Genomic DNA, 72,089 nt, shown 5'->3' on the forward strand with positions numbered 1-72,089 from the left:
TGTGATTTTGGAAGAAAGCTGGAATATTTGGCGAAGATAGTGATTGAATTTAAAGGAAAACCATGACTACAGAGCAATGATAATATTAAAACAAAACCTTGAGTAAAACTGCACCTAGACTGATTTCACTGAGGCCAAAACAGAGCATCTCCAACCGATGAAGTGGGTGTGTTGGAAGGCTACATGAGACCACGCCACTTGTATAAAAATAAATCATGGTACCACTGAATTCATAGGCAATGCCACTATATAGCAAGCCTTATTATGACAAAGAAAGGAAAGGAAACATACAGTATAAGAGAGTGCTATATTGCTTGATTTTAGCATGCTTACTCCATGAAATGAGCTATAAAAGGTAAACCAAAAAATACAACGGATATTGATCGGACCTCAGTCTATTGATTAGAGCTGTAGAAAAAGTCTGAGGGAAACAAGAACATTTAACAAGACAGCTGGCAATGCTTTAAATGTTTGATGATGATATCACTGGTTATTTTAGTTTTGTTAATATGGTAGCTAAATATGCTGGGATTGGTGCATTCTATCTAACATAGACAAATGCAACATATATTATTAATACTATTATTTAGTTATATATTTTTTATATTTGTTGACCAGGTTTGCCTGACAGGAAATGGTGTCTTTTCAGCAGAGGTCCACAGACAAATGCTCCAAGATACATACATACATACAGAACAATTACTACTGAATATAAAATAAACAGTATAACAGAAAGACATTTCCATTTAAAATAATTATAACACATGAAATATATCATAATGTCCAGACAAAACAGGGCAGCACAGTGGAGCAGCTGACACTGTTGTTGCCTCACAGCAAGAGGTTCACTGGTTTCATTCTCAGCTGGGGTGCCTTCTGTGTGGTGTCCACATGTCCTCCATATGTTTCCATGGGTTTCCACTACATGCTCTGGTTTTCTCACACATTCCAAAGACATGCAGTAGGTCAATTGGATACTCTAAATCGGCCATAGGTGTGGGTGTGCATGCAAGTCTGTGGTGTGGAAGAACTACCATGGCAGGGTAGCCACCCTGTGGTGAAACCTTGGCTGCAGATGATTGTCACTGTTGAACTAACACTGACCCCATGTGCAAAAATGGGAAAAAGGGTTATGGATAGACTACACAAAATAGAAACAATGTTTCAATTATTTAGACAAATCAAAGTTACAAAGAAAAATTGTAAGAAAAGTGGTAGAGAATTGTAGAGTACAAGAGCTATAGATAGGTATGATATCATAAAGAATAATTTCAGTAAGACAATAATGAAGGAAAATGCAAATATGTGGTAAATCAGTAGTATTTCAAAAGGAAAGTTAATTTAATTAATGTAGTTGAATTTCCCAGATTTGAGGAGATCACAGGGTACTGCCTAATTGAAGGGCAGTAGAAACACTTCCCCCTGGGGAAACCACCTTCATTACTGTGGTATCATCCCTGCAAGTTAAGCATACTTCATATGACTCACGGTCTAGGCCTGTATGGGTATACTTTGGTGACAGTAAAATAACAATCAGGAATTAAGAGAATTTTCCAAAAGAGAAAGTTGTTGTATAAATTCTTCTTCACTCAAAAAGTTAATCTTGTAAAATCATAGGTAACTTCAAAAGATTGAAATAAATAAGCTAAAATTCTACAGTAGATGTGTAGAAAATCATACCAGTAAAATTGACAAAATATAAGAACCTTTTGAAAAGATGTTTTCAAGCATCCAAAATCTTACAGAGTCTGATATGTGGGGATCTGCTCTGTGTTTGGCTTCCTTTGCTAGAGGTCTACAGTGTTTCTGCTCAAATTCAAGCCATCCAAAGCTAAGAACAAGAAATTAAGTTTATTTTGAATTTGATCTGCACTTTTCAACTGTGTTTTACTGTTTTACAGCATGAATTTCTGCCTTTTTGACTGTTTTTACTGTTTCGGCCTGCTTCATTATATGCACTTGTTTTGCACTGAAATATTGAATAGTTAGCATAAACTAGATCCAGACTTGTTGAATCTAGCTTGTTTTTCACACACTTGAACTCAAATCTAAGGCTCTTACATTATGAAGGGCTCCCCTGCACCCTTGTGAAAGAAGAGTGTGGATAGAGCCGTGTTTGAGCTGGGGATTGCTGGAATAAAAATCATTGTCTGATTTCCTGTTAGCAGGCCAATTTAAAACTGTTTCATTTTGCCTGTATATAAGCCTCACATCTGTGTGGGTTTTGGCTCAATTAACTGGACCTGCTATGAGTTTGGCATTCTTTGCCAGAGGTGTAGAGTGTTTCTGCTTGAATCCAAGCCTTCCAAAGCTAAGAACAAGAAGTTAAGTTTATTTTGAGCTTGATCTGCACTTTTTCAACTGTATTTTACTGTTTTGCTGCATTAATTTTTGCCTTTTTGACTGTTTTTACTGTTTGTGCCTGCTTCATTAGCTGATTAGTTTTCCTCTTAAATATTGTTTAGTTAGCATAGACTAGATCCAGACTTTCTGAATCTGGCCTATTTTCCATACACTTGAATTCAAATCCAGCCATTTTACATTAAGAAGGACTCCTGCACCTTTGTGGCAGAAGATTGCAGATATAACCTTGTCTGAGCTGGGGATTGCTGGAGGAAGGATCATTGTGTGATTTCCTATTGGCAGACTAGTATTTAACTGTTTAATTTCACCTGTATATGAACCTTGCATTTGTTCATAGCTGCACACCGTGCAATGGAGATTAGTGGTGCCCTGCATAGATGTGAATGTCTAAAATCACTTTTTTCCTAGACACCAGTCAGTGTAAACCTCCTAGGCTTCACTACTGCTCTGCAGACAACTCAGCTGCACACTTCTGCATGCTCAGTTGAGCACTGAGCAGCACTGACCCACTTTTCATCCATGATCTTCTATACAGTTAGTCCCCTTGTTAATCCCAGAGAAATAGCTGATCGAATTTGCCCTCTCACAAAGTAGTACTTAAGAATTACCTGCTACTATGGACAACCAGTTTCCCAACATTTCTGCAGCCAACCTGATTGACATGGGCATCCTGAGGCAATGTAGCAATTGCGTCACATATAATGACAATCACTTGCTCCTAAAGCAAACAAATACAGTATGTGAGAGATATAACTATACCATGAAATTAGAATCACTCCTCTCACATAACACTAAACAAGACATCAAATAGGTTGTCAGCACACACCTCTCCACTCATACAAGATAAGACACACAAACCCACATATGTGTAGGTACTCAATGAGAGCCTAACAAAAGACCAGAGACCTCCCAAATGCAAACAGCCCACACATACTGGTACAGAAACAGAATTCACCACTACACATAATGACACACACATATCAGAGTCTCAACAATTATGCCCTGAAGGCAAAACACCTCATAACTAAATGTCCTGGTCATAGGCAACTCAACTGTGAGACACACAGATGACCCCTTCACCAGGTTGGACAAGGAAAAGGTCATGGTCAGCTGCCTGCCAGGTGCCAGGATCCACTAAATCACACACTCAAGTCACTCACCAACAACCCCTGTTATGATTCTGTCATACTACATGTTGGAGTGAATGGCTTGAGACGTACCTCTCTGGACTATATGAACAGAGCCATGACTGAACTCTCAGATTATGTGTCACAAGCAGGTATGTTCCTAGCCCTAAGCAGCATTCAACCTTCACCTAGAATGATTCCACAAAACAGATAAAAAATGATCGATTTCAATAATTGGCTTAGCTTCTGGTGTCACTCCAGTGGGATCCAGTATCTATCAGCTAATATGTTATAGTCTCCATTCAGGAATCATTGAGAAACTCTCCCAGCTGGGGATTAACCCATACATCACTATATGGGTAGCCAACTTGCTCACTGACAGAACACTCACTGTCAAAGCTGGGGACTCCAACTCCACCAGTAGACCAAGTACCAGTGGGGTATCACAAGGATCTGTGCTGGGCCCTCTACTACTTCAATGTATTTCTCTTAAGTACAGGTGAAAGTAGATGGTCTGTGAATTACCAAGTTTGCACATGACTGTAAACTGGGTGTAATCATAGAATCCCCCAATGATGTTAACATATTACAGAAGAGACTGACACAGACAAAATGATTGATGCCAAAGTCACAGACTAAAACTAAATGCAAAAAAAAAAAAATCCTCATTATCACCTATGGCAAAGAAGCAGCCCCTGCTAATTATGATATGTATAACACCCCTCTGAGTTCAAACCCAGTGGTATGAGACTTGGGAACACAGGTTGATAATTATCTAAACTTCAATCAGTATGTCTCCATAGTGGTATGGAAAGCCTTCTACATTGCAAATCTCATAAATAAGGACATTGCATCTAAGACTAAGGAGGCTATAATTCTGCTGTACTCAACCCTTATCAGAGCACTAATTGAGTACAGTGATCGCTTCTGTATGTACCTCCCCAGACACCTACTGGAGAGACCAGAGAGGTTTCTAGCCCACAGAATCCAGGGCCTCCAAAACATGTTATGCATAGAAGACTGAAAGCCCTGTCACTGTCCTCTGTATCATACAGGCTGTTGAGAGGCGGCCTGTGACTGGCCTACAGAGCAGTCTCTGACCTCGCCCTAATGGAAATGCTGCACATCCACAAATCAAATGGGTCAAGAGTTACTCACTCCAGAGATCTCAACTTAGCCCGTGACATTAACAAAACACAAACTTGAAACAAATTTCTCACTGAAAGCTGAAAATACAGGCACCAGAATTGTACTTAAAGGAATTCACTTAAAACCTTTTTTTTAAAATTACCGCTTGTAGATTTAAAATCGACTCCTTTTATTTATACATAAAATGATAAGTGCTTTCATCTTTTTATGTGAAAGATTTCATCAGATAAACAATCAAATTACACTCATGCTTAAAAAGTATTTTAGACCAATAAAAATTACTTAATAAAACCATATGATTTTCAAGCCTCCTAACAAGGTCCACCCAATTTATTAAACACTTTTATTTCATTGCAGTTTACAAAACTCAAATGGTACACTCTCATGCTGTTTGCTTAACAGTCAATGTATCCATCTCACAAGCAAAAGGGTCAACTCTCATCGGGGGCAAGCCATCATGCTCCAGATGCCACAGAATGGCATCCAGCACAGCACTACCCCATAAAAGCTAGCTTTTATAAATATAAGTTCAAACTTAAAATTGAATGTTGCTCATCAATAAAACCAACTTAAATATATTTACTATTTCTGTTGAGCCCTTAGTTCTAATAAAAATTTACAGATACATTTTCATTTAAACCTGGCTGTTTAAACAGTACACTTGTATTTTTCCATTTTTTAATGTCATAAATATGTTCATAGATTCTCTCCCTGAGCCTTCTCTGTGTCTTACCAATGTAAAAGCATGTGCATGCCAAGTAAAGTGCACAGTATACCACCCATTTTGTATTGCAGTTGAAATGCCCTTTAATTGTGATTTCATGGGTGGAGATAAGGCAATCCTTCTTAACAAGAATGTGTTGACATTGAGTTCAATTCCTGCACTTGAACAATCCAGGGTTGTTGGCGTTGATAATTACCTTGGGTATACTCAACCCTTTTTTGAACATTGCCTTTAAATTCTTCCCTGTTTCATATACCATATGTGGATATGAGCCAATATTTTTGATTATCCATTGCTCACTCCTTAAGATGGGTGATTTTTTACTAACATGTCCTTTATCACCATACTGTCAGTTGTGAAAGTGGTAATAAAGGCACATTTAAATGTCCTCTGATTTTGGGGTGTGGTTAATGTCTGGGTAGAAGTAGGCTCAATTCCATTACTCCAGTTTCCATTGTTGTGGCAGAAAGCTTTCTTATTTTCCAAAACTGGATTAAATATCTTTTGTTCTCCCTTATTCATGACTTCACACTTTAAGTTGTCAGTGAAGTTGTTTGGATACCCTTGTACTTTACACATGTCCTTTAACCTCTGACATTCATCCCAAAACATTTCAACTGTCACCATTCTTGCGGCCTGAACAAATTGTCCCTTCATTCTCTCTTTTGACTCAATGGATAAGAGGTGGCAAAGTGAAGGAAACTATTAGAATAAGTGGACTTTCTATAAATTTCAGACACAAACATCTGATTTGTTGTGTCATTCATATCAAGATAGGCATTCTGGTCATTATTACATTCATGTATAAAATTTAAAAACTCTGTAGTTGCATTTCTGTACTTGATAAATGTTAGGATGTCTTCTCTGTCCCCATCCCAGAGGATAAACATATCATCCAGAACTCGGGTACAAAATCTACAATAGGAAAAGAATTCTGAAGGAAACAAATATTTCATCTCACACTGGACCATTACAATATTGGTGAACAGACCACCACATAATGAAACCATAGTGACACCCTTACTTTATAAGTACAAATTTTTTTGAAGCCCAGATAACTATTTTTTAGTATCATCTCCAATAGATTCTCATAAAGATTAATGTGATCTTGCTGCATCCCTTTTTGGTGTAAAAATTTAGCAAACCACTCCATCCCCAGTTCATGTGGGATGACTGTGTACAGGTCCTTTACATCTATTGTGATAAATGTATATGACTCCTTGAATGGTATGGCATTCATCCAATGGGGAAGCCCCCACGAGTCCTTACAGATATATTCCTCATACATAACCAGGGATTTGAGTTTTGCATCAAGAAATTTTGCAGTGGGATATGTATTTCATCCTCAGGCATCTAGTATGGGATGGCAGAAGGCAAAAGCTTTCACTGTGTTATGCTGCGGCTGCAAAGTAGCCAACAAATAGGCACAAACACAGATAATCACACTACAAACAATGATGTACCAGCAATAGACACAATGGACAGAAGCAGTGGGGAGTACATAGCCAATGAGTGGGCATGAGCTATTTACTGAAACAATGACTAAACAACAGTTAGTAGTAAAATGGTGTTTAATTAATGAAGGAACAATCCATAAACACACACTGCATATAAAACGATATGAGTACAAAGAGACAGTGTAACAGCCAGAAAGGTACTAACATGGGGATCAATTAATAATACAAGTATTAAAGCAATAGACAATAAACATACAATTGTGATTCAATTACTAAGACAGTGGTCAATGTGCTAACTTTAAGCTTAACAAAATCAGTCAAAATAATGCAACTAACCAATAGTTAATCAGAAAGAGAAAAGGTAGTAAAATTACATAATCCAGAAGAAGGATGGAGAGGTTGCCTTACCTGCTGTAAGCTATACTCTTGTGTTACTTGTTCAATAGGATTTCCACTGCCTAGTTGTGTAGTTATATAAAGTCTATAAGGATTACCTCCTGCAGAGACTTGCCAATCAAAATCAAAACTACTTTTTCATAGCAACTGATCAATCAAAATTAAGCAATCCATTCTTTCACTGGAACCAAGAGTCCATGGAAGCCTCTAATCTCCCTAGAGGTCAGTAGTCCCAGTCCATGGAAGCCACTGAAGTCCTGGTAGAGTATTTAATCAGACAGAATTTAAATGAGAAATGGCTTTATGGTCTTTTCCTTTTTCAAAGTGATTTTTGTTGTCTTCTGTAGATCGAGCATTAAAACCCTCTCAACAGCTCAGTACTGAAGAAAGCTGAATTGAGCAATCCCCAGTAATTTAAAATCTGAAAGGTTCCCCTGTGGCAGAAGCTTTGAGAATCTAGCATTTGCTAGTACAGACAATAGCCAGTCAAAACTAGACACTTGAATATGTCAATGGAACCCAGGTTCAAACAGTTGGCACATGGAAGGCTTTACTCTAACCAGAGGGTGGCAAACTGCAGCTTCTGTCCAAGGAAGTCCTCAGATATAATGAATCAGTCAGAAACCAGGTGGAAAAGACTTTGGGGTTTTCTCTTCCTTCTCTGTAGTCGTTTTGTTTTCTACAGTCTTCATGATAGAATATTGTCAGCACCTCAGCATTGAAGTGTGCTGAACTGAGAAATTCTTTGGTTATTTAAAAAGGTCTGCAAAGTTCCCTTCCTGCAGAAATGGACCACCAGTTTCTAGACTACACCCTCAGAGAAGCGTGTCTATATTATAAGATCGATGGTTGAAAACATCGAACAAATATGGTCGACACCATATGGTCGATGTCTTCAAACATCAACTTTATAAAAAGACAAAAAAAGAAAAAGAAAAAGAAAAAAGTACCCTAATGGGTTTAAGCAGGGGGGCAATCCCCCTTCCACCCCCCACACCCCCTGCTACTTAAATATACCAACTCCAAGACTGCATACATTGCAGTAAATGGAAATCTCCCCTTATGGAGATTTCTGTTTACATGCTCGAGATTCTGAGCGTTTGATATTCTCGTGCCGACAAAGTCAGATTCGACATTGTAGGCTTTCGAGAATATAATATAGACCCACAAAAGCTTGCATATCAAAATGAGTGTCTCAGATCCTTTAGTGAATTTCAAGCATGTAGAATCCTCTACTCTTATCAAAAGCTAGAACATTGCAGCCTCAGTCCAAGCAAGCTCCTGAATACCTTACAGTGTGTTGAATCAGTCAGTACCAAGATGAAAAGCGGTTTCTGATCTTGTCCTCATTCTATGTAATTTGCTGTCATCTTCTTTGTGTACCACATTAGAATGTCCTGAGCAGCTCAGCACTGAAGGGACTTTCGAGCATGAATGCATTATTAATGTCCTATGCATCATAGTGTATTAATCAGCTGCTGTCCTGAAACATTATTACTTTTATGGAAAATATACCACAGATGACGCCTTGATTAACAGTCTGCAAATGTCTTTGTACTGATATGAATGAGTAAGTCACTGGCAAACATTAAAAATTATGCATACCTTTTGCTACCTTTCGGTGGCACTTCCTTAGGATCATAAGATAAATTGAAATGCAAGGTAATTGAGTCTTGTGACCTTTTTCATCTTGTCAGTATCTGACCCCTAGAAGCGAATGAAACAAAAAGCTGGTACAGGCACTCCACAGAACTCCACAGAAACCACGGCTCGAACAGGGAATAATTTATTGTAAAACACAACAGCACACAGTACCAATGTCCAGTTAAGCGCTTTCATCTGTATGCAATACAGACTTCATCAGAACAAAAAAAACATATTTGCACTTTATTTAAATAACCTCATTGGCGCCAAAACTGCATTCACATTTTTGAAAATTTTAAAGAGACATGGTCTCAATATATAATATAAGATAGTTAAAATAAGATGCTTTGTCTAAATATTAAATGACAATTATGTAAATTATTTATTAATGATGTGAATTCATATAAAATAATAAATTAAATAGATAGATAAATAAATATAAAATATAAAATATAATGTATTTATAATGAATAGAGTAGAAAAACCTATACTATGACATAGTAAGAAATGATTTGATACTAATGTATTCATTTATACCAGGGGATCTGGTAGCATCTGTAAGAATTTGCCATTTGCTTTCTCTACTGGCTAATAATGCTTTCCAGTTTCCTCCATATGGTGAAATACTAACCTGATCTATTATTGCAAATTTAAATATGTGTTTATCTCCCTTAACTGATAAGTGTCTGTACAATGCATTGTTTTTATCTTTCACTTTGATCTTATATGTATGTTCGTAAATCCGTTTCTTAAATTGTCTCTATGTCTTTCCTATATAAAATGCAGGGCAAGCAGAACAAATCGCAATGTAAACCACATGGGAAGTATTGCAATTTCCCACCCTGCATCTTATATGTGTCTTGTTGATATCTTCCAATATTATACTATCAGCTTCGTATATAACATTGCATTGTTTACACCGCCCACATTTTTTAGTCCCCTGCAAATTGTTTTTGTTGGATCTGTATGATACTTTCTCCAACAATTGTTTCATGTTAGGTCCAGTCTTAAATACAAATCTTGGTTGATTACCCAAAATACAAGCTGTCTCATCATTCACCATAATTAAATTCCAATGCTACTTGACAATACTCTTGATATAATGGACAAATGGCAAATATACCAGGACCCAAACCCGATTGGAATTGTTATTTGACAAGGGCCCATCTTTTTTAACATGATTGAATTTGTTGCCTTGCCCCACTCACCTCTAACATAATGTGTTGTATCTATTAACAATTTATTGGGATATCCTCTAATTCTAAACATTTTCAATAATAATTTAAGTTCTTTCTCTAAAATTTCTCTTGTTGAGGATATTTTTGCAGCTCTGATACACTGTCCTTTGAATACATTTTTAAAAACATATTGTGGATGATTGCTATTGAACTCTATGTAATCACTGGAAAACGTCTCTTTCCTAAATATTTGTGAGACAAAACCTTCCTCAGAATGACTAATGAATGTATCCAAATATTCAATACCACTGTCACTAACTCTGTACGTAAATTTCAAAAATTCTGTGGTATTATTAATATAATTAACAAATAAAGGGATATCATCCTTAGGCCCTTTCCACAAAATAAATAAATTGTCTAAATATCCAGTGTAATAAACTATGTTGTTGTAATATTCACAATTGAATATAAATTCTGTCTCCCATTCTAACATGACGAGATTAACGAATATGGGAGCACATGAGGCTCCCATACAACACCTCTTCTCTGGCTAAAAAATTCCCCTTCAAATTGTATGTAATTATGATCCAACACCAGTCCCATCATGTCTGTGATTAAACATATCCGATCCCATTCCATGTCGGAAAAATTCCTTAAACTATTACTAAAAAAGTCCAATCCTATATCTCTAGGAATACATGAAAATAAATCAACTACGTCTATAGTAACAAAATAGAGTTCTTTATTCCATAAATCTGACGTAAGTTGCCCCAAAAATGTCCATGAGTCCTTGATAATGTGTGGAATATTTTCATACACTGGTTTGACCCACCTGTCAATAGCTACTCCTATAGGGTATGTCTTGGATCTACTCCCCGAGATGATGGGTCTAAAAGGGGGGTGGGTAATATTTTTGTGAACTTTGGGGATACCTATAATATTTGCCAAGGTAGGCATCTCAACTTTTAGGAAATTGTAGGTGTCACTAGTGATTCTCTGATCAATAAGATATTCTTCTAAAGTTAAATCTATTTTCTTGTAACCAATATTAATTTCATTAAGTGACACCACTTCATAGTTCCCTGTAAGGTATAAAATATTATGTATTTCATTAATATAGTCCAATGTATTAAATAAAACAACACCACCCCCTTTATCCGGTTTCATAATTCTTATTTCATTGTAGGTCATGAACAAATTTAAACATTTTCGTTAATCCATGGATAAATTATCTTTATTACCTTGTTTAAGTGCAAAATCTCTCTTACGACTAATATTCCAACTGTAAATATCATGGCATACCATCTTTTCAAAATTCGAGACCTGAATATTAGGAGGGGGTATATATGTACTTTTTTTCTTAAGGCCTTTGTTGTGAATAAAACCTACACCATCATCACTTTGTTTGAACTGCATAGCTAAATTGAGTCTCCTGCAATATAATTTCACTTCTGTGATGGTATCTACTAAATTGAAACTTACCGAGGGAATAAACTTCATTCCCTTACTAAATAATGTAAAAAATTCTTTGGTAATGTTCATTTCAGTATAATTGAAAACATTAAAACCATTATAAGAATTAATAACATTATCTGAGTGAATAATGCTATTGTTTGTTCCTTTGCTAATATGTTCAACATGCAATTGTGTGGTGTCATCTACCACAGATCCTAATAATATATTTCCTGTTTGTTCTGTTCTTTCTGATATTATTGTCTCCCTCTTTTGTTCAAATATGTTTGATTTTTTGGGGCTGGATAGTATCTGCCCCCTGAAAATTAGTGTCCTTGTCTATTTGTCCTTTCATGTTTCTATTGTATCCATCTGTATCAAATCTTGGTCTAACCTGTGGCCAAATATATGCCCTTTTGTCATTGTATTGCTCAATGCCTCTCTTTATTTTCCTACTCTTTCTATTAAAAATTGTTTTGGCTTTGTTATCAGCCATAATATACTGTTTATCATATAAATCTTTCCATTGCATAAACAAGGGATCATTTACTATTTCTTGTTTCAATCTTTCCACTTCACATACATTAACAGACAATTTTTCGTCATTTCATTTCATAAGCATTTTCATATAGCTAAAACCAAAACTATCAAACAATTTATCAAATTCATTCATATTAACTTTGTTGTACTCTACACCCATAGGCAGTTTAAAATACCTCAGAACCTTGGGTACAATATGTAACGAAATACATTTGCTTAAATAAGCATTGTCAATCTTTATACACTTGATGTTAAATAACTTCTTACCCAATAAATTGATACAGTCTAACGAAAGCGCTCATATCAAGGTGGTTTTTCGTTATTGTGTTACTTCGAATAAACAGTTGAACGTTTTACGTCTTGCCTCAGCTTTTGCTTGGTTCAGTCTACCGTATTTTGGATTCTTAATTAAACAGAACATTTGGACACAAAATAAAATTAATAACTTAGAAAATAGAGAAAGAAGATGCACTATAAGGAACTTCAGTGTTTCAGAAAAAACAGATGGTGAAGATACAGATTCATTTTTGACTACATGGATATCCAAAACCTTAAATCTTCAAGAAAGATTTTTTATGGTATTGAAATGGTTTATTGAGCTATTGGCAAGCAAATACCTGCTAATCTGTTATCACGACCAAGATACACAGTAATAAGATGTCTTTCTTTTCTGGAACCTCCAAGAATTCTTAAAATGAACAACAATTTTATAGTCTTGTTTCACACTGCTGCAGCCATTCTCCATGAAACTTAATTTGGACATAAGAACTACATAGGAATTAATATCATACTGCTTTTGACAATTTTTACTGTTAAAACATACAGGTAATTAAATTAAATGATTAACTCTTTACAATCTACTTGAGATATTACTTGTGATTCATAGTTAGTTCTATTATCAGTGATGTTTTATGACATCTACAATAATATCTTTAATAATAAGCATCTTGGACAACTAGCTGCATCCTAAGTGCAACACTCATTTAAATTAATGTTCACACAAAAGATTTGAAAGTTTATAATAGCCTGAAATCCTAGGTTCTTAGATTCATAGGAGGTTACTAACCTTTCAGCCCTTAAGCCTTTATAATTCTAGCCATGTTAATCCCAGGTTGTCATAATTGTCCTTGGTTAGATGGATATACTTTACTGATCAGCACTGGCTATGCATGTCCATGAGGGACATGGGTGCCACCCTGGGATGAATTTGTGGTCAGCCATCCATTTGTCCAGGCTACGCTTGAATAAGGTGATTGAGGAGCTTTTTTTCACATGAATTGGAAGTTTATTCCAGAGCAGTGGTAATCTCTAGGAGACATACCTTTCTCTCCAGCATGTACTGTTAATGTGACTGGCAAGGCTGAGATCCCTAGTTTGGGTGACTCTGGTGCCATTTGATTTGTGGATGTGTAGCATTTGGATCAGGTTGGGGACAGAGACTGCGCTGTAGGCCAGGCACACATTGCGTTTCAGTAGTGATACAGAGTACAGTGAAAAGGCTTTCAGTCTATCCATGTAGGTCATGGTTTCAAGGCCCTGTATCTTCTTAGTGGTTAACCTCTATGGTCTCTCCAGTTGCTGCATGTGGCTGGTGAGATTCATGCAGAAGGCACCATTGTACTCTATTAATGGTCTGATTAGGATCGAGTAAAGTGGGGTAGACCTGGAAGCAATACCTTTGCTTATAAGATATGCAATGTAGAAGGCTTTCCTTATCACTGTGGAAACCTGGTGGTCAAAGCTCAGATTGTTGTTTGACCTCAGTTCTGAGATCTTGCACTACTGGGTTTGAACTTAGAGGGCTATGTAGGTATGTCAATATTGTAATTAGTCGGGAATTCCATTTTGCCAAATGGGATCTTAGTGCACTTTTTGTGTTTAGTTTTAGACCATGACTTTGGCACCTGTCATTTGTTTGTGTTAGCCTTTCCTGTAATATATTAACATCATTGGGGGACTCAATGATTGCTCCTAGTTTACAATCATCAGTGAACTTAATAAGCCAAAGGCTGTCTACTTTAGCCTGGACTTGTGAGGAATAGATTCCAAATAGAAAAGAGCCCAGTACAGATCCTTATGGTACACCACTGGTGATGGGTCTACTTTAGAGGTGGAGTCACCAAATTTGAGAGTATGTGCTCTGTTGGTGAGACAAGTACCACCCATCTAGTGATGTAAGTGTTAACACCTAGCTGGGAGAGCTTTTCAATGATACCTGAATAGGAGATTGTGTCAAAGGCTTTTGCTAGGTCCAGATAGGAGCTATGCACTGTCTTACCTTCATCTAGGGCTTTGGTGACTTTTTTGAAGAAGTCTATCAGGTTCAAAAAGCAAGATCTTCCCTGAACAAAGGCAAACTGGGTTGGGTGTAGAGTTTGAAGGTCACCTAGTCCTTGTTGATAAGGTCTTGCTCTTTTTTAATTTCTCCAAATCTTTTAGGTTTCTAATACCATGATGGGAATGGACCCCATTCCTAAGTGAAAGTACGATTAAAGTTCATGAAATTAGTATTGTTTCACTCTTTGATGTCAGCCAAAAGTGCTCTTCGCAGCACCCGCAATTTGCCCAGTACTGACTCCTTTTGTAATTTGTATGGAGTTACATATATTGGTAACATATCTAAATAATATTTTAGACTTTTTTATAAGACCCGTTGCTCTGACTACTATTGGAACTATTTGGGTATCTTTCTTCCACATTGCTCTCATTTCTGCTTGCAAATCCTAATATTTTATAACTTTGTGTCTCTCTGTATGCAGGACACTGCAGTCACTGGGTGTGGTGATTTCAATCATCAATGCTGCTTTTGTCTTCTTTTCCTGGACCACTATATCTAGTTTTCTAGCATCTATTTTTTGGACTGTTGGTAATGGATGATCCCATGTGATGTAGACTTCATCATTTTCTATGATACTTTGTGGCTTAGGTTTCCCTTGTTTTTCAGCCACTTCAACACCATAATGTTTGCACAATCCCCAGTGCAGCAGTCTTGCCACATTATTATGCCTTTCAGTATACAGTCCTTCTGCCATTAGTATGTCACAACCAGCAACCAGATGTGCAACAGTTTCCAATTCAGTTTTACAAAACCTAGATTTGTCTGTTTCTCCCACATGTTCAATGGACTTTGCAAGCTAGTGTGTACATAGCCCACTATCTTGGGCTGCCAATATTAACTTTTCATTTCTTGGTTTGAATTCGCCCCTCCTTAACCGTTCCTGCATTCGTTCCTAATCAACATGAGGTTCTTCCAGATGTTTTCTATACTTGCAACTATATTTATGTTTTTTCCATGTTTCTTGCCTTCTCATTTGGTCCTTCACCTTATATTCTTTCTTTTGTTTTTTGGCACTTTCAGTTGCTGCCTGTTTTTTATCTACTTCTGGTTTGATTTCTTTTCCTCCTTGACATCAATATGCTTCTGCTAAATTAAGCAGAAAAGTCATCTTAGATTTATTCTCCTCATGTTTCAAAACTTTCCCTATATGTGGATCTTGTGAGGTCAATAGACATGTGTGGAGTCCCACAATTCCAGATCTATACATGTAATGAATTTCAAGGAGGCCCATCCCTCCTTCAGAACGGGGAATATATAACCTTGGTATACACTGATTTTTATAAATCATTTGGTGAACATAAAGCATCCTTCTTGTTTTCATATCTAATCTGTCCAACACTTTTTGGGGCCAGTCAATCACTCCAAAAATGTAAGTTAGGACAGGAAGAGCAAATTGATTTATAGCTTGTATCTTGTTCCTAGATGTCAGTGCTGTTCTCAGGATTAATTTAAGTCTTCTAAAGTACTCCTTACTGAGTTTTATTCACATTTGTTCATGTTTTCTTGCTGATCCTTCATCAATTCCCAAGTATGTATACACTCGCTCTTGCTCAAGTTCTCTTATATCACATTCTTGTCCCAAACTGATGTTTTCCTAGTGCTGCAGTTTTCCTGATTTAAAGGTTGCTTTTGCACATTTATCAAGACCAAATGACATTCTAATATTATCTGAAAATGTTTTGATAACCTGCAGCTGTGCTTTCAGTTCTTCATTGATGAGCTATACAGTTTTTAATCATCGACAAAGAGAAAATGAAAAGTCAATAAACTTTGTTGTTTTCTAGGAGCTAAATTGTAGCCATGGCCTAAGCTATTAAGTAAACAGTTTAATGGGTTAATGACAAGGCAGAATAGCAATGGTGACAGAGAGTCACTGTGGAATATCCCTCTTTGAATTTTTATCCTTGGGATAATAATCTGCCCTTTATCATGGCTTAATTTCAAAGTATTCTGCCATTGTTTCATGGTTACTGTAATGTAATCAATCAGTGTAGGGTGTATCTTATACATTTTTAAGCACTCTATAATCCATGAATGTGGGATACTATCAAATGTTTTTTTGTAGTCAATCCATGCCCTACTTAGATTCTTCCCCTTTTTACAATTCTCCACTATGACTTTATTTAACAACAAATGATCCTTTGTTCCAAATGACTTTCTTTTATTGCCCTTTTGTTCTACTGCTATAATTGAGTTTTCTTCTAAATGACTATAAACTCTGTCGGCATCAATTCCCATGTATAGTTTATACGTCGTCAGAAGGCAAGTTACTGGTCTATAATTTTTAGGGTAGCTTGCAGGTTCACTCTTAAGTAAGAACATTGTTTTGCCTGTTGTTACCCTATGTGGTGTCTGTTCAGGGTGCATATATAAATAGTTCTTACTCATAGCCAAATCCTCTTGCAAAGATGTTAATACTTTTAACCAAAAGTTAGGTACTGCATCTGGGCCTGGGGTTTTCCAGTTTCTTAACTTTATTTCAATCAGTCTGGCTGTTATTTCATCCCATTTCATATTCTATATCTTTAAACTTCTTTCTTTTACTTCTATCCATTTAGCATCTTTGTTGTGTTCCACAGGATCTTGATAGATACTTCTCCAAAATGTATCTACTTCATCTTTTTTGGTGGTCTTTCAATTCCTTTCACCTTATTTCCCAATTCTCTATAAAAAGTTTTGGGTCATCAATAAATTGCTTATTTTGTACTTTACCCTTATATTTATTTGTATATCTTCTAAGTTTTTCCACCTGTGCTGAAATTTTTAGTTTGTTATTTGTGATAGTGCAATATAGATCCTGGTCTGTTCTAATACTGTGCATTGCTTTAATCACATCTATCTTTCTTAGTATTTTTGTTGATCTATTCCCTCTTATGTAATCTTCTAACAGTGACACTTGTCTTAATTGCTTTTCAGTTTTATCTGTTCTATACTTCCATGATGATATTCAATTTCTCCCCTTCCTTTACCTCACTAGCCTATGTTCTTGTAGTAGAACTTTATCAGTTATTATTTTAGCAGCACAGTAATATATCCTGTTTACTTCTATTATATCACATGGATCTCTATGGACAGTCCTAATTACTGCATTCATTGGTTTTATTAAACTTCTTACTTTTTGGGTTTTATTGACCTTCTGCAGTCTATTTCTTTCATTGATCTTAATATATCTATCCATGTCAAATAAATCAAGCGACTCTCCTCTTAGCTCATTTTCTTCCAAACTGAGGGTACAGCCCTTGTTTTCAGTTTCCTGCATGCATTATATAGAAAGTTCTATAACATCTTCCTGTGGCTCCTTCTCTTCAATTTCATCCTGTGCCATCTGTTGCTTTGTCATATGGGAACTCACTGGCCTATCACTCCTCAACACTGACTGCATCAGAGTTTCCACAGTTTCCTGTTCCTTTCCTTGCTGTCTAGCTTCAAGTGAACATTTATACTGGTTTCCTGTGGAAGGCTCTAAAATATGTTGATATGGCACCTGACCAATTGCTTTCTGTTCCACTGGTTTTCCCTTAATTTGGATATCCATTGCTTTATCCTGTTGTGATGCTTTCTGTATTGTATTTTCTACACACTGAATCCTTCTCTTTGCAGGTGATCTATAACCTCAATTTCTATTTTTTTGACTTCTCCATTACTAATCTATTTTTCCTCTTAGTCTTCTTATTTTTTGTATTTTAATGTTTTCAATATCTGGAATCATTTGTCTGTATTTCTCTTCAAATATCTTTGGCGCTGCTCTTTTTGTATTGGTTAATTTTGCTTTTTCCTTTGCATAAATTTTACACCATATTAAATCTCTTTTCCTTTCAGATGTCCATATTTATTCTTCAGATGTTTCCTGATCTTCTTGCTTTTCCTTATTCTGGGGACTCACTCCATCATGCTATGATTTAGTCTGTGTTAGACCTTCTACATTAAAGCCTTCACTCCATAACTTCAGCTTCTATTTCTTTAACTTCTGCTTTACTAATCTTCTTTTACACATTCCATCTTTGTGATATTAATTTTTTATTGTGAAATTTTCCATATCTGGATGCCTTTGTCTGTACTTTTCTTCGAATATATTTGGGGCTGCCTTCACTATATTAGTTAACTTGGCTTAGTTAACTTGGCTTTCTCCTTTTCATAGATATTGCACCATATCAAATCTCTCTTTCTTTCCATGTCCATATTTCTTTTTTATATTTTTAAAATATCTCTAGGTTTTGTTGTTTATATTTTTGCACTTTCTCAGATGCTTCTTTTTTCAAACAGATCAAAGTTTTTTGATCTGTATACTGTTTTTTCAAAAATCTGTTGTATTAATGAATTAATTTTTTTTTTATTTGAAGCTTCTGACAGTTTTACCCGTGGAAGTATTTTTCTTTCCACTAATTTCTCTCTTTTGTTTTGTATATCTTCTGTCTGGAAATTCTGGGCATTTTACGTAATACTAACAATACATAATTTCTTTCTTATCCTCAATAGTCCACATATCATCTTTATGGCTCTTCTTTGGCTAATCAATTTTTGTGATTTTTCTGGACTGCTGCTTCCTTCTACAACAGGGGGGGCATCCTCCCCCTGGGCTTGGCCTGGCCCCATTGTAGGAATGTTTCCATATTTTAAGGATTCTATGCTTTCATTTTTTCCAGTCCTGGCACCAGTCCACCTACCAGGATTGGGCACTTTTTATCCTGGGTCTTGTGCACACAGCTATCTTTTTTTTTTTTTTTACTTACTTCTGTCCATGATATATGCTATATAAATGCAGTCTATATATCAGTATCACCTTGGTGAGATTTTGTGAAAAACAGGGTACACTTCACAAAGGTATTCACCAAGACTTGAGGATGAATTCAGTTTTGGCACTACTACTCTCCTTTGCTTGCTGACTTTTCATCTCTCCATTAGCACCCCTTGATAAGGTCCATGATGATCCTTTCCATGGCCTTGCAGATAAATCTGGTTAGACTTATAGGTCTATATATTCCTAGGGTCAGTTGATGGCCCTCCTTTATGCAAGGAGATTACTGTTGTTGTTATATATTATGCTGGTTCAAAGCCAGGCTATGGTTAAAGAAAATGGCAGATGGTTCAACAAGGTCCTGTTTTAGATTGCTTAGAAAGCAACCTGGTATGCTTTCTGGTCCCATTGAGGTTGTGTTTTTGGCCTTGGACAGTGCAGATATGACTTGATTTCTAGAGATACCAGGTAGAGAACTGGTGGCAGGTATGCTTTGGGATATGGCTGCTGGGGACAGGGGGGTGAAGTTTGCACCAAATCTGTCAGCTAGCACGTTGGTAATTTCCTCCAGTATAGTGTGAATTGTACCATCTATTACCAATTCACCACATAGCTGGGCATTCCCTTTTAGATTTCAAGAGTGTCCTTGCCTACAAATGTTGTTTTACCATCATAATTAGCTTTAATGGAATTTACAAGACTTCTGATTTGCTTGTTCAATATGTGGAGATAATTCTTCTTCTGCAGTTGCAGTTGCCTCTTGTTTTTTTTTTTACAAGTTTCTTCTTTTTGTTATACAATCTATTTATACTAGATGTTCACCAAGATGGCTTCTTTTTTTAGAGGGCCTGGTTTTAATCTGGTCAGGTAAAGCCGAGCCTATACAGTTGTTAAAATACATGGCATTTGTGTACATCTCTGCATAGGAGTCATTATTGCCTGTGATCGCATGGGGTATAACACTTTTTATACCATCACTTAGTAGAAGTAACATGCTGAAAGTAGCAGTCTCTGTGATACCCCACTTGTAAAAATGTCTCTTATTTAAAAAAGACCTGCTGCCTGACAACAATGATCTACTTGATTCATGGGGAAAACATGGTCAAAGTAAAAAATGAACAGCAAACAAGAAACAAGCTCAAGATAAATTGCTTAAAGGATTACTGCACATGTTATGGACTGCACACGATAGATTGGCATTTTGTTTAGTTTATTGATAAAGCCTGCAAAGATGACTGCAAATCTTCAACAAATGTAATGAGCTTTTGAAAATATTGTAATCCTGTCCTTTATTACAAATACTGTCATATGCATTTTAATACCTAAGTCTTATACGTTATCTAGTTATGTAAATATTCTCTGCATGGCAACAACAAAAGGCTGTCACTGCTGGTAATTATTTAACAGTATGCTAAATAAAGCTTACTTGCATCTTACAATCTCAGACAAGCTTACCTGATGGTCATTAAAGCATTGCTACTTAAACACAGAGCAACAGGCATTGCAACAACATGGATTTTTTGAATAGTATGAAGCATACATCAACAGTATAAAAATATGACAGAAAATTAGAACATTCTGCAAAATCAAGGGCAGATGAAAAGCCACTGTAGTACTTGTGTCTACCTTGAATTGGGGAATACTCTGCACACTTACACTGCATAGCTGGTCCTTGCCTTGCTTGGACACATCCAGAGTCACTAAATGGGGGAGTGGGGTAAAACAAGTATGCCACAATTTGAAATGTCTCTGCTGACGGTGATGGCCCTCACACATTTGTCATACCTCTCAACCTCTGAGCAAGAAATCTGGGCAAAGCCATAAACAGAAGTGGGACAAAGGCCCAAAAATAAGGGCAATTTTTAAACACTGCTCTTATAAACTTAGAAAGATAATAGAATAGCAGGTCTTACATTAGCATGAATTTTCTGAAGGGTATGAAATCTGAAACTCAAATGTCTGTCATTATTTTCTAACTTCACTCTTTAATGATGTGTCACTAACTTGTCAGAAAAACACAATTTTATGAAAAACTGACCAAAATGGGATGCAAAAATATAAAATAGCCACACAATACAGCTGGGAACCTGTCAAAGAAGGAACACTTTTTTAAACATTAGTACTGTTAGGTTGAGCAGCTGTCAAAACAAGAGAATCTGCATGCATTTCTGAAATAAAAGTAATCTATAACTCTGATCATTACAATTAATTATTAATTGTAAACCCTCCAATTTTCTTCCAAATTTGCCATTTTGTGAAGGGATTATTAGGGGGAGAGCAACATTTTGAGCCAAAATCTGGGACACTTGAGAGATTTGGATATACTTAATTCTATAAAGCAATTTATTTGCATGCACCTTTCAACCTCTTAATGCAGGAAATCTGGACAAGGCCAAATATATTGGGGGAACAAACAAGCAGTACTAAAAATTGCTCTTGTATAAATGTAGACAGTTGATAGAATAACAGGTCCTGCTTTAGCATGCATTTTTCTGAAGGGTATGAAGTATGAAACTTAATGTCTGTCATTATTACTGACTTAATTCCTAAATGATTTGCCACAAAACCACAAATTTTATGATGAACAAACCAAAGATAAGAAGCAAACATCTGTTTATTCTGTGAAAATCTGACAGTTGAGAGGTATAGTTCAGCTGGGGCTGTCTTTGGGTTTACCACCCTTCCCTCCTCACAAAATCATGATCTAATGGGCTTCCCCCCTGAAGCAATTCCAATGTCCCATTATTTGGCTATGTCGCCCCATTTACCATAAACACTGTAATGTGCATACTGCTTTACATCTATGATGATTTGGATTTCATTTAAAAGTTTTATTTTACATTTTACAGCACAAACACTAATAGACATCTGCTAAACAAAGCAATGCAGTGTCACAATAGAAATAGACTTGGCAGTAAAAGTTATCTGCCATTGAAACTCACATTCATTGAAACAGCATTGAAACCTGCATTCAAAGAAAATACATCTGGCCAGTGGCAGATAAAAATTTACTTTGGGCTGTTTTCAAATCATAGCCCCCTTGCACATGAAACATACATGTGCTCTTTGATACACCTTCCTGATTGTATTAAATTATATTCCTTGTATAATACAGTACAGTTGTTAGAGTACATTTTAAATGTATTCTTTTGAACATCTTTCCAGTAAACAATGAAACAAAATGCATGCACCAATAATGACAAAACTGCCCAGATCAGAACATTTCCATCATAAAAGTCTACTCAAACTTCTAAAATCCACCAGTATCAGTAAATATGCACAATCTCTGCAGAAGTAAGTCATCTAAATAATTCCACATTAAAGAGAACTGTAACTAATGAAGAGGTTGCTGCTAGCAAGCAACTTTATAGTTCATTGTTTCTTCTACAAATAAAGTGCCTGTTGCCCTTGAGGAATATATTGTCTATGTTACATTACAAAAAATGATAAGCTAGTAATATTGCAATAGGGAATGGATGGCAAACTGATAACAGCTTCATAGTTACTAGGCATCTCCACCAATTAGGACATTCTCAGGACTGCAGCATCCACCCCCTTTAAAAGTACAACACAGTACAGTATCACCAATGCATCTACATACTGTGGGAGTAGAACCTACAGTCTTCTGCATCAAAAGCAAGTATTCAACCTGTTATGCTATTAACAATGCAAGCAGACTCAGCATAAGCAGGACTAAACTTCTCTTCCCCTGAAGCTCTCAGCTACTTGTAAAATCCACTCAACACTGTAATTGTATCTCTCAACTTTGCAGCACCAGAAATCTGGAAAAGTCAAAATTTATTGGGGGGGACAAAAGCCTCAAATCCAGGGGTACATTTTAAACATTGCTTGTATAATATTGGAAAGTTGCTAGAATAAAATGTGTTACCACCATGTGTTTCACTGCCAAGTCTTGAACCCAGGACACTGTGCATACAGTCAAAGCAACATACCATTATGCCAAATGAGTTGTTTTTTGAAAGACAGGAAGACTGAAACTTAAAGGGCTATCATTTGGGGAATTCAGTTTTCACCATAGCTCTCAACCTCTTAGCACAAAATACCTGGACAAAGCCAATAATGGGGGAATACAGCCCCCAAACATATTCAGTGAATTCACTTCTCACCAGAGTTCTTAACCTCTTAGCAAAAATACTGGACAAAGCCAATAATGGGGAAATACAGCCCCAAAAACAGGGACAGATTTCAAATATTGATCTTATAAACTTAGAAAATTGCTAGAATAAAAGGTTTTGTGTTACCATGTATTTTTTGAAGAATTTGAAGTCTGAAATTCAAATGGCTATTATTATTTAGTGAATTCATTCCATCACTGATTACAAAAATCCAGAAAAACACAGATTTTATGAGGAACAGAACAGAACAAAAATATGAGGCAAAAATCTGGACAGTTTACACAAGTGGTGGTGGGTAGGGAATTCAGTCTCTTGCTACCTGTACTCAAGGTACAGGGTTCAAGCCTGAGTACCTCTAGTCACCAGGTATGTATTCCTGGAGCATTACACACACACACACACACACACACACACACACACACACACACACACACACACACACACACACACACACACACACACACACCAGCTTTGTTCACACAAAATAATGAAGCTGTTCCTGTGAACCTGTTCCTGATGAATATTTCCCTTGCAGCAGCTTTGTTCATTCAGAATAATGAACCTTGCTGAGAGAGAACCAAACAGTAGCCATCCACATCATGTATGTGACTGCAGATGTGGCAGTCTGATCCCCTTCCACTTTCTGCAGTTACAAACCACATAGACCTCTGGGCATATGTACACTAATGTTTTCTCTTCATAATCTGGACTGGTTTAACAGCAGTCTGGATTTACCAAAATTAGCTGCCGAGCATGCATGTGCAGTTCTGGGACTTTAACAGTGAGTCAGTCGGACTCGCAGCTATGTTATTTTGTAAAATTATTTTTTCTGTCTTTTTCCAGCTGGGGGGCTACACTCCTGCAGTCTGATAGCATGAACCACCCCTGTTGTGGGGTCCAACAGTTACTTCAAATAAGACTGATTTATGGTCTGACTTTACCAGGGAGGGCATCATACAGGGGCAGTGCAGTGACCACCCATGTTGGTGATTACTATGTCAAAGACATTAGAGCCCCTTGTGGGGTGAATACTATCTTTTCCAGAGCATTTGCATCGACAAAGTCCAGGAACCTCTGGGTGAACATATTTGAGGTCATGCATGTTACCCAGTCAATGAAGGGATAATTGAAATCGCCCATGATTAAGGTGATGGGCTGTATGGTGAGTAACTCCTGTACATCCAGGTAGGCATTGTGCTTTTCTTGGTTCATGGATGGGGACCTATTGCTAGCAATTATGTGGTAGGGTATTTTGCTTATAGTTAATTGGGTGTGGAGTAGTTTGAAACAGTCATATTGTTTGACTAATCTTGAGGTGTATTTGGTTTTAATGAAGATGGCTACACCTCCAACTTTGGTTATTTTATGCTCATTCTGAGGCCTGAATGTGTGGAAGGCATTGTAGCCTTGCACAGCTGGAGTTCTCTCTGTGGCTTTGAACCATGTTTCAGTGACTGCACAGACATCCGCATCTTCCAAGGTGAGGAGTGCTTCCAGGGAGTGCAGTTTCATGTTTTGACTCCTAGCATTAAGCAGCAGAACCTTGAGTTTGTCGTGAGTGGATTTTGCTATATTGGAAATGTTGTCATTTTGGCATTGCTTAAAAAAGGCACTATGGAGGAGACCTTAGCCAGTATCCAAAAGCCTAGGGGAGACAGCTGCAGACTATCCATGGCAAAACAGCATGCCCTGTTGACCATGTCTTCCCAGGCTGACAAATACTAGATCCCCCTGGACTGACACCAGAAGCTAAGCCAATTGTTGAAGTCAGTCCTTTTTTATTTGTTTATATTGTTGCATCATCCTGAGTAAAGGCATAATACTGCCTAGGACTGGAGTCATATATGTCTGGGACATATAATCTGAGAGTTCATTCATTACTCTCTTCATATAGTCCAGGGAGGTACATCTCAAGGCACTTTCCACAACATGGACTATGACAGAGTCATAACGGTACTTGTTGAGTGACCTGAGTGCATGCATGTTCTGATGGATCCTGGTCCTTGATAGGCAGCTGACAGTGACCTTCTTCTTGTCTAGCCTGGTGAGGGGGACATCTGTGTGTCTCCCTATGGAGTCTCCTATGACCAATACATTATGTTTTGATAGGGGCTTATTTGATGAGACACTGATATGTGTGTTATCTTGTGCAGTGGTTTCTAAAGAGAGTGAGTGTTGATGATGTAGAGTCCTGGTCAATTTCTAATTGAACCTTTCTTTGATAAAGCTTATACTAACGCTTTATGGGATCATAAGTGTGTTTGATGTTTGTGTATAATAAGAAATGAAAAGAAATTGCTGTATCATACTCTTATGGGAACTTGTGTTGTGGACTGATACAGGAGGTGACATTTTTAAATACCCTGTAAAGGAAGTTTCTGAGAAGCACAGACATGAAGGTCATAGGGATATTGTTAAGGTAGCACCATATAACGAGAGTGGGAGACATGATAAGGAGTGGAGGGGAAATGTATCATTAGAAAATTAATCGCATGGATTCTTAATATAACATCTCTCACATTTAAAATACTAGAAATCAGTCTTGTCCCTGGTAACTAATACAATACTATATGAATACAGTCCCTAAATTCAAGTCTGTCTTTCTAAAATGTTTAGTAGATATGGTTCCAGATGATCTTCATAAGCAAAAATAAAAAAAGTGTGAGATAATTGTAATCAACTACTTTTTTATGAGACCTTTAAACTAAACAAATATAAAATATATGTTGCTTATGTTGAAGTGAAGTAACAGCACACTTACTTAGATTGCTTTAGTTTCTTGAGAGAAACTTACAACAAAAATCCTTCCTTTGCCACTTAAGATATTAACCCTCATAACTTTTCCTGTTTGCTTTCCTTCTATTTAGTTGCATGGATTAATATCATATACAACTAAAAGAGATTTATTAATTTCATGAGTCTTTAGGCTTGTGTTTTATGTCATGTCTTCATGTTTCTTTATACTGTGGTAATAGTCCAAAATAAAAATGTTTGAAGTTCTGAGTAATAGTGCTATGATCAGTTTGGATACATAAATAAAAGATTCATTAAGTTACTATGGAACTGCTGTTAAAATACATGTCACAGATGACCCAGAGGAAAACATACAACAGGCAATTTAATTAAGATTTATAATATGTTAGCAGAAACAGAAAAACAAGATATTTTGTTTGAATTATGTGGTCAAAGAAAACTTGATGATATATTGTTTAAAGGCAAATGAACATTGTTCATTTATCAAAATTTGAGCTTATTAGCTGAGAAACATCATTATAAACACTATTATTTGATATGCACTTACTAGCAACAAAGCAATAATAGTTACTGAATAGTTTGGATGGTCCAAGATAAACTTATGGAAAGAAACTTGGGAAGAAAGTAATGATTCTTAATGACATTGGCAATACCGCATTACTATAAATAGTTATTTGTATTTATATATTTGAATTTGATAAGCAGTTTTCACACATTTATTATTCCAATGTGAATAAAAAAATATTCATAAAAGGGAAATAAAGTAAAATAACTATGTCAATATATATTATTTTATGAAGATAAAACTATATTGAAATATTATAACATCAGAACATTATTAGATTTATATGACAAGTCAAACCTAATTACTTGTATCAGTTTTGTTTGGTGTTTACTTATCTCTCTTCTTTTCCTTCTCTTATACATCTGTTCTTACTCTCATGAATGTATTAATTATTGTAATATTTATAAACTGTATAAACAAGTCTTGGGAATAACATGATTATAACATAATGATTTAAGATGGAGTTTGGTTAGGTTTAATTCAAATTCTTTTTCAAGACAATTATATTTATGCTTCAGTTGAGTAGATATAATTGCTCACTGCTTACTATGTTTATTTTAATATCAACATACTATTTTGAAATTACTTCACTGATTAATAGTAAAAAGAAAGAAAAGGAACAGAAAAGTTGGAGAGGGGATATTAAAATGAAATAGAAGAGAAAAGAGATGAAGAGAATAGAAGGGAAAGGAGGAAGGAAAAAGGAAAAAAAGTGATATGAAGAATGTTGAATTTAATAAGGAGAAGTGAAAATTAATGAGAAAAGAAAGTACAAATTAGGGAAATAGAAAAAAAGAAAAAAATGCTCAGCAGGAAAATAGGAAAAGAAAACAAAATAGCAAGAGAAGGGATGAGAGAGGGAGAAGAAAGTGAGAGAAAAATAATAATAAAAATAGGAAATACTTCATAATGTTAGCTTCTGTGACATATTAATAACTGTCAAGTTCTATTTCTTTTATACATTAAATTCACTTACAGTTAGAAAAACAAGGGTTAGTCTAGTGAGTTTTTTTTACTGTTAGAACAGGAATCTTGAAAACTCCATGTATATAGTTAAAATATGTGTGTAAGTCAGTTGATGAAAAAAAGCTATCTACTGTCTTACTCATTGTTTTTTATAAACATTAAATCCATAGCAACATTATTTTCTTCTGTATCAAAACCATGCAGTTCACCTTGTTATTTTTGAACATTAATGGATTAAATAATCCCAAAAAGAGCAAACTAGTCAAAAAATTTGGATATAATTAAGGCACAAATTACTTTTTTCAAGAAGCAGAAATAATCAAATAAATGGAAAGCAAATAAATATACGTTATTAGCACAGTCCACACTTAAAACCAAATGAAAAGCAGCTTCCATTCTGTAGAGAAATTATATATAAATTCCCAGATTATGTATAAATATGAAGATCAAGAAAGTGTGCTTATCTTTATTATAATAACGTGGAAATAGATTGCTTAGTTTATCTATATTGATTTTCTGAGTTGGGAGTAAACCTAGCTAATAAATATCTAGATTTCATTACCACTAATGCTAAAAGTAACTTGACAGTAGGAAGAGATTTTAATTGTATATTAGATAACCCAGAATGTAGGGCTAATAAAAAAATAAAATTAACTTCCACAGCTAAAGCATTAAAAAATTGGACAGAATTTCTTGACATAATGTAAAAGATAATACATGTTTGGAGTTTATGCATTATTCTTTTAATTATGGAACCTAAACCAGAATTTATAAAATCTTAGTCTCACAAGATAGAGTCTCTAAGATAACAAATTTCAATATTATTCCATGTAATTTATCTGACCATGGTGCTCTTATTTTAAATTTTGAAACAAACTTTAAGAAACTACCATTAATGTCTAGAATTACTGATTAAATTGCTAGACTAAAATATTTTAAACCTTGGCTGCTGTTAAAAGTAGATATTTTTTATGCATTTTATCAAGTCAGATGAAATTAATAAGATTATGATACGAGATTCCTTCAAAGCCTATATGTATAGTAGACTGATAGCCTGCTATAAAAATAAGCTAAAATAATATGACAGTGAACTTTAAAATACTCAACTTAAATTGTAAGATGTTAAAGCTAGTTACAAGAGCAATGATAAAACAGTTAAAAATGAAATAAAAAGTTTAACTAAAAAGTATACATAAAACAGAACTGGCTTTGGGAAAAAGCTAAACATTGCTTCATATGCAATATCACCAAAGCATATACATTATCTAGTGAAAAAAAATAAAATTCATTCCAGAGCTAAGGACATACTATTAACACAGAATAATAAAAATAATAAACTACTTACAGGTATATATGAAATAGAAGAATTTCAACACTATTACAAATCTTTAAATTGAAAAGTAAAGCAAACTGAAAATGATATAATTACATTCATCGATGAACCACTTCTAAAAAATATTACCCCAGAGCTCAAACAGAATTTACTGAAACCAATTACTCTTCAAGAATTAGAAAATAAAATAAAATAACTTAAACCACATATAGTTCTAGGAAATGATTTAATTATTGCTGAATTGTAAGATATCAGTTATTTTTTTTTTTTGCATGAAAAGCTCATTGATATTCAAATAAATGAAATGTTTCTTCCTTCCTGGTAATATTCTTTCACTCCAATACTGAAGAAAAATAAAAATCTCAAGTTATATTCTTCATATAGACCTATCTCACTTCTAAACATTGACTACAAGACATTTATGTCTACTTTTGCAGATAAACTAAAATCAACATCACCCCAAATTATCAATCAGATCAGACAGCTTCATATTTAAAAATACACTTTTGATACTATTAAAAGGATAATAACATTTATAAAGGCCATAGCAAAATAAATTTAAAATGGGTGGCGAAAGCCAAACACATTCTGGCTATGCTTATAAATGCCCTAGGTCAGATAGCCTAGTATGAACCTATGAACCTATGAACCTATAAAAATATGAATAATAGAAAGCAAGAAGACCTTTTCATTAGTTTAGATATTGACAAAAAATATTCCTAAAACTGGAAGTACATACTGAAAAGGCTGTTTGGATTTCTAGCACAAGTCATCTCACTGTTAACTAAAGTACTATGAAAAAAGTTATGAAAAATATAAACAAGTGAATACAGTCTGGGAATAAATTAACAATTCCCTTTGAAGATAGACTACAGCATGTTAAAATGGTACTCTTTCCAAAAATATTATACTTAGTTCAAGCTCTGGCCCTCCTTTTAAACAAAAATTCATGTAAAAGTAATCAATAAGATGCTGTTAAATTTTCTATGTCATTCAAAGAAAGCTAGAACAGCCCTTAAACTTCACTTTAGTCCTTGGTCTTGGGGAGGAATATATTTTCAAACATAGAAACATATGCAAAGGAAGCTATTTTTAAAATCATAATTAACTGGTTATATACCAACAATAATTCATACTGGAAAACACCACATTATTATTTTTTTAATATCAATAACATAACAAATTAATGTTAGCTATAACAATATAAATAATGCTATTCAGATATGTAATTATATGCAATTTAGTATTTCTCCATCATTTCAGTCTAATTATATACATTTTACCTTAAAACATTTAGAAATACAATATTGAGTAATACAAATCTGAAACTTTGGTTTGAGGTATGCATTTCTCTCAAAATAATGAAAAACTTTTTTATGGAATGCTTTAACCAAGAACTGAAAAATTTGTAGAAACAAAACATTCTTATTTTGGTATCACTGTTTTGATGGCAGAACATTTAAAACAATGCAAAAGTTAATTATGAAATATATGAGTCAAAATTCCACCACAATATCCATGGACCAAACAACGACTGAAAGATGACAAAAATGTAAATATCAAAACCAGATTTATTAACAATTAAACATTAGCACTTTCATAGTGACAACCTACTACTTCTTCAAACAATAAAAGCTCTTACAACATAAAATACATATATACTCATCTCAATTAAATATTCAAATCCCCTGAATTACAAAACAATCATCTTAAAGGAGCAACCCCATTGTTTTCATAAAACCAGCATTGTATAATACCGAAAATTAAACATTAAAACCTTGTCAATATGCACCTACGCTATTTAAAACACACACTATTTAAAAAGCATTTTGTTTTTAAGTACTGGTTTAAGGGGGACACTGTCATTAAATCCTTTCCCCATGTCTGCCCTTAGTCTTATAATCCATCTAGTTTCTGATGTCTCTGTATTGTTGGCAATGTCCCCTCCCCTTTCCTTATGTGTGATAACTTCAATCAATAAAAACCTGAATGTATGAGTATCTCTATTTATTAAAATGTGTATAGCCAAGGCATTCGTTAAAACTGCATTCCTAATATTCTGTAAATGTTCCTTAATTCTAAATCTGAATCTTATGTTGTTTTTTCCAACATAGAAGGCCATACAGCCAAGTAGATCACATTCTGCGAACCACAATTCGCTAAAGCATTGAACCTAAACATGGTTCCATAATCCGGGTGCACAATACAGCTAGTGGTGCTCAGAAATCTACAGAAATTACACCTACTATAGGAAAAGGTACCATATCTAATATTTGGACTCAAGACCTTGGAAATATCACTGGGATAACACAACATCCACTTGGAATATATGCTTGATTCACAAGAATGAATACGCTTACAAAACATTAGAATATACACAAGACAAATTCCTATCTTTTTCATGTTCACAATATAAAGAGATACCAAAACTTATCCAAACACTGTATGAAATATTATATAATAAGCAATACATGGTTAATGTTATATCCAATCTTTACAAAAGTTTTATAGTAAACAATATCAACTCAAATGACACATTTTGGCATTATATCTCAGTAGGAGTCACACAATTTTTTATGAAGAAAATAAATTTCATATACTGAAACCTATAAAGAATGCGTCCTGGTCATATTACTGCCATATTTTCACATGGGTGTTTTACACAGAGCTTTTCTAACATCACAGAGAATTGCAAAAATTCAGCAAAATATTCATTGAGTGTTGTTGGAGATGTAAACAAAAATATAAAATATAAAAAAACTCCTAAAGGAATACCTTACTCAACAATGGCTATTTTCCTGTAATACTCCTGGCTAGTTTCTCATGCCTTCGATCAAATGTTTTCTATTCTGCCATCTTCTTGTCTTACTTCTTCCAAATGAAAATGTCACAATAGTTTTTAGTTATATATCTAATGAGTTCCATATTACTGTCTGTAATAAGGCTTAAGAAATGTAATGTTTTCTGTTTTACATTCACCTTTTTGTAAATTAGTGGCAACTGTCAAACTTTTTTGTATATTGTTTGTAAATCTTTTTTAAAAATTTTGCAATCTTTTTCTTCTACTGTTATGGAGCTTATCTCCCTGGATCTCTGCTGAAAATGGGCTACTTGCCCAGCCGGACTCTACCCAGTTAACAAATATAAAATAAATAAATAAATATGATGCAGACTGGCCTCATACATTTTATGATTGTCCCACCATAAATAATTATTGGAACAAATTTGTTGAGTTTTTCAAAGCTCTTTGGTCTGATTCCTTTGTTTAAACTAAATATTTATTGTTTTCAATGTATTAGAGAACTACAATATGAATAAGGACAATATTTATGTAACATGGACAATCTTAGTCATAGCAACAAAAAAGTAACAAGAAAATAGAAAAAAACAACTGTGCTCCACCATTATTTGAAGACTTCCTTTCAGCACTTCTGGAAACTGTTGTCAGAAAAAAACATCATAAAGAAACATGGAATATCTCCCAGGATCTCCATCAAGAATCTGTGGTTAAATGTGGTATCTCTCATTGAAACCTATCAGCATAGTGCATCTTTATGCAAGTAATGTTCCTATCTACAAATTTTGAATATTCATTTGATATAACATTGAATTAATTTGTTTTTTTCATTGACTGAAATACTTATTTAGAAATTAATCAAAATTCTGAGCATGATGCATGCAATATAAATACCTTTAAGATTAAATGTTTTAAATTTTGTTAATTTCAGTTTCATACAATGTATTTGTCTCTGCAATTTTCTATGTAAAAAATTAGCAAAAAGAAAGAAAGCAAAAGGAATTAGAGTACTAGGTGGATCATGTTACTGCATTTGCTTGGTACAGTTTTTGGCCTTATCAGTGTTATTTTCCTTGGAGGGGTTGGAAGCTTGACATGCTTATTTGCAATGGCAGTAAGGGAGTGCTACACTCCTGGGATGTATAATCCTTCAGCTACACTTTAAACCAACTCAGGTTGATGCAAAAGATCCACAGCACTTAACAAAAAGAGTAGGGATGCTTTATTAAAATTATATTCATTTTATACCATAAAAATTGTAAATAAATTATTTACATTTTCATTTTCATATGCATTCATACTTAAATGTATTTACAAGTTATCAAGACACAAGAAGTTTTTTCATTCTTTTTTGTTTTATATTTGCTCTCTATCCCCAACACTATCTTCCACAACTATCTTCTTATTTCAGCTAGTACATCATCCTCTTCCATTTTTACATTATCCTAGTGGTGAATGTGGACTGAACTCTCAAGCTTCGTTTACCTGACCTTCAATCCTGATGATTAGAGTTCCTCCATAGGAAATGACTGTTGGTGAGGTGTACTAGCAGTAATGCGCTATTTGGTGGAATTTTCCCCTTTTAGAGATAGCAACCTTGGGACTGGTATATGTCAGTTTGTGAGGGGACGTGCACCACACATCAGTGGTCCCCACTATAAAAAAATAAATAAAATGTGTATTTTTGTAATTTTTTTTCAGTGAATGCAGTTCTAGAATTCCAATCATTGGTGCATTCACTTTCATCCACTCATAGTGAAAGCTCCATTTTTTTTTTGTTTTATAACAAATTTTCATATGTTTTGTAATTAAATCAAAAAGTGCTTCAACAAAGTATTAGTTTAAGGGTGTGCACACTTATGCAATCAGTTTATTGTATGCTTTTTATGTTTTATACTTTTTCCTCTAACAGATTTGTTTGTTTTTCAATTGAATTGTACAGGTTATAGGTCACATTAAAAGTGGGAACAGTTTTGAAATTATTTATTGTGGTCTCATTTTTTAGATCACAAAAAAAAACAGGCATTTTAACAGGGGTGTGTACACTTTTTATATCCACTGTATCTAGCATCTATCATTTTATAAGCTACTTCACTCATTATCACATTCATTTCCAATGCAATGTTACCCTCATGTGACATCCATGTCTTATACCACACTTTATACACATTTCTTTTCTTAGCCACCCATTCACTAATACTTTCACTCTGTTATTTGATATGTTGAAATACACACTCTCCTAACTCTATTACCTGTTCCATACTTCTCCATAACAACACACACAGCATCGTGTCTAACTGTATCAAATGCCTTGATAATATCCCGTACCATAAATTTTACATCCTCTGTTTAACTTACATCATCCACAGTTTCTCTCACAATCAATAACAATTCTTGACATCCCTTCCCATTTGTACATATATATGTCCTTCCATGACACCCCTCATCTTTCCTTCCTTTCTCCTCTGCATTATTCTCATACAAATGTATAATCTGTGTTATTTAATGTGATGGCTCTCTAGTTTTTATTTCAGTCTTCTCTTCCTTATTCCATATAAATTTTAATATTCTACTACATAACACTTCAAAAACAAACACTTATTTCAACATTTCATCTGCTACCCGCAAGCCTTCCAATAATACAAAAAATCTATTTCATATCCAAGTCCTCCTTCTATAAGTCCATTACTTTTTGTTCCACGCAGCTAATGTGCCACGTTTTATTACTTACTGTATTTTAACATCTTTCTCTTTCTTTTTACATTTCCCTTAAATCACAATTAAAGTCCCTGCATGCACTATCTCTATCATCATTTTCCCCCTTTATATTTTTTATTCCTTCTATACCTTCTTCTTCACCTAGTTCACCAATTCCCCCAGCCTCTTGTTGTCCTTCCTTATGTATGTTTTCTTCCCTTTCACCTTCTTTTTCATTATTTACTGTTTGCTCTTGACAATCCATCCAAAAAGTGTCCCTTTTTTTAATAACCTGCATCAAGAACACACCTTCTTGCAGTATGTCCTTTCTCTCCACACTGGTCATTGTATATTGTTATAATCATTAATTGAATGAGTAAAAGTCCCCATAAAAGAAACAAAATTTAGGCTGGCCAGCATATCTTAATGCCCATCTATTACCAGACACAAAAATAACAATTGACAAGTGTTTTGCAATGTTATTTTCACATTTCAAAAGAATTTCCAACCTCCAACCTCCATTCTGTAAGTTCCTTTCAGCTCTAGGTTTCACATTATTACCAACAGTTTCACACAGACCCTGCATGTATTTTTAACATGGTCTTCCTCCAGTTCATCATTTCTAAATTGCAAAGTAACATATTTTTAAACATTTAAGTTACTACTAGTAAACAAATAATTGTGCCATAGATAAATGTCCTTTTTGTTAAACAGTTCCAGAAATGTTATCATCAGTCCATGAGTTTCAAATGTTAAGTCATAAAAAGTCTCTGTTGCAGTAGATTTAAAGGACTGGATTTCTTGAGCTTTAAAACCTAGAACAGTTACCAAATTCTTCTATGCATCGTATCTGTCTATTATAAGTCATGATAGAGCTAAGGATTTTTTTTTAAACTTCCTTACACATGCAGTGGCAGCAGTGTCAATCATAAGCATTTGCCACATCCTCTGAAATATATTTTCCTTTTCACTTTTTTTGCTTTAATTATTCTGATTTGTGTTTTTGGGTGGCCATGGTGGTGCAGCGGTTAGTGTTGTCACCTCACAGCAAGAGGTTCTCCGGTTTGATCCTTAGCTGGGGTGCCTTCTGTGCGGAGTCTGCATGTCCTCCCTGTGGTTGTGTGGGTTTCCTCTGGGTGCTCCGGTTTCCTCCCACATCCCAAAGACATGCTGTAGGTGGATTGGACACTCTAAATTGGCCCTAGGCGTGAGTGTGTGTGTGCCTTTCGTGGAAGGTTAGGTGCTGGGCTGGCAACTCGACACTGTAAAACTCTACTGCCAATCTTGAGCAGACAGGCGATCCACTGTGGTGACCCCTAACTGGGAAAAGCAAGAAGAAGAAGATTCTGATTTGTGTTTTTAGAGCAGTTCTTACATATTTAACTGTAGTTGTAAATGCTTAACAAAATAAATTAGCTGAACTCCATGTTTTAAGCCTTCCAAGTTTTAGTTCATCCGTTGATAGGCCCTTCCCGCATTCTTCCTGTGGATTAAAAACTATCATTGTAATCCAGAAGCTGTTAACTGACCACTCTTGCATCTACTTTGAAGCACTCTTAACAGAGAACTACTTTGCTCTTCACCCATGTCTGTAGTGGGAAGATGTGTTCTATCTTGAATGTTGGCAAAATGCTTGTATTTGTTTGAAAATATTTTCCTTGCAATGCAGCACAAAGCAATATAAGTTTGACATTCTATTCTTGAGTTTGAGTTAATGATATTTTTTTCTTTGTACTGAACCACAGATGTGTTGCTCATGACATTGTCTCACCTCTGTTATATTGGTAGTCGCAGCCTTGACTTGTACTCCATCAAGATAAGGGAAAAATCTGTGGTTGAATGACATTTATTAAATACCAAACTGAGTATGATAAGCACTGATTGACAACATAAACCACAATGTGTATGGGATATGAGGCACAGAGTTTGTTGAGTCACAATTCACTTAATATGTGACTCATCAAACTCAAATCATTGAATGTAACTCCTGGATTCTGAAAAGGGAGTGCTAAATGTATACCCTACTTTGCAGGACTCATGTTAATTGCAGCTATTATACAGTGTGGTTGGAAAATCTGATGATATTTCAATATGTTTTTTCATTGAGTTTCATCTCAGTGGACGCTTAAATACAATAACCTGGTTTACTGGCTGGTCTTTGTAAATTAGCTGCATGATTGCAACCAGTTACTTATAAAACAAGTGAGGAAATGTGATAATTTGGCCAAGGCACCTTTATGGCAGGGCAGTGGGGTATGATGCTAATAGCTATTTTTGTCTGCCTTAAAAGATCCGTCTTGGCTTGCACCACTAAAACATTAAGAAACAGTAAGAAATTGTTAAAATAAGTGTTTGTCTATTCTCTTCATATCTTGTTACTTGATGTATGATGTTATGATTTGCTTATTTTTATTTATTTATTTTTATTTTTACATTTGTTAACTAGGTTAATCCAACTGGCCCAGAGAGCCCTTTTTAAGTGGAGACCTGAGGAGAAAAGATCTAGGAAAGTAATTAAAAATTATAAAAACCTAACAAAAGTCGTAAAATACTTAACAGTACAAAACCAGACAGAAATATACAATACAAATATATACAAGTTAAAAGTACAGTGGTTTCAGAATGTAGTAATAATATACTAAAAACAAACTTCCAGAACTAGTAAAACAAAAAAGGCGAACCAGGAACAACTGCAGACCACCGATTTATTTATTTATTTAACCAAAATTGTACTAAGCGCTTTCACCCACACACATCAGGGCATCTTCAGAGTACTGACAATCCTTGTGTTGAACCTCTTTTTAAATCCTTATGTAAATTAGATAATTGAACAATTAAACAATTAAACAAATTATTACCTACGCAGCTAAAAATTCTTAAAGGTACAATCAGCAAAAATGAACATAAACAGCCAGGACTTGTGCAAACTTGTTAATTTGTAAATGTAATAAAACCTTCTTGTCAAAAACTATGTATATGTAATACCAATAAATAAAAGTAAAAATACATATATAAATATCTAGATAATAGTATAAATCTAAATAATTATTAAATATAAACAATTGTTATACAATCCAGCATAAAATCATTCATTAAAAAATTTCCTAACATTAAAATTCATATTGTTATACAAAATATTTAAAACATTAAATTATCAGATGTTAACCTAATACATACAAGATCAAATAAATTGAGACTTGTACTTTAGTATACTTGATATAGAAATATAACCGAACATATTTCTATATCAAGTATACTAAAGTACAAGTCTCAATTTATTTGATCTTGTATGTATTAGGTTAACATCTGATAATTTAATGTTTTAAATATTTTGTATAACAATATGAATTTTAATGTTAGGAAATTTTTTAATGAATGATTTTATGCTGGATTGTATAACAATTGTTTATATTTAATAATTATTTAGATTTATACTATTATCTAGATATTTATATATGTATTTTACTTTTATTTATTGGTATTACATATACATAGTTTTTGACAAGAAGGTTTTATTACATTTACAAATTAACAAGTTTGCACAAGTCCTGGCTGTTTATGTTCATTTTTGCTGATTGTACCTTTAAGAATTTTTAGCTGCGTAGGTAATAATTTGTTTAATTGTTTAATTGTTCAATTATCTAATTTACATAAGGATTTAAAAAGAGGTTCAACACAAGGATTGTCAGTACTCTGAAGATGCCCTGATGTGTGGGTGAAAGCGCTTAGTACAATTTTGGTTAAATAAATAAATAAATCGGTGGTCTGCAGTTGTTCCTGGTTCGCATTTTTTGTTTTGTAGTAATAATATGTTTCAGAAATTGGTTAGCATTACGTTTTTACAAGGAATGCAGCAATGCCTAAAATAAAAAAAAAAAACAGAGTAACACCATGACATAGTACAACAAAGATACACTTAATAGCATAGATACTAAATGCAGAGAGAGTAATATATGAGGACAGTTTAGTTAGATACCAGGCAGATATGTTAATTGAGAGTTGAAAAATTCATTAGGTAATTTCCTGATAAGTACAGATCCATGCATGTTGCAAATACATTTTTTAGTTGCTTTTTGAATTTGCCATTTCTGGTAGTGGAGCGAAGTGATAATGGAAGTCCGTTCCATGAGTATGTAATTGAATGACTGTAAAGTATTTTTCCAATATTTTTATTTGGCTTAGTCACCTGCAGAAGGCTTTGTTGCGTGATGCTGAAGTCACAATTGAGTGTGTAGGGTGTAATTTTGGATGTAAGGGCAGGGAAGGAGTTGGGGCTATTTGCGATGCTGTGTGCAATTTGTAGTTGGGATATTTAAAGCATGTGGGGGAGCTCAGGCCATATTAAGCTTTTCAGGGATATACAATGATGGGGTTTGTAGCTATTACTGTCTGTGAATCTGGGTATCTTGTTATAGGTGGCTTCTAGTTTGGTTAAGAGATTATTTTGGAAGTTAATAAGTATGGGAGCAGCATACAGCAGGGATGGCAGAATAAATGTTTGAGCCATTATAGGTCTAGATTTGTTAGGTATGTATTTGTTGTTGTGGTATAGAAGACCTAGTTTTTGATTGGATTTTTTGATACAGTTTAAAATATGTAGGTTGAATTTTAATTGGTCGTCTATAGTAACGCCAAACAATTTAGCGCTTGAGCCAGTGGTGATAATTGTATTATCTGAGGATGAGATGGTGAAGTTGTCTTTAGCTAGATTGAGGTTTCTTGGAAGGAAAAGGAGAAGCTAGGTCTTTTTGGGGTTGAGAAGCAGGTTGTTTTCAATTAGCCATTGTTCTACTAGGTGCAGAGATTGTTGAGTGACAGTGTGGAGATTTTGGATATTCTTGTAGGTGTTAATAATTGTGGAATCATCTGCATACTGTATTAAGGTGGAGTGGGGGCAGGAAACATGGAGGTTATTTGTAAATATATTAAAAAGTAGGGGACCCAGGATAGAACCCTAGGGAACCCCGGTCTTAACAAAATGGAAAGGGGAGAAGGATGTCTGTTTGTTTTCAACTTATCACTGTTAACCATCTATTACATTCTACAATTACTAATACCTAATTATATCTAATCCCCCCTCTATTGCAAATAAGCTACTGTATGAAAACTATCTAATTGTAGCTAACTCCATTACTGTAGTGTATACTCTGTTGGGTGTTTTCTTTACTGTTTATGGTGTGAAATGACATATTCTTTACATTTATTCATGTAAGTAATCACAGTTTTCTTGTACAAATGTATTATTCTGTATTAATATGTATGCTGTATAAATGTTTCATATATTACTATTTGGTAAATGTTGGAGCTTTTCTCCCCTGGCCTCTGCTGAAAATAGACATGTGTCCAGTCAGACATTCCTGGTAAGCAAATGTAAAATAAATAAATAAAATAAATAATGTTTGCCATCTGACAGACTGATATCCGTTTTGGAAGTAGCTGTTAAACCAGGCAGTAGTGGAGGTAGAGACTTGTAGGTTGGAAAGTTTGTTTAGGAGGATAGGATTGGAAATGATATCAAATGCTTTGCATAGGTCAAAGAATACAGCTGATACAAGTTTATTAATATCTCTGGCTTGGGCAATGTTGTATGTGAAAGATAGGAGGGCAGTGGTAGTACTGTGCGAGGTTCAGAAACCATGCTGTGTGGATGCAATCAGGTTTGCATGTAAGAGGTGGTTTAGTATTTGTCTATGTATACAGTTGTTTCAGTATCTTGGAAAATGAGGATAATATGGCAATAGGCCTGTAATTTGAGGGTTTGGTAAAATTTCCTGCCTTGTGGAGGGGTGTTCGAGTAATTTTTTCCTGATATGTGGCACTGCATTTTTTTGGATGGATCTACTGATAAATATAGAGACAGAATATGCTACGGATATGGCTGTATGTTTGAGAAATAATGGAGGGGAGTTTGTCGGCTGATGGAGAACAGGGTTTGAGTTTGTTAAGAAATGATCTGATGAAGAAAGTTGCTACGGGTGCTAGGGAGAATGAGGGAAGAGATGAGGTGGGAGGTGGAGTCTTAATATCAAGAGCTTCTGATTTAGTAAGCTTTTCTATTCTTTTGATGAAAAAGTTGTTAAGCAGGGTTGCAATTTTATTAGGTTTGTTAGGGGAAGGGGTTTGGTGAAGAGGGGTTCCCTGGAGATAGTAATTTGTTTACTGAGTGCTGAAATTTCTTTAGGTTGGAATGTGGGTTGCTCAGATTTTTGAAACATTTTTTTTTTGTCTAGTAGGACCTGCTTTTTTGTTTGGTTGTGAAGCTGTTTATATAAGTTCAGGTGGAAAGTTTAGTTATTATTTATTTTTCCATGCTCTCCAGACACTGTCTCTCTTGTTCATAAGTAATCAAGTTGCCTGGTTTAACCATGGTGCATAACTACATTTTAGCCTAATTTTTCTTCCGGGACCCAGAGTGTTAAGGGTTTCCTAGGACTATATTTTTGAAGCTTTGAACAGCCTCATTAAGGAGTAATGTGTGTAGGAATGACCAGTTTACAGTGCACAGTAATTCATTTAGGGTGACAGGGTTGCAGTTTTTAAGGTTACGAGACTCTTTATATTGGTGGCTCTTGTTAAGATTGAGAGAGTGTCTTACTACACTGGTAGAGAGGTGGTCACTAAGGGAGCTAGATAGGATGGAAAGATTATGGTAGCACTGGGGGTTGGAAACTAATATCCAGTCAATGACTGAGCCATTCTGGGAATTTTTTTGCTGGTGTGTGTGTGAGGTGATTGCTGGGTAAAGCCATAAAGGCTTATTGAGTAGCTAGGGGGTGCAGTACTAACAAGGTTTCATTCAATATTCATATCCCCAAAGATGATGGTTTCATAGGGAATGGATATAGAAATCCAAGAAAGAAACTGCTCGAGTATGGGAATGTTTTTACCTGGGGGTATGTAGATTGCTGCAATGACAATTTTTTGTGTTGATTTAGGTTTCAGGTTGCTATAAGTATTTCAGCAGTGTAGAAATCAGGGATAGTTATTGGGGGGTAGTCAGAGTAGAGTATTGCTACTCCTCCACCTTTTTTTTTTTTTTTTACTTCTATCCAGTTGAACATTATTATATCTGGGAGAATTTTAAAGTTTGTAATATGAGGTTTTAGCCATGTCTTAGATAGGGCAAGTATGTCTGGGTTATATTGAGAAATCCAGGTGTGAAGGAGGATACTTTTATTGACAATGCTCTGTATAGTTATTGCAAAAGAGATACATTTTTGGAGGCTTGTGATCATAATGAGTTATTTGTGAGGCAGTTGTAAAGGGAGGGGTGCAGTATATGTATGATTAGAGTGCTGTTGGCAGGGCCTGGTTGGGGTAAACATCACCATATGATAGTAGTATTCTGCTTTGAAGTATTTGTATGAAGAAATATTTACAAAGGAACTGTTTGTTGTGATGAGAGGATAGGCATTTGGTATGTACAGCACTTTGAACTTGTGGAATGATATAATGGCATGGTTAAAGGGGGGCAATAGGGGTGGAGTAGTTATTTGTATGGTGGGTAGTGGGATAAGAGAGTGTGGGAGATGGGGTGGTAAGAAGGTGAGGAGTATGGTAAGTGGTTAGAGCTGAGAAAAGAATTAGAAATATGAGGGAGAGAAATAGAGTTTTGAAAGGTATAGCCATGATTTAGTTTTAGTTCAGAACTAATTAAAGGGTAACAATCGACAATGCTGTTGAGCATTCTAACTCTATCTTCCTAGATACTCTTAACTCCCTAGCCCCCCTAAGAAATAAGCAAATCAAAACTAATTCTGCACCATGGCTGACCAAAGAAACTAAACAAATTATGTGTCACAGAGACAAATCCTGGAAGCTCTATCAGAAAAATAAATTGTCCTCTACCTTACTCCAATATACCCAACTCCACAACCAAGTAAAAAAACTTATTACCAAGGACAAAAAAAACTACTATAATAAACTCCAGTCCAATAACAATAAAAACCCAAAACAATTCTGGAAATCCATCAACTCCCTACTTCATCCCGGATTTCAAAACAACCCTTAACCTGACCCTACTCTATCCGACAGTGAACTGAGCTCCCACTTCAATACCTTCTTTACTGAATCCATAGCTAAGCTAACCAAAACATTCCCTAATAACAACCCACCTAACTCCATTTTCACTTCACCCAACAACCCAAACAACAATCCCCTCAATTTCCATCTCAAACCTGTTTCCACCACTTTTATAAAAAAGCTTCTATCCAAGCTAAAGCCATGCTCTAATGCCCCTGACAACATTCCCTCTTCCTTTCTCAAACATGCAGGTGAAAGGCAAAAACACCACTATTTCTAACTTCTGCCCCATCGCCCTACTCTCTCCAATATCTAAAATTCTAGAAAAATGTGTCCACCACCAACTCTTACCTTATCTAATTCAAAATCACCTCCTAACACCCACCCAGCATGGCTTCCGTCCTGGCCACAGTACCATAACTGCCCTACTATCCTTCCTAGAAACTGTCAATCAAGCACGAGACTCTGGACTCATTGTGTCCACAGTACTGCTAGATCTTTCAAAAGCCTTTGACACCATCTCCCACACTCACCTTCTTCATCATCTGGCTAATCTCAATCTCTCCCCAAATACTCTTTCCTGGTTCTCCAGTTACCTATCTGATACAAGCAGTCAAATGGAAGAACTCCTTCTCTTCCTTCTTGCCTACACCTACTGGCGTTCCTCAGGGATCCATCCTTGGACCCATGCTTTTCAACATCTTTATAAATAATCTTCACATCTTCATCCCTGACACCACAGTCATCCAATACGCTGATGACTCTACCTTGGTCTGCTCTGCCCCAAACTTTCCTGAACTACTGACCAAAACCCAGTTAGCCTTTACCACTACAGAGAACTGGATGCACCAAAACCACCTTTCTCTCAACTCCAATAAATCCAAAATACTATTTTTTTCTCCCCTCCAAGGTTTCCTCTTTGGACAAAAACACTTTCAATGTCCTAAGCCAAACTAACACTGCCATTGAAGTGGTCCCCTCTGCAAAACTCCTTGACATTACCATAGATGAACACCTCAAATTTGATCTTCACATACAACAAAACATAAAGAAAACCCACCAAAAGCTAGGTATGCTATATAGGAACAATCACTTTCTTTCTGTCTCCACTAGGCATACCCTGGCAACCACCTACCTCCTACCTTCCCTTCTATATGGAGCCCCTCTTCTAACCAATTTGTCTGTTACCAACACCTCGAAGCTCGAAGCTTGCTATAATACGATCTCTAAATTTGCCACCAAATACAAAACACCAACTCACCACTGCCTCAGCCTTCACTCTCTGAACTGGTTAGAACTCCCTAACCACCTAGACTATCTACAACTAACCACTGCTCACAAACTAATATTCTCCCCTGATAAATGCCCAGCCTTAAAGGACATCCTTCCTCCATACATCCCTAACAGATCACTGAGATCTGAACACCAAAACTGAATCTCCATTCCTAAACCCAAATGACCTGCTGGCCAGCTTTTACTCTCCTTTTCTTTAGGTAAAAAATGGAACTCTCTGCCTCCTTCACTTAGGACTATACCCAACACTGAATCCTTCAAAACTCTTCTTCACCTATCTTCCAAATGGAAATGCTCCTGCTTTCACCCCACTTAAATTCTAGGGACTCCTCACTAAGCTCTCCTTACTCCCACTCCACTATACTCTCATACTTATTCTTATTTCTCAAAAGATCCAGAACTAGCAGGCTTTAATTGACTCCAAGCATGTAAATTTGTTTCATCAAAAAAAAAAAAAAAAACACTCTGTCGTCAAGTTGTTAAACTGTCTCATAATGTAGATTACACTCTGCAACTCTCAAATGTATGAAGCCAACTCTTGTATTTCACTTTGTAACCTTTATTTTCTATTTTGCAACCTATACTGTATGGTATTTCACTTTGCAAACTTTATTTGCATTTTGTATTATACAGTTCATGGAGCTTTTCTCCCCGGGCCTCCACTGAAAATGGGCACTTCTTGGACCAGTGGACTTCCCCAGTAATCAAACTGAAAATAAATAAATAAATAAATAAATTTAAGGTTAGTAGAAGAAATCAGGATTGACTGAAGTAGTTTTATAAAGTCAGTGATTGAAAGAGTTAAAGGCAGGTAAGGCTCAGGAGGAGTGGGGAGTGGGTGTTACAGTTAATGGTGAGGTGGGGTATGAGTAGAGAAGAGGGGGTGTCTATTGGCTAGTGCAGAGGTAGGGCAAAGCAGGTTTAGCTATAAAGGAAATAATGTCAGGGGTGTGTGGAATGGGGGGAGTGTAGGAAAGTGGAGTGCAAGGGTGAACAGAGTGGGATGAGCCAGAAAAAAAGTGGACCAGGCCAACTTCCAAAAAAAACAATCAGGAAAACCATGCTCAGTCAATTCTAGGTCAGTATATCACAGTATCTTCCTAATAACTAAAACTCTTGTGCTACTAATCTAGTACAGTGTGGTGAAAAGGAGCAGTACTTTTATAGGAAAAATCAATACAAGTATGGGCTGCAGATACATGGCTAAACCTTTTCCAAGAGAAAGAAAGTAGTTTTAAGTAACTGACCTAGGAGTGCAATAGGGAGAGAAAAACATTGGGGGCGGGGGGGGGGGGGTAGTGTGCACACTTACAGTACAATGCTGTAATGCTATATCAAAATGTCCTCAGTTTAGAGGACAGATTAAATACATATCCAACATACACTAATTTAGCTGAATGCACTTCAGTGCTCCACCGATGCAGGGTTTCACAGTGCAGGACAACCAGACAGCCTTTGGTTTATTGGAGGTTGGCCAGGACACACAATAAATATTTTGCTGGGGAGACTGGAAATACAAAGGAAAAGAAAGCAATTATTAGGCCTGAAGTTTTAAAACACTCTGATTACCAAGTAAGTAAAATAGAGGATGGGGGGAGGGGCAGTATACCTTGTAAGAAACAGCACAATTCTATGAGCAACAAGGCAATACAATTTAATTGCATACCTTAGTGAAATGTATGTACGTGGAGCCTTTCACCCTGGGCATCCACTGAAAATGAGTACTCTGGACCAAGTTAGACTTTCCTGGTAAACAAATGTCAAATAAAATAAATGAATAAATGACAAAGAGACATGATAGTCAGAAATGCTGGTAGGTTAAATGTAATCTCTATACCTACAGTAATAACAGTAACGCAGGATTTATTTGCTTTTAGAAGTAGAGTATCATCTGTTATAACTCATTCAGCATCATTTGCATCTGGACCAACTCTTATTAACCACAGGAAAGCTAGTGACATGCTTTTCTCCACCACTCAAAAACACCCACCTTCTGCCACCTATTACTATCATTAACAGTAATAATAGTAGTAATAATAATAAATATTATAAACAATAATAATATAATCCTGTTTTGAAAGAAAATAAGTATTTACCTCTCACCATTTACCCTTGTCTTACTTCCTCTAATCACACTGTTAAAATCATTAAGAAAACTCTTATCTCAAATAAGGCTCTGCTGCAAGACATCCAACCTACTCTCCCCAACAGCTAGAGTTGCCTTAGTGAAAAATGTACTTACTGCCCAAGCTGAAATTTGGGCAAGACCTCTTTCTTCCTCCATATACATAGATTACTAAAAACTAAGACATGCAGATTTGTAGTGATTGCCAGCTCACACTCACAACAGTGCTTGCTATTGCATAAATATATGGAGACACCAGTTACTGAAAGCTCAGTCTACCTAACTGTTACCATATTATTTAAAGTACTAAAAAAGGGATGCTTTTCTCCTTTAAGAAAATTACTCTCCATTAGGGATCAAGCATACTCACTTTGAAAGTAAGATATTGCCTGCTTTTAAAACAAATATGGGTGAATATGCTTTCTCAAGATTAGGCTTTGCATTATGGAACAAACTCCCTTCAGAGATGAGGTATATTGAACCCCTGGTGGAATACAGAAAAGCTTCACCTGAACATTTTAACAATTATTTTAAAAATGATGACAATGGATAATACAAAGCAAATACTCTTATGTTTTTCACAAGCACGACAGCTCCTCTTGGAAATACTTTTTTTCCAGAGTTAATTGCAACTTATTTTCTGTTAAACCAATTAATGTGTGTTTTATTGACATTAACATTTCTCTACTAGTTAGTGTGTATATTTTTGACTTAGTAAAATTTCTGTATTGATTTTGTAAATTCTTCTGTACTGCTATGATTTATGCTTTGCAATTTTCTATTTACTTTCAGTAAATATTCCCCATATGATGTTATTCTTTGTAACATGCTCCTCTTTGTCTAGGTCATGGTAGAAAGGGGTCTTTGGACCAGGCCATCTACTTGGTTACCAAATAATAAATATTTTGCTAAGAAACGTTTTTTTTTTATGGTTTAATGACATTCTGAATTATATATTAAATAAAAGAATGTGAACAGTGCCATCTTTAAGTTTAATAAGGACTCACATATTTTCTCAAAATGTTTAGTTGCAAGCTGAGGAAGCCTAGGTTAGAAATGCAGTTGACACAATTTAACAGTAAACTCAGAAATGCAATTAGACTACTCTGACTTCTTACATCTGACCTTGGATAGTGGAGTATAAATATGCTATTTATGGATGAGGCAGTAATGAGCAGTGCAACATCACCAGCATCTAATCCAGACATCTGCAATATATAGCATAAATACAATTTATTTTTATTTATTTTATTTATTTTACATTTGTTAACCGGGATAGTCCAGCTGGATATATGTCCATTTTCAGTGGAGGCCCGGGAAAAAAAGCTCCAAAGAGACAATTAAACAGAACATACAGACAAACTTGGGTACATATTTCACCTAAATCCTTTAAGGTATCTAGTTAATGACACTTATAGGTATAAATTGCAGACACTTATAGATTTAAAGTTACAGACAGATACATATTTCAACTAGATCCAGTAGGGTATCTAGTTATTGACACATATAGGTATGGGCTACAGACACTAGACGGATACAGTTGCAATAGTCATTAAACAGTATTACATTGTTAATAGTAACATTGTTATATGAATATTATCATAACTTTGATATGGTACATGTTTATATGCAAGTAACAGATAGGACTTTAGTTTAGGACAATAGTTACCATAGTACTGAAGTGGTGCAAGTATTAGTCTGGAGTAGAGCATGGACATAACCATTTGTTACTGAGGAAGTTGTGGATAGTTTTTTTTTAATTTTGGCAGTGAGGTTATCAGGGATAAGGATGTGGGTAGGGAGTTCCAGATTTTGGCCACATAAGAGGGGTAAAGGGAATCTCCTGCATGGTTGCTGGATCTAGTAACAGCTAACTGTAGTTTATCAGTTGAGCGGAGTTGCCTGGAACATGAATATTGCTGGATAATGTTACCCAGTAAAACAATGATGAAACTGAACAAGGGCCTTCAGCAACACCAAATTGAGAGAAGTGTATAAAAGGAAGAATAGGCATAAGTCACACAAGCAATTATCATGACAAGATATCCACAACTAGGAAATCTCACTTTCATTTTGAGAAAATTCTGCATTTTAGCCATAGCATTTTACAATGATAGGTCCAGTAGTTTTGTAGCTAGATTATAAAATTCAGGTAAATTTGTGATATGCAGCATTTTCCATTCGCATGCTACCAGTGTTATCTGAACCATTAATAAGCATACTAAAAGAGCAAGTCCTGTTAATGTGGAAATGATAGTTAATGCAACAACTTATTATGGTGAGGATCATGCATGTAACACTGTAACAACTGTTTATGAAGAGGTGTCTAATCCAGTGACACCAATTATCAGCAAAAGTAAAAAATAGTTATTAGACTGACATAACAGCTGATTACTGAAAGGGTGGATGAAAGGGAAAAAGGCTATATTCTGTGCAGCAACTTCCAGGACCAATTAAATTAAAAAAATAATTAAAAAAAAAATAACATTACAAGACCTAAGAGTTCCTACAAATATGAAAAAGCACTTTTCATTAAAAAATGAGCAACTGTCAGTATTTTTTCTGGTAGACTGTAGCCCCCAATCATTACCTTAAAAGCAAAGAATAACAAACCATAGGGTCTCCTAAGCTAAAAAGTAACTCTGTCTCCTGAATAAAAATGTAAAATTACTAAAACATTTGGAACTGACCAGTATTCTCATGAAATCTTAAATTCAGGTGTCACAGTAATAAAGTTTAAATATAAATTGTGTATTATATGTGGGAGCGGAGGAAAGAAAATATTGACATAGCAAATGATGAATAAAATATTAAAATAATGTAGTCCAGAGCATTTTATATGTAATAATAAAAGATAAATGGAACATTTCTCACTCTAAACATGTAATTGTAGAGATTAAAGGATCAATTTCTTGAATGAAAAAATCTGATTCCGCAAAGTAAGAGAGTTCCAACAGAAAAAATAATTGAAATCTTCACTGAATGACATGTGATGAAGTCACTGTACTTCACCTGAATTCTCTCATATAATGTGGCAAAAAATGGATCAAAAATATTTAAATTCAATAAACACTAAACTTGCAATGTCAGTGGTGGTAGCCTTCCCACACTAGGGATGAAGTTTCTGCTCCTTAACTTGTTTTTGTGCATGTGTGTTTAATCAATATGTGCGTGTGTGTGCGTGTGTGCATGTGTGCGTGTGTGCGTGTGTGTGTGTGTGGGTGTGTGTGTGTGTGTGTGTGTGTGTGTGTGTGTGTGTGTGTGTGTGTGTGTGAATGTTTGGTACAGTTAACATGTACCTGTACAAAAAAATGTATAAGTTTATTATCGTTTCTGTATTGGCTGCCATTTGCTGTGCTCATTGGACAGTGACACATCAGTGTCGTGGTGAAAGAGCAAAGTTTATTCCTTTGTCACTGATATGTAAAAATGCATGTTAGAATTTTATATTGTTGGTAATGAGAAAAAGTACATTGATCTTTAAAATACTTCATTATTCTTCTCATGTAAGATTGTAAAAATCAATGGGACAATTATAGATGACAGTGCCAACATCAGTTTAATTAATTAACCTCTTGTCAAATGTTGAATGATTACCCAATTAGTTAGCGTTAAAACCACTATTGTACAAACTCATCATAGAGTTAGCGATCAATTACAGTAGAAACATTTTAACTTACTAATTGTTTGCATGTTTATTTTATAAGTAAACACTTAGGTTGCATGAGACCTTAGAGATTAAAAGCTCAAATGAAGGCTTTAAAAATATGCAGTCATTAAATCCTAGTATCATACTATAGAGCTACTGGGATCCCTTCATAAAGAGATCCCCTTACAGGACATGTGATTATTGAATTAAACTATTCCATAATAATCACAAATGTTCTTGTATTAGAGATGATGGAAATTGAAATTATACACCACAATTATACAACAGATACATTAGAACATCTTATTTTTTGCAGCTTGGCTGTAACATGCCTTAAACAGTACTGAGTACTGAGATACTTATTTGAAAGTTGGATGGCACAGCTGAATGGATTCAGGAATCCAACAAATTATTCTGATCTGTTGAATGGAATTAATTTGCTTCTACTGGAATGGATTCTTCAAATCCAGACACAGAAATAAGCCAATGCTCCAATGATAAAACTTTATTACCTATTTCAGTAGTATAAAAAATGCTGGAAAGCACCAACAAATAAAATAAACAAGCAAATGCACAAACTATATGCATATAATTTTCAAGCATTAATATCTTTTAAAAAGGCAGAGGATGAACTGCATTATTGTTAACCAACTGCTCACCACTGATGTCACAAATGAATATGTGCCTCACAACATTTTAGTTTTGTACTTTAATACAAGGTACGAATGAGACAGAGTAGGAACATGCAATCTATTCATTTAAAACAATTAATTTAGAATATGAGGAATGCTGACTTTAGTTTTAACAGCAAAGCTTATTCTTTCAGACTTCATCTTCAAGAATACATTACACCAACATGACTAAATCTGGCATACCAAACACTTCAGTAACATTTAATGCCTATTTAAAGTTATGATGCTTTATGTTAAATGTATAAAATGGTACAGATGGCCATATTTTCCATGTTCTGGCTTTAGGCTCAGTCAATCACATAATACCTATTTGACTATGTACATCTCAGTCTCCACCTCTATACTTCTAATATAAGCCTTATGATAGCCTGATTTATATTTGTCTCTGAATCTGCTTTACACCTTACCTCTTAAGCATATTATCAACATTTTATACATTAATCAAATGTGAATAAGTAAATAAATAAATTTTCTGTCCTACCTTGTTCCCTCCTCACCTCATTTTCTTTCAATTTCTAAGCACTAATCAGATTATCGATGACCTATCTGACAGACACATTATTTCACCTTTTCAAATACTCACTGTTCAATATCTACTAATGCATAGGTATTTTTTATTGTAATTGTTGCATCTACTTTCATATGAATATAATTTAATTAGCAGATGTATATGTAATTGTTAAAGTAAATTATTTAATCAGAAAAAAAAAACACAAGTAGATGCCAGAGTCCGATTCCATTAACAATAAATTAATAATTTGCCACGAAAACAAGACTAGACTTGAAAATGACCAAAGAATCCAGTACATATTCAATAAATTTGATTGATTAAGTACAATTACATAAGCATTTCACAGATGCCAGTACTTAATAAAGCTTGTTTTTGTGGCAATGTAAATTATTTAATATCTGTTTAAGCATATTACTGAATTTCTGTTTAAATATGTTTGCATTATGCTGAAACTTTGCTCCCAGGGCCTCCTCTGAAAAAGTGCTTTTGACTAAGCTCAGCTGGACAAGTAAAAGCAAAATAAAAATAAAAATAAAAAAATTAAACTCATTAGTGTTTCACACATCACATTTATTTGTAACCAGCTTCTGGAATTAGCACTAGGATTTGCCAAAAGCAATGTTGTGAGTTGTTTCTATAATATTAGATAATAGGCAAAATATATAATGATACAATATTAGAGAGCAGACATTCTCCAACAGGGTATTAATAGACAGGTATTGCCTGGAAAAAAAACACTGCACTACTTTATGGCACATAAATAAAGTTCATGAACCTGGGGCCCTTATGTTCATTAAACAGAGATGGAACTGCAATATGTTAAAAAAAAAAAAAAAAAAAAATACATATATATATATATATATATATATATATATATATATATATATATGTGTGTGTATGTATATGTATATATATATATATATATATATATATATATATATATATATATATATAAACAATAAATAACGACACTGAATTAATGAAAGTAACTGCAATAGCAGTTACAAGGACCTGCAATTTCTATTCTCCTTGTTAAGCATGGGTCTTAAAAAATGCTCTTAGTGAGCATGTGAAAAATAAACAATGAAAGGAACTGTAGCACCAGCAACAATTATAATTTCCTCTATGTATGTGTGTGTGTGTGTGTGTGTGTGTGTGTGTGTGTGTGTGTGTGTGTGTGTGTGCGCATATGTGCATGTGTGTGTGAGAAAGATACAGAAAAATATGTATGTGGGGAAGTTATAATGTTTTGCATTGTATAATTTATATATTCATTCCATTAATCTCAGTATGACATCTAAAGTGTACACAGTCAAGAAAGTGGCTGTAAATGCTGGCAACATGTGTGTATGTGTGCGCATGTCCTAATAAAAAGAAAAAAAAAGACAATTTAACAGATATTCCATTATCTAAGTGCAAGAAATTCCACTAGGATGGAAGCTGTAATAATGGGCCTTCTAGTGGTAGTGAGCCCTGAGTCTGCTGCAATCAGGCTTTGCAACATCACTGGGTGATCTGTTATTTCTATTTATTGCCCACCATGTTTGGCATTATTACTTGGTTAACTCATTACATTTTAAACATTATGGCTGAAATTCACAAACATAATGCTTTTGATAGGCTTAGTGGGCAAGGACAAGGCATGTTTGGATCCCACTTTGATGGACCTTTTGCATTTCCAAAAAATGAATAGTGTCATAATTACTTAATCTAGGGATTTAAACTTTGCTTGTGACATAAATGGGACTTATTGAAGGGACAGGTATGTATCTCAGATAATTCCCCTTTTCTGGAACAGGCTTACCATCCATGTGATGTAGATCCCTTTCCTAACCTTATTCAAGAGAAACCTAGACCAGTGAATAGAAAACTGGAAATACGCACCCGAGGATAGCACTTATGTCTCTAATGGACATAGGCAGCCTGTAAATCTTGCCCTTGCTTACATATAGTCCTTAAAAATAACCTGTAAGGCACACAAACATGTGGAATTCATTTGGAAAGCTTGACTAGACTTACAAAGGCCAGCACATAAACTTGTGGGATACATTTGAGATGCTTGGCTAGGTCTATGTAGGCTTCAGTGGTTGTTAGCCTACTATACATCTATGAACTTATGAACATGACATTCAGAGAGTTCAGACAACATTGTACATCAAGTGATATGGCAGGCCAACTCAAATTTTGGTCTTAAACATTGGAAGAATGCAGATGTAGAATGTAGTGTGAACAAACTGCAGTGTGTGAGTCAAAGATTAATGAATCCTGTACTAGAGTAGTGACATGCCACAGGTCTGTTATTCCTGTGGTGATATCTTGTACTTTTTCCAGTGTCTGCTGTAGAGTAGTAAGGAATGTGACAGCAACCAACTACATTCTAGTAATGCATCCACTGTGGAAAGATATAAACAAAGAACCATATCCACCTGTGAACACATGCAGAAGGACATCGATATGAGTGGAAGTATAGCCACTGGTCTACCTAGACCCATCAAAATCATGGCAAACACCAGATACATCATGTACAACTGTGTGTTTATATAGGTTGTTGTACACAGGTGATTAACAGAGACAGTATAGTCAGTGTATCCACGGGAACTCTGGATTGATCCACTTGTGCTGCAGGAGTCATGTATGTATTATATTCTAATGTTTTATACAGCAAAATCAGAGCCCCTCCACTTGCATCCTGTAAGTGCTGTTACATGTACCCATCCTGACAATACCAGGTGACAATATGCAGCACCTGAGTATGACTGTCCCCACTACATATCATGACTATGAAACATGTCATATTCTTCTATGTACATTGGACAGCCCCATAAAAGCAATGTTTCCTCAGAATGCCATGTATGTTCATCTACTAAGCCACAGTCCAAAGTAATGCAGACAAGATGATACAAGAGTGAATCACATAGACATATCAGTCCATATTAAGCAAGGAGGTGATGTCACTGCAGAATCTACTCTGAGACAAAATGAGGTACAAAGGCACTTAGTATAAACAGATACAGAATGAGGCTTGTGAGCCTGTCATATGGAACTGCACACCTGATAATAGATCAGTGCTCTGCTGTATACCTTGGTAAATAGCTCTTGACATGTATCACCTGAGTGTAGTAGCAGGTCCTACATTACTACACAACATGCAATACTGCTTGTGACTGTATTTGTAAATCATGTCCCACATATCGTGTGTGACATCACTACAGCAGTCTTTTTAGCCTACTGCTGACTGTTCTGAATCTTGATCTACGATAGTACTCAGACCTTCCTGAAATCTGACCTACAACAGTATTCACAACTTTCTGTATCCTGACCTATGGCAGTACTCTGACTTTTCTGAATTCTGACTTATGACAGTACCCCCACATTCCTTTATAATAATGGTGAACAATTCTTGCCAAACTTCATGTCTTTGCTGTACACCTGACAACACAATCCATAATACAACAATGTGTTCCCTGCATAGGAGGCTGTATCTAACCCAAACCACTGCTGATGCAGCATGTGACATTATGTCAAGAGTACATCATGTATTTATTTGTTTTACTTATAGGTTCATAGGTTCATAGGAGGTTACAAGGCTAACGGCCCTAGAGCCCTTAAAAGCTTAGCCATATTTATCGCAATTTGCCCCAATTGTCAGTGGTTAAGTGAGTGAAGTTTGCAAAGGTAAGGGTCTATGGTAGTTAATACCGACTTCCACTGTCCAGGAGGGACATGGGCGTCACGCTGGGAGTGAATTTGAGGTCACCCATCAATTGACCTAGGTTGTATTTGAAGAGGATCAAGGAGGATGTCTGTTTCATGTGAATTGGAAGCTTGTTCCAGAGAAGTGGCAGTCTCTGAGATGTATCTCTCCAGCATGACCTGTCCATGTAAGAGGCTAGGATAAGATCCCTGGAGCGAGTGACCCTCCTGCAGTTTGATTTACGAATGTGTAGCTTTTCCGTCAAAGCAAGCTTAGAAACTATCCTGTAAGCTAGGCACAGGTCACCTCTTAGCAACTTGTAGGAGACAGAATACAGTGACAGAGCTTTCAGTCTTTCTGTGTAAGATTTGTTTTGTGTACCCTGTAATTTATTGGTGAAAAACCTCTTTGGTCTCTCCAGTTGTTGCAGGTGTCTGGTGAGGTAGATGCAAAAAGGAGTATTGCACTCAATTATTCATCTGATCAGGGCCGAGAAAAATGGAATTATCCTTTGATATAGATGCAATGCCTTTACTTATAAGATGGGTCACACAGAAGAATTTCCTAACTACTGTGAATATGTGGTGGTCGAAGTTCAAATTGCCATCAACTTGAGTACCCAGATCTCATATCATTGGGTCTACACTTTGGAAAAGTTGGCATCCCTGCTAATTATATTATAGACAGCACCTCCCTAAGGGAATAATAATGCTTTTTTTTTTGCATTTAGCTTTAATCTGTGGCTTTGACATCAATTGTTTGTCTGTGTTAACCCTGTCTCCAGTACAGTAACATTACTGGGGGACTCAAGGATTTGCAATTGTCAGTGAACTTTGTCAGCCACAGGTCATCCAGGTTTGCCTGGACTGCTGAGAAAAAAATTTCCAAGCAGTAAGAGCCCCAGTAGAAAACCCTGTTGTATGCCACTGGTGACTGGTCTTTTGTTAGATGTGAAGTCACCCACTTTGACATTATATGCCCTGTCAGTGAGCCAGTTGGGTACCCATCTGGTAATGTAGTGGTTAAGTCCCAATTGGGAGAGTCTCTTTATAATACCTGATTGGAGGATTTTGTCTACGTCAAGAGTGGTGGTGGTTTGCACTGTCTTTACCTCATCCAGGGTCTTGGTAATTTTTCTTGAAAAAGTTATCCATACTTAACAGACATAATCTGAACTGTGTTGGGTCCAGAGTTTGGAGATTACTGATATCCTTGTTAATAAAGTCCATAATAATTCTTTCCATGGCCTGGCAGATGAGGCTAGTCAAGCTTATGGGCCTATAATTCTCAGGGTTAGCTTATGTCCCCCTTTGTGCAGAGGGATTACTGTTACTGTCTTCCATTCTGCCGGAACATAGCCAGTTCACAGGCCTGTGGTAAAATAGGGATCCAGGTGGGTCTGCTAGGTCATGTTTTAAGTTATTTAAAAGGCAACCTGGGATGTTGTCTGATCCCATTGATGACATATTTTTGGCCGTGAAGAGCACCAAGATGATCTTCTCTCTTGAAATGATAGGCAGAGAAATAGTGGGAAGTATACTTTGGGGAAGACTAGAGAGGACAGGGGGGGTGACGTTTGTCCAAATCTGTCAGTTACAGGTTGACTATTACTTCCGGTTGAGTATGTATAGTGCCATGCATGACCAGTTCAGTGCATATGTGGGTATTGACTTTTAGATTTTGGATGCAGTTAAAGAAAACCTTGTGATTATACTTAGCTAGGGAAGCTATTTTTGCTTCATAATTAGGTTTGGGAGACTTGACAAGATCCATAATTTGTTTTTCTTAAGCTAGAGAGGGATTTCTTCCTTTACTGAGCCTGTTCCCTCTTGTTCTCGGACACTAATTTATTTCTCTTGTTTTATAGCCTGTTTATATCAGGGGTCCTCCAGGGTGGCTTGTTTTTTCAGCAAGAACTGGTTTTAATTCTGCCAGGTACAGCCGATTCTATACAACTGCTTAAGTGTTTATACAGGGCATTGGTGTACACCTCTGCATAGGAGTCCATGTTATCTCTATTTGAGGGGGCTTTGGAAGTTCTTATACCATCACTTAGTAGGAGGAAATTTATCTCTGGAAAATTTTTAAGCATTTTGAACTTGGTGGGGCATCTGGTCTTATAATTACATTGAATGAGGCTGATTTATGGTCCAATCTTACCAGGAAGGACATCACAAGGTGGGGGTGAAATGCTTTCCCATGTTAGTGACCACTATGCCCAGGACATTTGATCTTCTTGTGGGTGTGCTGACTAACTGTTCCAGAGATTTGCATTGATAAAGTCCAGGAACCTTTAAGCCAGCGTGTTTGTAGTCATATATGTTTTGCAGTTGATGGTGGGATAATTAAAATCACCCATGAGTAAGGTGCTGGGCCATATGGCAAGTGACTCCAGTAGGTCTAGGTATTCAGTATGCTTTTCATGTTCAATGATTGGTGACCTATAGCTACGATGTGGTAAGGGGCTTTGCCTAAAGTTAATTGGACATGGAGTAGCTCAAGAAAGTCATACTGTTTGACCGGTCTCAAAATGTACTTACACTTAATGAAGATGGATACACCTCCTCCTTTGTTTTTTTCACACTCAGTTTGTGGTGTATAAGTACAGAAGGCATTGTACCTCTGCACAGCCGGGGTGCTTTCTGCACATTTGAACCATATGTCAGTGACTACACAGACATCACCATCTTCCAAAATGAGGAGTGCTTCCAGGGAGAGTAGTTTTTGTTTAGACACCTAGCATTAAGCAGCAGCACCTTTAGTGTATCTAGAGAGGATTTTATGTTGGGAGGCTGGTTATTTTGACACTGCCTAAAAAAGGCAGAATAGTGCTGGCTAATGCCTTTGCCAGTATTTGAAAGCCTAGAGGAGATAGGTGCAGACATTCTCTGGCAAAGCAGTGTGGCCTGTTGAACATTCCTTCCCAGGATGACAGATATTAGATCCCCTTGGATTGACACCAGAAGCTAAGCCAATTGTTAAAGTCAATCGTTTTTTGGTTGTATTGTGGCATCATTTTTGGAATGGGTAGAATGATGCTTAAAGCTAGGTTATACCTGCCTGTGACACATAATCTGAGAGCTCAGTCATGTCTCTCTTCATATAGTCCAGTGAGGTACATCTCAAGTCATTCACCCACACATGGACTATGATGGAGTCATACTGGTATTTGTGGATGAGTGACTTGAGTGCTCGGGTGACTTGATGGATCCTGGCACCTGACAGGCAGCTAACCATAACCCACTCCTTTTCCAGCCTGATGAGGGGGAACATCCGTGTGTCTCACAATGGAGTCACTTTTGATCAATACATTAGGTTTTGTGGTGTTATGCTTGTAGGCTTATTTGCTGAGACACTGGTATGTGTGTGTTATTATGTGTTGTGGTTGTTTTTTGCACTGTTATGTGTGTAAGTGGTTTCTGTTTGGGAAGCCTTTGATCTTCTACTTAGTTACTAGTGAGTAACTCCGCATATGTGGGTTTATGTGTCATGTCCTTATTTATTGCTGGAAGTGTTTGTGTGCTGACAACCTGATTGGCATTCAATTTGTCCCTATGTGAGAATCTTGCCTCCAATTTCATAGTGTAACTACATCACTCATATAAAGTATCTGTTTGTTTCAGGAGTAAGTGATTGTCAATTTACATGAGACCATTGCCACATTGCCTCAGAATGCCCATGTCTATCAGGCTGACCAGAGAGATGATGGGAAACTGCTCATCCATGAAAGCAGACTCTTACTGTATATTTTATTAAGGAAGGGAATAGGTTAATTTGACAGGACAGCACCAAGACTGCAAGAGGGACCTATACTTTATGTAGACTTAGGTTGATTAATAAGGCAACACTGCACAGTATGCAAATTAGTTGCTCTTAAAGCAGCAGATAAGCTGGGAAGGGTTTAATTTACAGCTATTTATGGAAAAACTGAACTTTTAGGCTTTTCCATCAATACAGAGCACTGCTAACCACAGCTGCATAAACAGCAGCACTGCACAAATGCAAGGCTTAAATACAAGCAAACAGAAACAAGTTTTAAACTGACTACCAATCCAGAAAGCACACAATAAGCCTTTCACCAGCAAACTCCAACTCAGGCAGGTTAGATCAACACACCTGTGCCACAAGGGTGCAGAAAATCACCTTCTTAATGTAGAATAGCTGGTTTGGAGCTCAGGTGTAAATAAACCACACAAACTACGTACAACAGCCCTACAACTATCAGATACAATATAATGCAGTGCAATAGTGCAGCTATCTACTTACAGCAGCAGCAGAAGGGAGTATATATATTTGTTTTGATATGAAGTGCAAAAATGACAGCAAATGGCTTAAGAAGCTGCCAAAGTACGGTCACAATATACAACAGATGTACACAAAATGCTTATTTTTGTCATTTCAGTCATGGATTGCTCCAGGTGAAAGCAGATTCCATCAATCAGTAGTAAAGTCGACAAATGACGAGGCACTCTGAGTATCTATGCCTAAGCCCATGCAAAAGCAAGGCTTAAAAATGAGCAAAGTGAAACAGGTTTTAACCTAACTACCTATCGGGAAAACACACAATAAATCTTCCACCTGCAATCCCCAACTCAGACAGGTTAGATCAGCACACGTCTGCCACAAGGATGCAGAAAAACACCTTCTTAATGTAACTGGTTTGGAGCCCAGGTGTAACAAAACCACAGAAACTACATACAATAGCTCTACAACTAACCGATACAATGCAATACAGTGCAATTAACTGCTTAATGCAGCAGCAGACAGCATAGGTTATAGTCACACTATATAAGAGAAGTGCAACGAAAAAAGAAATACTTAGAGCCCTTTTGTGCTTCCCAGCTCAGATAGACCACGTAAACACCTACTGCCACTGGTTAAATAATCCCAGTCCTCCTAATGTAAAAGCACAGTAAAGGAGTTTCCAGAGTAAAATGCTACCACAAACAAACTTAAAGATACAGATACAGCAGTGTGTTTTAATCAGCTTATAAAAATGTAATTATTTAATAAAAGTGCTTTGCTTCGTATAAATGAGCCAAGAGTCACTTAATTGTACAAACTTATAATGACAGTAAAAACAAATTAAGCTGAGTAATAAGCTCTCCAGCCAATAAAACTACATACAGACATTTCAAGTGTTTCTCTAACCTAAACAGACCAGTCTGCATCCCAGTACACTAGATGGAAAATCCACTAGCTTCACGATGTAAAAACAAGTACTTGTAGAGTATAAAAATACATTACTCTATCCAACAGCTAGCTAGATAATGAATTCAGAGTAAGTAAATCAGTAGAGCAGACAATGGGAGGCAAAATTAACTTTTCAATATAAGCACTAGGAAAGGCAAATAAATAATTCTAGATAGCAACATCAGGAGAAAGGGAGGAGATTATTAAGCTCAATTTACAGTAGGTGTGGGCAGCTTTAAATCACCAGGTTTACTTTCCTTGCCCAGCAGGGAATCACCAGCAGTGCTTTAGTTTATGCAGGCTTCAAGTGTGTTCAAAGAAAGGCACAGACCCAGAAATTCATTGTGTATTTAAATATCATTCGAGGACCAATGTCACCAATGAAAAAATATGTGAAATGTGCAGCCTAGATAATTGATAATTGAAGTGTTTTATCTCTCACATAAAACAAAAACACCAGGACAAGCAGATTTCTTAAAACAGAAAACAAAATGGAGCAGGTAGAAAAGAAAGCAGCTCTATCACTCACAGTCAAATATAGGCTTACTTTCCTCACCCAGTAGAGAATCACCAGCAGTGCTTTAGTTTATGCAGGCTTGGCATCTTGTGTGTTTGCGTGTTTGCTAACTTGAATGGCATGACTGAGGAAATGCCTCTTTTCAGCAGAGTCCTGTGGAGAAAAGCTCCTTGTTAAATACAGTATTTAACAAAAAAAAAAAAAAATATATATATATATATATAAAGTTATCAAACAAAAAATTTCATACAGAAATTATCAAATATACATTAACATAACACACCATAGTAGAAGGTAACAAAGTTATAAAAGTGGTATGCAATTTCTTAGGAAGCTAATGTACAGGAGTGCAAGCTTTTACAACTATATAATGAACAACAATAATAATTGTTCAAGGCTGTATTTATTATTATTTGAATGTAAGTAGTGGCCTGGGAAATACTGATTATTATTTCTGAGAACATGCAAGAATAGCCTTTGTAAACCCCCTCCCCCATCACATACTGTGCATACTGCAATGTATGCTGGTTCTACTGATTTTAATGAAATGTGAGTCAGTGGTATTTATTATTACTTTTTCATGTGTGGTGCTTTAACTTAAGTATTTATTCACAATAATGCTAAAACTTTGATTGTGTTAGATAATCTAGTAGAAATTAACTATTTTCACTCCCCACATTACCAAAGATTTATCAGCATTTATCTGTATTACAGAATGTTTGTCACTGCTATGCATTGTTACCAGTCACTGTAGCTTAGTCCTATTCACATAACCAAAGAATGAAAAAGAAAATTAAAATTTAACATAATGCTGTCAGAAAAATTTACATGAAAACTATATAAAAATATATGCACATAAATCAAATATATACAGATAATTCATATCAAATTTACCTAATAAATTGATGAAATAAATAAACAAATTAAAAATAAACAAAAATTCAAACCTCATCCTGCCAGCTAGAAATGAGATTTGGAACAGACCATTTTGTCTTGGGACATCTTCAAGTGGGGCTAGATAAATAGAGTAGTAGGAATAAAGAGGATAAGGGGAAGATAGGGTTAATTGGGATAGAGGGATGTTTGGGAGGAAGTGAGGTAAGGGTAGGGAGGGGCTTAAAGGATTTTAGGCTAGTGTAACTGGGGTAGTAGTCCCATTTTTGGTGTGAAGTTGCTACGGTGCAGGTTTTCGTCTGTGACAACCAGCAGGTAGTAGTGGTCAGTTAGGTCTTAGAACAGTTGTCTAGGAAGAGGTGAGTAATGTTCCATAGCAAGTTTTTGGTAGTAGTACTTGTTGCTCGGTTAGCAGCGCAGGGAGTACTGGGAGAGTCTACATTGGTGAATAACTCCTTTGGGATTTTAGTTGGTAGAGTTAGTGGTTGGAGTATCTTTATCTATTGTATGGATTTGCAGAAAAATTCAGTTTGTCTCATATTTTCAGCATTTTATATATAACTGGGTTTTGGTGTTTTGGGTAAGGTAGCGTTAGGTGTTACCTTCATGGGAGTCATGAATATCTGTTGTTTGCATCTTTCTACCATGCATAGCAGTAGCTCTGTCATTTTGATTTAATTTGCCTTAATAACCTTAGTAAGTGCTGCAAGTGACCTCTTCCTGGGTCTTGGGGTGCGGAATTTTGTTGCTAATTACATTCATACTTCCACTTCCATTTGGGACGGTGGGTTTCATGGTAGAATTTCTTTATATTTCCTGGGTGCTGCCCTGTCATTTCCAGCTCTGTGCAGGCCTGTTCGCAATACATTTTGGTTGCTTTCACGAACATTAGGGGCACTCTGGTACCAGTTCTTCTGTTTTGCTGGTGGTGGAATGCCAGTCACTGCAGATTGTTTGGGGTGTTTAGCAATGTGCCTACACTCCCGTATGGTGGTAGTAAGGTGCAGAACTATTTTGTGGACTAGAGAGCTTGTGGTGTCGGCAGTTTGTGATAGGTTCTTTGAAATTTCATCAGTGTTGCTGGTTATTGCTGTCTTTGTGTTATGTTCTCAACTTCTAGTTGTGTGAGCAATATATATCCCATATATAAAATATATAAAATGTATAAAATTGTCCCTATTTTGTGCTTTCTTTACATTTTGGGGCCTTTGTCAGGTCCTGTGCTGTGGTCACTGGATGGGTTGCTACTTGTAGGTATCTATAGTATCTATCATCTTTATTCAGTATTTGTATAATATTTTTATTTTATAAATTACAAATGGAAAGTTGTATGAGACCATACTATGAAAGTTTGCTGCAATGGTCTAGATTCTGCACTGGACATGAGGAGTACAGCTACATTAATGCAGGTGACATTTCAGTGGACTGTTTGAGTGTCTAGTAAGGCAGTATTTGACTGTTTCCTGGGAATGTGACATTAAGGGAAAATGTTGTGCCAGTTACCGCTGAGCAAACTGGGCAAATCATTACAGATGGAAGTTGGAGAATAATGAAAGATATTTGTAGCTGTAATGCTGCAATATGGTCATAGATGGATGAGCACAGTGTAGGCAGCAGTCGGTAACATGAAGGTGGTGGATTCTGCTTGGCTATGTATGTTGCCCGCTGGAGTGGTGCACCAGGATGATTGCAGTAGATCCTACTTTAAGTTGTGCATTATGACTGGTTAGACTTGGTACAGTTTGGGAGTAGCATGGAGGCAAGTGAGGTAGAGGCAGTACAAGTGTGGGGTAGAGTGGGTTGGGGGGTTATATATGGGTGTGCAATGAGACAGCTCAGATGGTGTAGTGGTACATTCCTCTAACTATAGTGTTCAGGATCATGGGTTTGACACTGGGGACTGTGGTTTTTGAGGTGCAGTTGTCCACAAGTGGGGTGGAGTCATGATAATGTGGTGGATTGGATGGGGAGGGGCATGGTGGTTTAGGTTTGAGTTTTCCTGGGGAATGGCAATATTTTCATGAGGTTGTGGTTGGCGAGCAAATTATTGGCATCTTAATGGGGCTTGAGATTTGGGGGTGGTGGCAGATGTTGAACATATTAAAAAAAAAAAAAAAAAAAAAAGACATCCTTGGCTTTTGAGCGAGGAGATGGTCACCTTTGTCTGGATGTTTGTTGGTTAAGGTTATAGGGGAACGTCAGTTAAAATTTTCCCTGTTTAATGAAGGGGCTGTGACAGGCTCTAAACTGCTGCATAGGCAGGATTATGGGATGGTTTATTTCTTTACTGTTTACCTTTCAGGGTCAGGATGAACACTGACACTTTTGGGGAAAGGGTAGACAAGGGAATATTTGCTAGAAAGCTGCAGGTTGTAAGCTGTCCAATGGGGCAGTTGTCTCCATGCATGGGTGCAGTGCCGTACCATAAGTGGATGATTTGAATGATTGAGTTAGAGAATAAGGACAGTCACCAGCTACATGTCAATTTTTGAGATCTGCTATGAGCAGCATAGGTAATTTATAGGTTATGGGGTATGGGCAGAACCCTTCTGAAATTAAATACAACATTGGTTATTTATCAATGTTAGTTATGGTTATTAAGCACTTTGAATTGGTAGGTAAGGTATTCTGCTGGGGTAGGCTGGATTGATGGTGGTAAACAGTACAGTAACAAGTTTGCTTTATTTTGTACTCATTAAGGCAATTTAAGGTTGGTGCATTTGGGTAAGGTAGGTCCAAGGCAGGATAAGGTAATTTGTAGGGCAAGTTATAACAGGGTTTGATATTGTTTAAGGTGAGTTTGGGGGTTCATACTGGTGGAGAGGAATGGCACCAATTTCAGGATCAGGGGTGGTTACTAGGCTAATGGCTCTAAGGTTTTAATAAACTAGCCAGGTTCAGGTATGTAAGATTCCTCAATCCAGCATGCACATGTTGCCCTTATCTAAGAGGGACAGGGATGGATGTTGTCCTTGTCCATAAGGGACATTGGTGGAGCCATGTGGGGGGGGGGGATTTGCACTTTGGGTTTTGTAATCAGCTGTATTAACATGTCTATGGATGGTTAATTTTCTTTGCCCTAACTATTGGTTAACAATTTTGTTGAGAGCTCATATGATGGTTATAGAGTGTTAATTTTATTTATAGAATAGGCCTTTTAATGCATTGATTTTGTTTTATTTCACATGAGGTATCAGTTGTATCGCTAATATGGGAAGTGGGAAGAAACTTTATGGGGAACTTTAAGACATCCTAAGTCTTATTGGGTCTTGCTTTTGGTAATGGGTGCATTTTATTCAGATGATAAAGAGATATGGCCTTGGTGTTGCATAATGTCATTCAGAAGTGGTTTATGCATGTGTGGATTATTTGTAATCTTTTCTTTTACAGATCCCACTGAGGTCACAGATGGGGATGTGCAGATCAGGCATTTCTTGGTGGGCTGAAGGAATGTTGACTCGACAGGTGAGAGAGGATGCTGAGGGATGTGTTGGCTGATGGAGCAATATGAATTGAGGACACAGTTTTCCAGCGGTGCAGCTGCATATGGAGTTGTTTGTTGTGTTCTTGTTTCATGCAGCCACAAAGTAATGTCTTGTTTTGTTGATCTTGTGCAGGGAGTATTAGGACTGAATTTCACACTGTATTATTGGTAGCTAGGGTTTCTATTTGGAATGGGTTAGGTAGGCATATTACCATGGGAGCATACCAAGTAATGGCTTACTGTGGAAGGAGGTATTAGGTGAGCCGAGACATGTCAGATGGCCTTTAGAAGGATTACATGATTGCGGCAGGATCATGGGGCTGGTTTATAAATAAAGTTTATGGTAATGGGGGTTTTGGTCAAAATGGGTTGCAACCATCAGGAGTAGGGGTTTAGCGGGTTTCATTGTGTAGGCTGGCTCAGGCATTAGTTAGGTGGGGTGTTTTGTGTAGGAGGATTTAGCTTCAAGTTACTGCAGTTTCACTGGGGACAGGTTTGGGTTAATTTACTACATTCTAGATGGGATGGCATGTCACTGAACTTGTTTGACCTGGTGACAGTGGGCTTTTTATGTTTTGAGTTCAGTGTGTTTGGTTATTTTGCCTGGCTTGGATTTACTGTTTGTGGTGCATTTGGGTCACACTGCTAAAGGCCATGATGGTCATTTAAGTGTCCTATTGTTTATAATGGGAGTTGGTGATGGCAAGATTGCTATTAAATGGAATCTGAAAAGGGATTTCATGTGGTTATTACTTCATTAGCAGAAAATGGGGCTGTTATCTGACGTGAGAGTACGCATTTACCTCTGCATGATTTTAATTGGCAGTGGGTTCAGTGTTTAGTTGGCTGGTAATGACCTGAGAGTTATTATGAGGCTTTATTGGTATGGTAGTTGGTTAGCTGAGTATGGGTATTCTATATTATGAATTTATATTATTTTAGCATTGGGGAGGGATTAGTGGTTTGCTTTTAGCTGTTTAGGCAATTGAATAATTTTGTTGTTTATGTGATAGGTAGTTGAGAGGTGACAGTATGGATACAGTTGGCTAGGCAAGCTGGGGTACACCGAATGATATTTGGCTTTAGGCCTTTAATGTTGTTTAGGTTGTGGAAAGTTTAGTCAGTGAAAGAGGGAACAGCCTGGTAAGGCTGGTGGGTGGAGAAGACGGGCAGGCTTGCCCTCTTCTGTTCCCCCTCTAATGTTGGATGTTCAATTCAATGTTGGAAAGAAAGTGAGTGGTTGCGCTGCTTGATAAGTAAATAAGCAAGCAGTGGTGCTTATTTGGTTTGAGGTGTAATTCAATAAATTTTAGGTGAGTGGTAACCCTGCCTTGTAAATGTGTGGATAAGTGAGCAAGTGGGGGACACTGCTTATCAAGGGTGAGTGGTTACACTGTCCTTATGGCTATTTTGTTTTCTTTCCATGGATGTTATTATCACCTGCATCATATTGTGGCTGAAATTAATAACTATTGGTTAACAATCATGTTTATGGAAGTTTTATAAAGGTTGTCAAATATCATCCGGTGTGATGTGTTTATTGAAGGGGACCAGGGCAAAATGGTGTTACTAGCAAAATGGACCAGGTCCTAAAAGACATAATAGTCATAACCTCCTGTACCCTTGTGAAACAATATCACATAATTACCTTAACAAAAGAGAAAACATCATGTCAGAACAATTGCAAAAAACCTCCCAAGTGACAGCAGCTTCTTATAAATATTTATTAACTACACAAATCCATTTTAACACTGACAAAGGAAAGGAAAGGTAGATGGACAAACCAGAGTGCCTGAGGCCTCTAAGAGAGGGTAAAAGTGTCTAATCTTTTCAGGTAAATACTGATAGTGAGTGATTGCTGAAATTTAACTTATTTTCTGGGTGCTTTAAACATTCATCAAGAAATGAAAATATAGTTATAGGAAACAGAATTGAAGGAACACAGAAGAACAGCTGATTGATTGATTTAATGCTATAATCGTGCTCTAAGATAAATCAAAGAATAAGATGTAACTAAAGAATGACTGCACTAACATAAACTACTCAATGTTTGATGGGTGACAGACAAGAGGCTGCCCTCTGGATAGATATAGACCGGTGTCAAGACTATACTATATCTTATGTTATAGAAGCAAATGGTTGTTGTTATGTTAAATATCTAAGTTTTACCTTTACATTGTAAAAGAATTTGAAGAGAACTGTCTTGTTTTATGTATATATTCAGTGACATCTTCTGAAAAGTTAAAGAAAACAAAAAGAATTTTAAACTTACCTTTGGTCTGACAGTGCTGGTTGAAGAATTAGTAACATGATGCACTTCTCCTAATTCGGGTGTCCATAATGGTAGCTATTTCAATGTAACCTGTCATGAAACAAATGACAGAAGTACATTTTACCTGAGCTGCTCAACTTTGTACAAGCCAGAGCTTCCAAAAGCTTCAAAAAAGACTGAAATTATTTTAAGTCAAAAACTTGATCATTTTAACAACTGGTCAATAATAACTAGTACTTCTGGAAAGAAATCAAGAGTTTGCCTGGCTATTTTCTTTCCTTTTTTGTTATGGCTGTGTGTTGTATTCTGTATGTCTCTTGACTGGACTGGCTGTCGCATATATATATATATATATATATATATATATATATATATGTACACACACAGTATGTGTCTCATACACTGCCCCTGTTATGGAACAGGTTTCCCATCCGTGTGAAGCAGAAATTGTCTATTACCCCATTAATGAGAAACCTTGACCAGTGGATGGAGAATAGGAAATTTACAGTGCTCCTAGCACACATGTCCCTTACGGACAGAGGTTGCTTATAAATGCGTGGCCCTCACTGTCCTATTTGGATACAGGACATCATTATTCTTTCGATAAAACTTGTCTAAGCTTAGACACCTCCCTTTCCCCCAGGTCATTAGCCTAGTAGCAATCTATGAATTTATGACTCTACATCTGTATGTGTTAATGCATGTCAGCCACACAAACTAAATTAATATTATGTGACATCTAAACTCTATACTACAGTTTCATATAAGGATATTTAGTGTTAGCTGCCATACCATGCAAATGCATAATAAGTTTTAACAATATGTTAAAAAACTGTGCTCCTAAGCTATGATTTTTGTAAATATTATTTTTTATGTGAAACATTTCTGTATTTTATGCTATAAATTTATGTAAATATATTGACTCTGAGGAGATTTCAACATGGGTCTTCTCTGAAAATGGGATTATACTCACAGCCGGACTCCTCCTATCAACAAAAGCAAACAAGTTATATGCTCTATATTCTACATTCAAAATATGCATCTATGGACAGTGGTTCTCCCATGTGTTACATAGAAAACTGAGAATGCTATATACTACACCTTCACACTTCCCAGAGATAAGTTCCCTGACAATGGTATACTCTCAGTATCTCTGTATCTCAGGATGTATGGATGTATAGTAATAAATTTATATATACATATATATATATATATATATATATATATATATATATATATATATATATGTGTGTGTGTGTGTGTGTGTGTGTGCATTTATACATATACATACACACACACACACACATATATATATATATATATATATATATATATATATATATATGTATGTATATATACATAGAAAACTGAGAATGCTATATACTACACCTTCACACTTCCCAGAGATAAGTTCCCTGACATTGGTATACTTTCAGTCTCTCTGTATCTCTGGATGTATAGTTATAAATATATATATATATATATATATATATATATATACATTTACATATATGCGTGTGTGTGTGTGTGTGTGTGTGTGTGTGTGTGTGTGTGTGTGTGTGTGTATGTGTGCGTGTGTTTGCATTTATACATATACATATAGACACACGCACACACACACACACATATATATATATATATATATATATATATATATATATATATATATATATATATATATAGTTACATTTTCAATGATTCACTCACTCATATATCAGATGCATACACCTGCCATATGCAGCAACGAACTTCAGATAACACCACTTTTTTAAACAAGAAACATCTTTATTGAATTATTATTCATGACATGGGGAATCATACATTTATATAAATGAAAACAGACCATATTGGCATATTTTTCATTTGCAAATATTATACATCACTTATCTTTGGTATATTCATTATCAGTTAAAGCTTACATAGTTCACTCAATCGCTGCCTTCCCTTAAACCTCACTTCTCCTTCGGAACATTATTCAGCATGCATTGTTCTCACAATTCCTATTTATAATGCAATTTGCTTTTGCCCATTTATAAGGCTTCTACTGCCAGGTCTTTTATCTTGTTTCTATATTCCCTACATCTAGTACTGGTGGTTTAGACTTTCATTTCCATTTTCCAGTAATTCATTTTTTGGTAGCCACCAGAAGTAAACTCAGCAAGGCCTAACTATGTTTTGATAATTCCAATTTTGTATCATAGCTGAAAACTAATTTCCTTAGATAAACCAATTTGCTCACCCAGTAATTCTGATAAAGTAGTCTGCAGGGATTTTTTAAAGTCTGCCAACTCATTACACTCCCAAAAAATATGTTCCCAATTATCTATTTCTCCCCTGTCACACCTCCAACATTTGCAATCAACCTAAGGAAAAATTCTTTGGAGTTTGCTTGGGGTATTAAAATACCTATGCAAATACTTTGAAGCAAAGATGCTAAATCTTCTAGACTTTGTTGCATATTTGGGAGCCACACACATATATCCTCCCATTGTTTCTTTGTGAATTGCTTATCCAGTCTCTCTTCCCAATCAGTTCTAACCTCCTCTGATCGAGTCCTGTAGTTATCACGCAATATTTTATATGTTCTAATAATTATACTTTTTTAACAGCAGCTTCTGTTTTAAATTCTTCTAAAAACTCTACCAGATTGGGTCATTTACGCAGAATCCTACTCTTCATTTTTCTTTATTTACACCCTGATATCAATCCTTGATAGGGAAGGCAATCTTTAGCCTCCAGTTCAAATAAATTATCGGCCTCTTCCCTTTCTATTACCTTTCCCTCTTTGATTATCTGCTCCAATACCATGGTTCCTTTGCCAGTTTTCTCCAGTAAATTACATTTCCCTCCTGTGTTGGCTTAATTTTTAGAATACTTTCTGCTATCTTATGAAGGTAATATTCTGTATGGTTATTGTTATTAAGGCTCTGTATCCAAAATCCCAGTCTGTCCTTATCTCTTGAGTATCCCCCATTTCATCAACACCCCTTTCCACTTTGAATTGTACCTTTTGGCTTGTACTGTGTATAGGAACTTTAACCATATAGCTCTAAATATCCCTTCAAATCAAGTAGCCCCTAACTACTATGTTCTACTGGAATGATCAACTTATGCCACTTGACTCTAGCCCTGTTTCCCTTCCAGATAAAATCCTTCAACTCGGTATTAATTGCTATAAACAACTTCCCTCTTATTGATAAAAATATACCTCACTTATGTGTAAAACTACAGGAACTAAAAACATGTTCATTGCTTGTATCTTACTATCCATATCCATAAAACAGAGCTTCCAAATTCTGAATTTTTCAATTATTTTTTGTTTAGTTTCATTCCACATTTCCTTAGCTGCCATAATAGATTTTTAATCCATGCTCCCAAGTACTTAATTTTATTGTGTTTCCATAAATATGGATATTACTGAACCAATTTTTGTGGGGGTAGATATTTACAGCTATTGCCTTTGTTTTATCTTCATTAATTTTGTATCCCAGAAAGATTCAAACCAGTCCCACAATGTTCCTCAACACTGAAATGTCCTTTTCTGGTTTTATCAGTGACAAAATAGTATCATCCGCAAATAAAGACAACTTTTCTTGATTAACATACAAATTAAATCTTTAAATTTCTGAGTCTCTTATTTTCTTTGCCAATGGTTCTAAATGTAATGTAAATAAGAAAAAGGGAAAGAGGATACCCGTTCCTCTGCTCAAAACAGAATTGATCAGAGAGGAGCACTCCACTTTAATTTTTGCCTCTGATCCCTAACATAGCCTCCTAATCAACCTCATTAATTTATGAGGGAATGCAAATGCTTCCATTAGCCTACTCATAAAATCCCAGCTTACTCTGTCAAATGCTTTACTTGTATCAAGACCCAGCAACAACAGTGGTATTTTCTTACATTTTGCTTCTCTCTGGATCATTATTGTTATATTAATGTTGTCAAATGTTTGCCTTCCCTCCATAAAATTGCATTAATCCATATCTATCAATTTTGGCATCATCTTTGCCATTCTTTTAGCCATTATAGACATACATACTTTATAATCATGATTTAGATTCAAAATGGGCCTCTGTGAAGCTGGACCTTATAGCTTGTTATCATATTCAGGTATTACAGTCACCACAGCTTTCTTCCTGGATGGTGGTGATTCTCCTCCTTTTAAAATACTGTTAAACAAAACCTTGTAGATCTTTAGTACTTTCTCATCCCCTATCTTCCAAACCATCTATTCCTGGAGACTTTCCTGTAGATTGGTTATATGTCATCATTTTTAACTCATCGTCTCCTAACTTGTTAGTAATTGATCCTCATCTGCCTCTGTACTTGGCAAATATAATCCTTCCATAAACATCTCCATTTTTGCTTTTTCTGGATTTCCACATTTCTCTGCTTTATATAGATTTTCATAAAATATATGAAATATTTCTAATACCTATACAGGATTTGCGGTTATTCTCTTTGTCATAGGCTCCATAAGCTTGGTAACAAATCTTTCTACTTTCTATTGCCTGTGACGTACTAAAAGCTTTTGTGCTCTGGAATTACTATCTAAAAACATTTGCTTAACTGCAATATTTCTAAACTCATGCATATTATTGAGGTAGTCTGTTACTTTCTCTTTATCACTCTGCAGTTGCACCTCTTCTTGTTTGTGCGATTTCCCCTATTCTTCAATACTTCAACCTTTGTCAGTCCCCCAAATAATTCTTGTTACTTCTTAACCACATCTCTTTTTCTTTTATTTGTACTCTATTTTTAAACTCCATTTTCAATTCAGCCCACTCCCTCGCTATATTTTCTGATGAAATTTCCCTAATAACTCTTGAATAATTTCCATTAGCCATTTATAACACCACTCTTTAAGTTGATTCTTAACCACTGGAACTTCCCAATTTAAGAAATGAATGTACGTCATTGTTAACTGTGTACAAAGAGTAAAATATCTCAGTAAGTGCTTTTGAAAATGAACATGCTTACCACAGCAGTAACTGAGTGCACAGTGGATACTCCTAATAACAGAGAATTCTCTCTGGAACTATGTCCACATGGAGTGAAAGCAGCAGTGTGCACTAAATAATGCAATAAACACAATCTCCCACACAATAGAAGTTACTATTTAAAATCAGAAATTTGATTGCAGTATACAGCTCTTGTCTTTTGAAAACTGATGCCTTACCATTTCACCAAGCACAGTACACAGCTCAGATGAAAACACATTCAATGAAACAGAGAGAAACAGAATTTACTAAATTCCCACTCTTGCAAGTCTCTACAGCTAAAACAACTACAGCGTGTTAAACTGTAGCTCATTTGCAATGGCAAGCATAAAAACACAACCAGTTCATGGAACTCATGTATAAAGAAGCTCTATAATAAAAGGAAAATGC

The 72,089-nt window shown here is 35.9% G+C and overlaps 1 pseudogene; it reads right to left on the minus strand.

Annotated features, from left to right (window-relative positions):
* Nucleotides 1–1,339: 1,339 nt before the first annotated feature.
* Nucleotides 1,340–1,472, minus strand: LOC122805068 (annotated as a pseudogene).
* Nucleotides 1,473–72,089: the final 70,617 nt, after the last annotated feature.

Source organism: Protopterus annectens, chromosome 6.part0 (assembly GCF_019279795.1).
Source record: "Protopterus annectens isolate FY-2018-M chromosome 6.part0, PAN1.0, whole genome shotgun sequence".
In the NCBI taxonomy this organism is placed as follows: domain Eukaryota; kingdom Metazoa; phylum Chordata; order Ceratodontiformes; family Protopteridae; genus Protopterus; species Protopterus annectens.